The sequence below is a fragment of the Silene latifolia genome, chromosome 5 (assembly GCF_048544455.1).
Source record: "Silene latifolia isolate original U9 population chromosome 5, ASM4854445v1, whole genome shotgun sequence".
In the NCBI taxonomy this organism is placed as follows: Eukaryota; Viridiplantae; Streptophyta; class Magnoliopsida; order Caryophyllales; family Caryophyllaceae; genus Silene; species Silene latifolia.
In genome coordinates, this window is record NC_133530.1 from 80560259 (window position 1) to 80632347 (window position 72089).

General features: G+C 40.1%; 4 protein-coding genes and 1 non-coding gene across 5 annotated transcripts; 2 read left to right on the plus strand and 3 right to left on the minus strand.

Annotated features, from left to right (window-relative positions):
- The first annotated feature begins 22199 nt into the window (after nt 1-22199).
- On the plus strand, nt 22200-24041 carry LOC141657621 (7-deoxyloganetic acid glucosyltransferase-like). The gene is made up of 2 exons (XM_074464909.1): nt 22200-22809; nt 22918-24041. Exons 1-2 carry the CDS (start codon nt 22302-22304, stop codon nt 23877-23879), a joined length of 1470 nt encoding a protein of 489 aa, XP_074321010.1. The 5' UTR covers nt 22200-22301; the 3' UTR covers nt 23880-24041.
- A 67-nt stretch (nt 24042-24108) lies between these two features.
- LOC141657620 (uncharacterized) lies at nt 24109-35839 on the minus strand. Its single transcript, XM_074464907.1, has 12 exons — nt 35397-35839; nt 32639-32785; nt 32337-32451; nt 32112-32206; nt 30408-30511; nt 29892-29929; nt 28962-29197; nt 27639-27732; nt 27324-27514; nt 26256-26475; nt 25024-25191; nt 24109-24418 (listed from the first exon to the last, which is right to left on the minus strand). The coding sequence occupies exons 1-12, from the start codon at nt 35604-35606 to the stop codon at nt 24270-24272; spliced, it is 1767 nt and encodes a 588-aa protein (XP_074321008.1). The 5' UTR covers nt 35607-35839; the 3' UTR covers nt 24109-24269.
- A 455-nt stretch (nt 35840-36294) lies between these two features.
- On the minus strand, nt 36295-37639 carry LOC141655609 (VQ motif-containing protein 31-like). The gene is made up of 2 exons (XM_074462679.1): nt 37238-37639; nt 36295-36913 (listed from the first exon to the last, which is right to left on the minus strand). The coding sequence occupies exon 2, from the start codon at nt 36856-36858 to the stop codon at nt 36295-36297; it is 564 nt and encodes a 187-aa protein (XP_074318780.1). The 5' UTR covers nt 36859-36913; nt 37238-37639.
- Nucleotides 37640-38348: 709 nt separating this feature from the next.
- Nucleotides 38349-38420, plus strand: TRNAE-UUC (transfer RNA glutamic acid (anticodon UUC)). The gene has a single exon. It is a non-coding gene; the product is annotated as a tRNA-Glu (tRNA).
- Nucleotides 38421-38530: 110 nt separating this feature from the next.
- On the minus strand, nt 38531-39085 carry LOC141655610 (uncharacterized). Its single transcript, XM_074462680.1, has one exon. The coding sequence runs from the start codon at nt 39083-39085 to the stop codon at nt 38531-38533; it is 555 nt and encodes a 184-aa protein (XP_074318781.1).
- Nucleotides 39086-72089: the final 33004 nt, after the last annotated feature.

Here is a 72089-nt window from a genome sequence, read left to right on the forward strand (position 1 = left end):
CACACCGCAATTAAATGGGGTGGCCGAAAGGAGAAACCGAACTTTACTTGATATGGTTCGGTCAATGATGAGTCTAACTGAGCTTCCTAGTTCATTTTGGGGTTTTGCAATCTTGTCTGCAGTATTTTCACTAAATCGAAGCCCGACTAAAGCGGCCGACAAGACTCCATATGAGATATGGACAGGGAAAGTCCCTCATTTGTCATTCATGCGTATTTGGGGTTGCGAAGCGTACGTTAAGATCAAGTCTGACAATAAGCTTGCACCCAGGTCTGACAAATGTCTTTTTGTAGGATATCCAAGGGAAACACGTGGCTATTACTTCTACAATAAAAACGAGAACAAAGTGTTTGTGGCTCGTGATGCTGTCTTTCTAGAAAAGGAATTTATTTCTAGGAGACAGAGTGGGAGAAAATTTGAACTTGAAGAAGTTCGAGAGCCACAAACCGAGAATGAGGTAGAGGAGAACGTGGAGGATTGCATTCCCTCTTCCTCTGAAACGGTAATTATTCCTAAAAAGTCAAGTAGGATTTCTAATCCACCTGATCGCTACCTTGGTAACATCGAAGAGGATGGTGTTTTGTTACTTCTTGAAAGTAATGAACCCACTACCTACAAATCGGCCATGTCTAGTCCCGATTCCTCGCTTTGGCTAGAAGCCATGCGGTCCGAAATGGATTCCATGTACGAGAACCAAGTATGGGACTTGGTGGATTTACCTGAGGGAGTGCGACCTCTTCAGTGTAAATGGATATACAAAATTAAACTCGGCGTGGATAAACATGTGGATGTTTACAAAGCTAGATTGGTAGCAAAAGGTTTCACTCAAGTTCATGGTTTACACTATGACGAAACCTTCGCTCCAGTCGCTATGCTTAGGTCCATTAGGATAATCTTAGCGGTTGCCGCATTTCATGATTATGAGATTTGGCAAATGGATGTCAAAACCGCCTTCTTGAATGGAATTCTAGAAGAAGAGGTGTACATGATACAACCCGAAGGTTTTGTGAATACATCTAACCCTAAGAAGGTGTGTAAGCTCAAAAAGTCCATTTATGGTCTTAAGCAAGCATCTAGGAGTTGGAATCATCGCTTTGATCATGTTATTAAACAATACGGTTTCACTAGAAGTGTGGAAGAACCGTGTTTATACATGAAATTTAGTGGGAGTAAGGTTGTATTCCTTGTCCTATATGTGGATGACATATTGCTCATTGGGAATGACATTCCATCGCTCACGTCCGTTAAGGAGTGGCTAGGGAAACACTTCCAAATGAAGGACTTGGGAGAGGCACAACGAATCTTAGGTATCCGGATCTATAGGGATAGGTCCAAAAGGATACTAGCATTGAGTCAAGAAGCTTATATTGACAAAATTCTTGACCGGTTCAATATGAAAGACTCCAAGAGAGGATTTCTACCTATGGGCCAAGGGATTACTTTGAGCAAGTCACAGTCTCCCTCCACCCCTAAGGAAATTGAACACATGAAGACCGTCCCTTATGCTTCCGCTGTTGGGTCTATCATGTATGCTATGATTTGCACTCGTCCCGACGTTGCGTATGCCTTGAGCATGACAAGTCGGTATCAAGCCATGCCTGGTGAGAGTCACTGGATAGCCGTAAAGAACATCCTTAAGTACTTGAGAAGGACTAAGGATTCATTCTTAGTGTTTGGAGGAGAAACTGAGTTGTGTGTAAGAGGTTACACGGATGCAAGTTTCCAAACCGATCGGGATGACATGAAATCCCAATCCGGCCACGTGTTTATGATAAATGGAGGAGCTGTTTGCTGGAAGAGTTTCAAGCAAAGCGTTACTGCGGATTCTACAACAGAGGCTGAGTACCTTGCAGCATCTGAGGCTGCGAAGGAAGCTGTTTGGATTAGGCAATTCATGGAGGGGCTAGGAGTAGTCCATTCCGCCAAAGATCCTATCACTCTATATTGTGATAACAGTGGAGCTATTTTTCAAGCCAAAGAGCCTAAGTCTAGTAACAAATCTAGACACATTGAAAGGAAATACCATGTAATTAGAGATTATGTGGAAAGGAAGGAAATTGACATTTGTAAGGTTGGGACAGATGACAACATTGCTGATCCTTTAACCAAGCCTTTATCAAAGGCTAAGCATGATGGTCATGTCGTCTCTATGGGATTGAGACGAGTACCAGATTTTCTTTAGATTATGGATATGTAATAATTGGATAGTGTATCTTTTATTATATATATGATAATCATATTCATTGTTTTCGTATTCATTCTTTTATGAATCTTTATTTAGTGTGACTAAATTTTAATACCTTGTTTATCTGAATAAGTTGTGGAGACAATGTTGAACACTATTCAAGTGAATAAGATGAACATTGTATTTTGTCCCTAGTCACTTAATGAGGTGACGTCTCGGAGTGACTAGATTGTAAGTCGATTGATGGTTGTTCAACACCATAAGGTCATATGTGATGACTGGTCGATTACATAGGCAGAGTGTGTGACACTTTGCCGGACAGTGACCATTTAGAGAATCCCTAAGTTCTATTATAGACGCCTGGTCGTAGCGGGGATTTCTAAGATGTTCTAATGAGTCGATTCTTTTGACTGGAGACTATTATCTGAGCAGGTGCAGTTTCCGAGTGACCTTGGTTTTTGTCCTAGGTCGTGCCGTGAAAGGAGGCCAAAAGGGCATTTACTAGGTCATGGTGAGCTGTATTGTGCAATAGGATAGATAGGGCATACAGGAATTGTCCACCCACGTTGGGTAACTATATCTCAAGGCCACTCGAGGAGTTAATGACTACAAATGCGTGGCCACGCTCGGAAGTAATCTGTGAGAGATTTTTCCGGTCAGGTAGTCACACTCCCGATCGAGAAAACCACTCGCGATGTATTCATGTGCAGGTGCGACCTGAAAGACATCTTGCATTGAGTGGGAGATTAAAACGGACAAGAGAATTGGTAGCGCACACCTTGTGTCGGACAAGTGGGAGATTGTTGGAGTTAGTGTCCTCCACAATAGTGCGTTAACATAATAAATCTCATTAATGGAATATCATCAGATATTTAATTATTTGATCCTCGTCAGTTGATTAACGTAAAATCGATAACGGTTGGCTGACTAGAGTTTGACGTTATTGTCGTGAGACGGCGGTGATCAACTGACCCCTTTCGGTCACACCTAAAGGAACGGAACCCAATTGACTACTAATTAATTGTATGAGATACAATGTATTTAGTCCCTTGATAAATAGACTGAAAAGTTAGTCGATATAGAGAGATATTGAGTTGTGAACTCGAGGTGCGGAAATTATTATTTAATTATGCGATAATTGAATAATAAATTATATGAGACGTGAATTAATAATTAAGCAGTTAATTTTTAAGATAGGTACTAATTGACTAATGAGATTAGTATTGGTACGTAAAATATATTTGTAACGGTACACATATATTTACGGAGTGTTTATTTGACAATATTAATTGGGAAGCATTTAAACATAAAACGATGTTTAAATAAAATTTACACGTATTTGTGTGACAAATATAAGAACCAAAATAGACCCATATATGGGTAATATGGACCGTGTAAATTGTATGTGGTTGTGTGTACGTACAAAACACAAACATATTATGCATTAAGATGGTGCATTGTGCATCATGTGATGGTGATGTTTGTGCACTAATTTTATGGTGCTTTGTGCACTTATTAGTGGTACATTAAGAACTCCACCATTTCCCTTACTCCTTCACGCCACTTCCTCCTTATATACTCCAATTACTTGTTCATTTTGATATACTAATTCATTAGTGCTTTTTGCATATGAACAAAGTTGGTACATATTATCAAGGGTAATTTTACTTAATATCTAGTTAATATTAGTAAGGTTTTTGGGTAAGTTCTTGGGTGCAACAAGAAGGAGATCTTCTTTTTGAAGATTTGCAAGGAGGATCTTCCATTTGGTTTAAGCTCAAGAACAAGCTAGTAAGGTGAACTAGTTTGTGCCCTTTATTACCACAAAATCAATGTAAGGAAATTGTTTTTCCTTATACTTTCTTATTATGCTTTTATATTAGCATGCATATTACATAGATCATCTAAATTACAATTTATGAAGATAAATTAATTTTATTAGAGAGTCTAATATGGATCTATGATCTTTCACAAGCACGGTCATGACCTTTAATAAAATCAACACAAATATCCGACCTTTATACTACACCAACACTCTACTTCCAATTATACGACCATATGCACAACCATCAAAATCTCTTTTATCGCATCCTACTCCTCTTAAGATAAATGTTACGTCCTCGTAACTCACTAATACTAGATCCTTCGTTATACCTCTCATTATCTTCATCACCACCACATGTCAAAGATAACCACTTATAATCTGAACAGTCGCCATGCATATATCTTAGGCTCTCTTACTTAAACAACTCTCATCCTTCAATTCACTCGTCACACCCCCTAACCTATACCTCAAAATCCTTAACTTAACCCAAAACTTCAACTCTTCCACATTACCGCAACATGACATATATCTTTATGTAAACTGTATAAAACTCATATCACCAAAAGCATAATTCACACTCCACACTTGTTACGTACACTCACACTAGATCCTCAAGTTCTTTTCTTTCATTACCGCAAAACTCATACATAACTGAACATGACACTAATTCCCAATATCCTGCACTCACTATCTCAACAAAAGATTATGAACCACTTGTCGCTTTCAGATCATTACAACACATATTCCACGAATCACTTGCCATGACTATGACTACCGATGCCTCATCTTAAAACAAGATAAAAATTACTGTAACAACTTCTCACAACTGTGTCCCATCAACAGAATATCACTATACCATGACAACAACGAAAACATATACAACTCTCTTTCACATCATACTCTACCCTCATTCCCAAACTGAAACTGGTAAGAAACATCAACAAAACAAAACAACGAGTCTTTATGTTCAACCAAAACTCACAAGGAACAAAGAAGAAACAAAACAACAATCTATGTTTAACTGGTATGCACTTACGAAAACTCGTATTATAGTCATCTCACCTACTCCACCACAACCGGTGACAACATCGCAACATTGCCACCAACAACAGTAGCACCACAAAGTGCGAAAATACCCGCATCACAACAAGTAAATACCGTGCCATACACAATCCCATAAACACTGACTCAATATAACATCTTGGACAACAAACTTACTCAAAACGCTTTACCGGATCACAACACCATACATAATACGGAATAAATAGACAAGAATCTCATGCATACCATCCATACTTTTCATGGATTAAACCTATATCATGAATACACATGCAAGTATAACCAGTCTTGTCAGACCACCCAAACTATCATTTTTTTTTTTTTTTGATCATCATTCCATTAAGTTACCGTATCCAACATATATTACAAACATTCATATAACAACTTTATGACTATCACACCATACCGCATCTCGTGAGATCACAACCTCACACAAACATTTACATACTCCTAAGACCCATAATCACATCCAAATAGCCAATCCTGATTACGTAAGTTACCACTTGACAATGAATACCTCTCATCCGGACTTAACTCAGGTGCCTTTCATAACATATCCTCTCTTACACACAATTATCACCCCTCCCAAGAAATGTAGCCATAACATCGCACCCAACTTCCAGCGAACACCTCGTATATCCACATCTTATACTTCCTCACAACCAAACATACCAACCACCTCCACAAAATCAACCTCATTAGAACAACTAACTTCTCTAAAGTAACATCATTCTCAGCCACTAGTGACACTACTATGACACCAACATCCTTCATGTGACTACTCTCTTACTATCACTCCTTAATATAACAATTTGTTTCCTCTCTTTGGTTATCATCCCAAATACGAACATCCAATCCATCAACAAAACATACCTCAACATTATTCCCAATTCTATCCTTTATCATATCGTTACCTAACTCTCCACCAAAATCTCAGATCTTGCAACACTCCACAAGCTTCTTATTCCCTTAATACCTCGAAACTCACGGCTAACACGTCGTCCTGCTCTCCTATATAACCATTAACTCACACCCTCTAGTGAGGATATCGTACATTTCATAATTTCCTACCTTCATGCTCCTTAACTCCGGTCAACGTTCTCTCAACTTACTTCCATCCCTCTTTCCCTCCTTTTACTCAATAGTGCCAATTAATAAGTCATCTCCTTTCTCTTTCCACCTAACTCTTAGTCATTTGTTTCTTTTCCATAGCTCCACAACTCTAATTCCATTAATTCATATCAATATCTTATCATTCTTCTTATCATTTATCATCTCTCATCTTGCTTCACACTCACCCTTGTCACCATCAAGTCCACGCACTAACAGTTACTCTTCAATTAGTCGTATCTCCCTTTCGCATCTCTAGAAACCAAAATTCACTTCATACCGTTTGTCCAAAGAATTACACACCGGCTCACCCTTGATATTCCAACTTCCCAAACTTAGCCACTATCTACAAATCCACATCGCGACATAACTTCCTTTAAGTTCACTATATACCTCTCTTTCCTATCTTCTTACAACAACCTTCCATTACATATATCCTTAAGCAACTCTATCCTAGCTGTTTTCCTCCATAAATCCTTACACATCCAAATATGCCACTATTCGTATCCCTTATCTCAATCTTTCATTCTCATGTTTCTTTATACTTACATCACCCTTGCCCATATACACTTACTTTTATACTACTCAACACACGACTATATCACTCGTCATATCTCACAAAACATGCTATTTACCTCGATTAGCTCATCATTCTTCCCCTTTTTTTTTTTTTTTTCCACTATCCTTCACAACCACATTAACACATGTCTTCCTTACCCAACACATGTCCCTCATAAGCCGTCATTCTCCATGTCATAACTTCCAGTAACTTACGTATCAAGACCGTCTCACATATAAAAGAATGCGTTAAGACTCAAAACATTCATGTGTATATACCCTACGACTCAAAACAATGTAAAAACATAGCCACCGGCTCAAAACAAAAGTAAAAACATAGCCACCGACTCAAAACAAAAGTAAGAACATAGCCACCGACTCAAAACAAAAGTAAGAACATAGCCACCGACTCAAAGTGGCCGCCCAACGAGGTACTCGGTCGAGTACATAACATACTAGGTCAAGTACAAGGTACTCGGTCGAGTAACTATATTACTCGGTCGAGTTTTCGACTCGAAGCAACTCAATTGCCGCGAAGGATTACTCGGTCGAGTATTGGGAATACTCGGCCGAGTAGACCTTACTCGGTCGAGTATAAGACTACTCGGCCGAGTTCACGACTCCAGACGCTAAACAGTATTATCACAGAAAGATTACTCGGCCGAATATGGAATACTCGGTCGAGTATAAAAGACACTCGGCCGAGTAGGGACTACTCGGTCGAGTATAGGCGCATTCTCAAAGACCGTCCAGTTTTCGTAAAACAATCATATCTCACTCGTTACTTGGTCAATCTGGGCGTGTGACCTATCGTTAGAATCGTAAGAGGACAAGCTATCACCTCAACTTGGAATCACAGCAATATCTTTTCTAGAACTCGACTTATGACAGTTTTAAGACAACCCTTCCAAAATCGGTTTGTATACAAATCAAAAATTTCTTTTCAAAACAACTTTAACATGCATAAAACAAGCAATAACGACCCAATGCTTCTAAAAACCAGTACATAGTTGAACATTTATCATATTCATATTAAAATTAAACATGTCATTTACATATACAGACGCATGACCTTAATCACATGCTTCTACCAACAATCAAGCATTGACACCCTCATGTTCATATGCATATGTACCACTACCATACTTCATGCTCAACATTGTATTAAACAGGTAACATGATCACATTCTTCAGGCTCAATATCAATCAAATACGAATTCACAATTCACCCTTCATATTTCACCATGCTCCAACACTTAACATGTCAACATATTCATGCTCAAAGCTTAACATCAACAATCCTCGATACATCTTTCAACAACTATCACATTCCACTTCTTTCATCATTTAATCCAACCATGCACAAGATTCAAACTATAGATATGAAACACACATAACTCAAACATACAACAGTTTCCCCCCCATGTGACCGGCTTGAGATCGTAAGGGCCTTAGTGCGACTCCGGGACGTCTCCCAAGTCTTTGCGGTAGCTCCAAACAACTCTCCCCGGGTTCATTTTATTTAGACTCCCTAAGTTCATTGAGTTCATTAGTTTTAGGTGCCGGAATCGTCGGCTGATACCACTTTTGTAACACCCCCATACCAAGGTACCTTACCAAGGACTACCCTAGCATGAAAGGCTGTTACCATCTCGGTTTTCCGAGGTTAGTATATCAAAGTTACAATTTCCAAACAACATTTATCAAAGTATATAAGTTAAAGATTACATTATCTCAGACCAACTCAAAATAAACGTACAAGGTCTCGATACAAATGAAATCCAAGACATCTAAACTCATAACAACGGAAGCTAGACTCGACGTGGTGACTCCCATGACGTCCCCATAGCTAAACATCTGCATTACATCTGTCACAATCTGCTCACCATCCCCGAATGGATCACCGCAAGTTTTACAAAACAACAACACGGGGTCAGTACTACTCAATCAATACAAGACAACAACAATACAACCAGGTGATCATCGATCTCACACGATGAACTGACTACACACCGAAGTGTGCGGCCCTGCCAGATTACCCATCACAACAGTAATCCTCGCCGCCATGGGTGACCGACCCATCCCCACCTAGTCCAGCTCATCAACGAGCGACTAACAATCCCCGTCCCTTAATGTGCACATCCCCTCCCGTGACGGGTTCCACGGAGGGCGAACTAGGGTGTGAAGCCACTCCCGCAAGTGACTCCACCACAATCACACACACAAAGATCATCACGGTGTCACAACACCACAATCGTCACGGCACAACCACACCAATACCGTCACCACAACACCCAACCTCCGATGATCGGCCAGATAACAACAATTATAAAACATATGCAATCTCAATCAATTAACGATGATCGAGTAGGAGAAACCCTACCTTTTCGCAATCCGCTATGTCTTTGCAAATCAATCATACAAATGCATAACAATTACCACATCGTCACCTACAACAACAATCACATAATTCCAATCACTAACTGCAAAACCCCATTTCCCCCAATTCATGATCAAAGACAAACCCTAAATAACAATCATTGAATATAAGGATGGGGACTTACCGAAGATGAATCAAAGGAAGAATACAATTGCTATGATCACCCAAAGGAGAGATTCAGAGATGATGAGAGCGTCGTAGGATGTTTTAGGTTTTGTAAATTGTAATTAGAAACTGTTTATCGTAATATATAACGCCCTAACCATTCCCAAATAAAACCGCGGAAATAATACTCGACGGACCGAATACTCGGTCGAGTATAGAGCATACTCGTAGAGTATCCTCTACTCGGTCGAGTATTCATCATACTCGGCCGAGTATTCCTCGGCAGAAGCCAAGCAGAATACACTTTTGACATTACTCGGCCGAGTAGGAACTACTCGGTCGAGTACTTAGCTTATAAAAATCCTTAGTGTTACATATAATCCATTGTAACATTCAAACTATTACCAACTCCATCTTGGTCAGGTGCTACTTCAATGTTCATTGGTCAAGAGGTAGAAGTTTCTACGGACTTGCCGACCACAACATCACTAAGAAGAGGTTTTTTACCTCTATTGGCCAAGCCCAATGGGTCAAAAGGAAAGGCAACTCGCTTCCAATTAGGATTCATTACTTATTTGTCAACCACATCAAGCATCTCACAACTAGCTTCTTTGTTGTTTGGGTCAAGCTGAAGAGCATACTCAAAGTCTAGAGGTGATCATTAGCGGGCTTGGGCCGTACATGGACGGGCCAAACCATGAAAAAAGTGTCCGGCGGGCCATATTTTTTAGCCCGTGCCCGCTACAATGGGCCATATTCCGTTGCCCAAGCCCGCCCACTACAAGAAAGTGGGCCGGCCCGTGGGCCTAAATAAAATTAATTTACTTTTGTTCTTAAAATCATAGAAGTCTAACATCGCTCAATTTACAAACATTTTACGGTTAGAAAATAGTAGTCTTCGTTACTCTTAATTAGATATTTAAATTCAAAAATAAATCTACTAAACAATGATGTTGGCTTGCTCGGTTAGTATTTTATACGTATTAGGTTTAGTCTTTTAGATTTTAGAGGTTTAAAATTTATACGGTTAACTGGTTAAGGTTTAGAGTGTAGGCCGTTTAGTTTCCTTAGGAATTTAAGTTTAGTATTAATTTGCTTGAAATTTTGGAGTTTGAATATACTACTCTATCTATATGCTCTAAATTTTGTTATTTGTAAGTTATTCTTTTTTTTATAAAAAATAAAATCATAAGATTAATAGCGGGCCTAACGGGCTGCCCATGGACAATTTTCTCAAGTCTAAGCCCGGCCATTTATTTTAGCGGGCCTAATTACGTTGCCCGTTGCCCATTTATTTTTTAAAATTTCTTGACCAAGCCCGTTTACTAAGCGGGCTGGACGGGCCGGGCCGAACGGGTTGGTCCGCACTTGATCAGCTCTATCAAAGTCCTAAGAGCCTCCTTGAGGAGATTCAACTGTTTATTTGCTAAGCCTCTACGATATAGGGCTTTAACATTACGGAGCTCAAAATGTAATACAAAGTTACAAAAACAACCGGCCTGAGTATAATGAGAGAGTTTCAGCTCATAGATTGCTAAATTAAGAACAAGGGGTAAAGCAAAAGAAAACGTAGCATGCTGATCATGAGAGGACGAAAAGCCAAGAAAGCATACAAAATTAAGGACTTGTTTATAAAGGCTGGTTGCGAGGGATATCTTTCCCTCCTTGAAAATGGAATTGCCCTTATCTTTCATCATATGGATATTGTACAAAGACGGCTCCCCCATGCTCATAATCCACCAAATTAAATTTTCATCATCCAAATCAGTATCATCAACATTAACAACTCACTAAGATTGTGAATAAAAGATTGATAATCCATTAATAGAGCAATTGAAAATAGGTAAACAGAAGTGGAAAATATAGGATTCTTAACTAAGAAGAAACGATGAAGAAACCTACTACAACCAATCCGATGACCGCCACTACCACCCAAAAGCACCACCTCCGAATAAGCCTTAACCATAGAAAGGAATAAAGACCACTAAACCAAACTCTAATATAACCATTTTTGGCAATAATTAAATATTTAGCTGCTTAAGTGGGGCTCAACTTGAGCCGCGAGCTAGAAAAGTCAAACATATCCACTACTAATGTCTTTTGTGTTGACAAACAAATAACGTAGTTGGATTGGCGTCACATATCGAAAGTGTGTACGATAAGTGTATTACAAATGTGTTCTTTTATCCATCTCTTAAACTATCAACAAACTAAAATCACAATCAAAAGTACAACGGCTTCTCGATTAGACCAACAAACCAACTTCTTATCTCCTTCTATCATGTTATTTTAATGGAAGTATTAATTAATGTAAAGTAGTTTATTTAACATTTCGTTCATTGAATCTAATCTGTTCCACCGTGAAAGGACTGGGTATAGCTAGTACATTAGTACATATATGTTTCAAATTAATAAATGTTTGATTCACTACGCTTTCCTAATAAACTCATTTATCCCACTTATTTTGAGTCTGAATTTCATTCGAATTGACAACCTTTAAACTCTATATGAACATCCAATTCATGTAATTGGTAATTAAACTCATGCGTGAAACACTAAAACTCATGTAAATCAAGCAAAAACGTATGGTTGTCTAAATAGGAACTTTATTATGGAGGAATTGAGAAATCTTGGATTTTTAAATTCCTCATTTTTAGAAAAAAGTTGACAATCATACAACACATTATTTGCAATTCATGGAAGTTTTTAATTTCTATATTTAATGAGGATCAACCAAACAACGCCTTATTCAATTTAAATTTACATCTAATTTTAGTCTCTCTTAAAACGTTCACAAAATCTCATTGAAGACGCAGACTATTTTATTATTCTGGTGAAGACGGATAGTGTCTTCTCATGAGATCTGAAGTGGCAACATGCGTGGTCTTTCCATTTTCCCTCCCACTTGCCAACCCACTTGCTTTATTGTGAGAGGTTTTTAAACATGACGGATATTGTCCATCACAAGACGCTTTATACAACGTTAGCTCCAACTTTTACATTAATTAAAATGGGAAAAGATGCTTATTTTTTTGTAATCCTATTCAAATGTGGGCCACTACTAGGACCTAATGTTCAACCCTCAATTCGCTTTCAATATCCTTGTAGAGTTCTAGATATCTTTTTTTGGTGTCAATGGCCTAAATCAATTAGATTCTATAAAGACACGTCGGTTAGAAATACTATTAGCAAGGAAGAAATTTGGTGGGAGAAGCCTAAAAATGAATTTTTAAAACTAAATTTTAACGGATTAAAAATAGATGGTAATAAGGCTGCTCTAGGATATTGTATAAGAGATCATAATGGTAAAGTTGTTCTGCTAGGAGCAAAAAAGTGCGGATCTAATAGTATTCTTGTTGTTGAAGCTCTCGCTTTAAAAGAACGCATTTTAGCAGCTAAATACTTAGGCACAAATTCTTATTATAGACGGACACTATCCGTCTATAGCTATAGACGGATAGTGTTCCTCTCACAAATTAAAGTGGGTAGTGCAAGTGGGTGGAAAATGGATACCCCCACTTGCACTACCTACTTTAATTTGTGAGAGGGACACTATCCGTCTATAGCTATAGACGGATAGTGTCCGTCTATAATAAGACGGACTGATACTTAGGAATCTCGAAGTTAACTGTAGAAGGTGATAATTTATGTGTTATCAACTCAATCCGTAGTACTTGGCAAATTCCTTGGGAAATTTATAGTATTATTAAGGATGTAAAATTAGATCTTCAGTCTTTTGATGAAGTGATAATTAAATATTGCTTTCGTGAAGCCAACAAAGTTGCCGACTTTAAGGCTTCTATTGGACATGAATGTCCAACTCTTTCGAGGTGGTTTGAAAGCCGGTGGCTTCAACTTACCTCTAGCATTCGAAAAGATGAGATAGGTTGGTCCTACCTTAGAAGATCAATCTAGTTTTATTACCTTATAAAAAAAAATAAAAAAAAAAATTAGATTCTATAAAGAATTCTCTTAATTTTTCACATTCTTCTAACTTGGTTTAATCCAATACTGCACGTCTGCAATTACAACTTTGCTACTCTTCCCACATAAACATTGGCTAAACATCACATAGTTCTCCAAAATTATTAAATAACACGGTCGAAAATATAACTTTGGATACACCAATTTTCTATATTAAGAAAAATCGGGTAATTTCCCTACATAACGCTATAAGATAAATTAATTCCCTAGGTATGGTTGTTTTAAAAATAATTTCCACCATATTGTTTATTTAGGTTTGGATGATCTCAAACAAAAGGGATGGAAATAAAAACAAAATTGAATCCCCTTATATAATGTAATGTTAAAGAATTATTCCCTACGTATAGTTCATTTAATTCCTTATTTATTTTTATATTTCAATAGATTATAAATAAATATTATTCACATATAATATTATTCCGTATATTGTACTAAATTTAAATTACATTTATGGCAAAAAAAATTTAAATATTTTCTTTAAAATTTTCAAAAAAATTATATTATATAAATACATTTTTTCATACTTTTATCTAATGATTTTTATATTGATGATGTTTATTTATATTCACTATATATTTGTTAAGATGGACCAAAAATTGAGCGCACTGATTTTTACTTGAAGCGTACATACTCTAGAAATTCTGCAAAAATAGAGGATATAGGGGGAAAAAAGCTCAAATATAAATAATATGAAATATACGATTAAACTGGCATGAGTTTGATCTTACCATTTATGATACAAACAATAGCTACAATTATAAAAAAAAAGTGTATTACATAATATAAATTCATACAAATCTTAAATAATTTTTTTTATCATAAATATAATATAAATTTATTAAATATGGAGTAGTAATATTTGTGAATATTACTAATATATTACTTATTAAAATTTAAAAATAAATAAAGCATTTAAAAGAGTATATTTAGGGAATAATGTTTTTACAATACATTATACAAAAAATTCCAATTTTTTTTTATTATTACATGCCTCTTGCTTTGAATTATCCAATCTTACATCAATTATATGGTGGAAATTAATTTTAAAACAACCATATAAAGGGAATTATTTTCCGTCATAACATTATGCAAGAAAAACACCTAGAAAAATCTTGATCGGCATGTTCATCAGTAAGTGGATTATACATCCGATGTATTACCACAAGTTTTATAGTTTCTGAGCATTATAGTAAAGTTTTTGAGTTTTATTTTAAAAATTATGAGTTTTAGGCCCTGTTCTTTTGGACTTAAAGTCACTTAATTTAAGTTAACTTCAGATCCTATAAGTTCGATTCGATTCGATTCGAGATCCTATAAGTTCGATTCGATTCGAGATCCTATAATTTCGATTCGATTGATCCTATAAGTTCGATTCGAGATCCTATAAGTTCGATTCGATTCGATTCGAGATCTTATAAGTTCGATTCGAGATCCTATACGTCACTTAATTTAAGTTCGATTCGATCCTATAAGTTCGATTCGATTCGATTCGAGCCTATAAGTTCGATTCGAATCCTATAAGTTCGATTTAAGTTCGAGATCCTATAAGTTCGATTCGAGATCCTATAAGTTCGATTCGATTCGATTCGGATCTTATAAGTTCGATTCGATTCGAATCTTATAAGTTTCAGTCCAAAAGAACAGGGCCTTAGTATTAAGTTTCTGAGTTCATTCACTAAAACATTAAGCTCAAAAAATTACTATAAAACTCAAAAACATACTATACAAACTAATACTCCGTATGAGTTTTGACGGAAAAAAAAATCTAACTTATAAACTTTAATAAGCTCAGGAAAAATGCACATGCTTAAAAACAAATAAAGTTTGAGGTAATAAGCTCGGAAAAAATACACATATGCTCAAAAACGAGTAAAATCTGAGGTAATATATCCGATGTATGTTTCTTTTTCTCAATGTTCATCCAACAATTCTGTTAATCGGTTATAGTCTCTAAACGGTGGTTAAAAGTCGCTCAACTTACGTTACGACATAAATCTTTGTTTATGCTGTTGACATCGTGTCACCTATATATTTATTAGACGACACGTAGTTATCCTCATTATGAGGACAATCATCTTTGTGCATGTTGTTATCATAACATTATTACTTATTAGTATATTACTCCTATAACACGTAGTTATCTCATCATAAAGACTAACATAACCAATGAATAATGCAAAACATTACATCATTAAACCCCTGTTTTCTTGGACTTAATTTTAAGTCAGATAATCTCTTTACAAATTAATTTTTACTACCAATTCAGCTTCATTCAATTTAGTTGAGTTCAGTTTAACTCTTTTGAGACGAAAAGAGTTATGTTATCCTCATCATAAAGACGGGGGCGTTTGGTACGGGAAAGGGTAAGAGAATGAAATCAAGAAAGGGTAAGAGAGGGAAATGAATGGGATCACCTATATTATACTTAGGTGTTTGGTTGACAATTAGAGGGAAAGGGAATTAAAAGCCAACATCCACCACCTCCACCACCATTACCCACCACCTGCCATCATTATCTACACCGGCACCACCACAAGTAGCGGCGCCGACGATCTTACTCACGGTACCCCACGGCGAACCTAATCACCGCGCCACAATCCCGACCCCAAACACCTTATTCATTCTAAAAAAATCCACCACAACCCTTCGAAAACCCCTCCCCCACCCCTTAAAACACCAGATCTGATGTAGCCAGTGTCGGGCGGTTGTAGTGGTGTGGTCGAGGAAGGTGTTGGTAGTGGTTGGTGGGGTGGGAGAGTTGCTGAAGGTGTTGGTGTGGTGTTTAGTGGTTGAGGATATGGGGTAGCGTGGACAGTCGGCGTCGCTGGTGGTGGTTGTGTCGGTGTGGTGGGTGTAGGGTGTAGGTGGCAGTGGTTGACGGTGCGAGAGGGTGTGGTGGATGTTGGTGGGAGTGGTGGAAATAGGGAGTATGAGGAAGAAGGGATTATGGGGTTGCCCAAGAGGAGGAGGGGTATGGATGGGAATGATTTTGGGGGTAAGGGGGTATGGGTTACCCTTTCTTTGTGTCAAACAAACAACAACAAAAGGAATCAACCATTTTTATTCTCTTTCCCTTTCCTTATTCCCCCCAACCAAACGCCCCCTAACATAACTATTGAATAATGCAAAACATTACTTCAGTAAAGCCCTGTTCTATTGGACTTGATTTCAACTCATTTTAGTTCAGTCATTTCCGTTGAACTCATTTGTTTATAAATTAACTCTTAACTCAACTTTATTTAATTCAATTAAATTAAGTTCAGCTTGAAAGTAACTGAATCCCTGAGTTTATTCATTGAAAAGGTTTACAATATATATAGCTAGAATACAATGCGAATGCAATATCGTAATCTAATAATATCTACGCTATTTACGGAACACTATAAAATAAATATGTACACTATATTTATATTTACTAATACACCCCCGCAGTCGTAGCGGGAGGAGAGCGGACGCAAAGACTGGTCCGAAATTGTGTAAACAGCTGGCGTGGAAGTCCCTTGGTAAAGATATCGGCATATTGAAAGCTGGAGGGGACATGTAAAACACGCACATGGCCTAGCCTAGTTTGCACTGCTCACGAACAAAATGTATGTCTATTTCAATGTGTTTCGTGCTATTTGGTGTTGAACGGGTTACCCGCAAGATAAACGGCCAAACATTGTCACAATATACAAGGGCTGCTCGTGTAATTGGCATTTGAAGTTCAAGGAGCAAATTCCGAATCCAGCTTGTTTCGGCGACAACGTTAGCAACCCCACGATATTCAACCTCAGCACTTGACTTTGAGACCGTGGCTTGGCGTTTGGATGACCAGGAGATAATATTATCACCTAAAAAGACACAATACCCAGATGTAGAACGGCGAGAGTCGGGACAGCCGGCCCAATCAGCATCGGTATAAGCAATGAGGGAGTGTGATTTGGACACGGATAAAGTAAGGCCGTAATCTAACGTACCCTTAACATAACGAAGTACTCGTTTCATGAAGTGCAAATGGTTCTCCCGCGGATCATGCATGAATAAGCAAATTTGTTGAACCGCGTAGGCAATATCAGGGCGGGTAATTGTGAGGTATTGAAGCGCACCAACTAGACTCCGGTACAGCGCAGGGCCGGCCACGGGAGGGCCAGCAGCCGCACTGAGTTTGGAATTAGTATCAACGGGAGTGGTGCTTGGATTACAACCGGTCATCGAAGCTCGGGCGAGAATACTTTTTGCATATTGGCCTTGGGACAAAAACAGGCCCTGTTTGGACCGAGAGACAGCAATGCCCAAGAAGTGGTGGAGCTTGCCCAAGTCTGTCATAGCAAATTCAGAGGACAAGGTAGCAATTATACGACGAAGTAGCGCGGGAGTTGAAGCTGTAAGAACAATATCATCAACATATAATAAGAGAAAAGCAATGTCAGTGTCATGTTGATAAATAAATAAGGACGCGCCGCATTTACTTCCCCGAAACCCGTGTGATAAAATAAAATTGGCAAACCGTTGGTACCACGCACGGGGAGCTTGCTTAAGTCCATAAAGTGACTTTCGAAGGCGGCATACATGAGACGGTGCAGTCGAAGTAACAAAGCCCGGTGGTTGGTGCATATATACTGTTTCGAGTAAGTCACCATGTAAGAAGGCATTTTTGACATCCAATTGATGGATTGGCCAGTTATGAGAAACAGCTAGACTTAAGACCGTCCGAATAGTAGCAGGTTTAACAACGGGACTAAACTTCTCGTCACAATCAATACCGACCTGCTGTGTTTTGCCATTAACTACCAAACGCGCCTTGTAGCGCTCAAGTTGACCGTCGGACCTGAATTTATGACGAAATAACCACATACAACGAATAATATGAGCGTCAGTAGGTCTAGGTACGAGCTCCCAAGTCCCGTTATCAATAAGAGCTTTAAATTCAGCGTTCATGGCGGCACGCCATTGCGGGTCAAGGAGGGCCTGGGTTGGGGATTTGGGTATGGGGGAGATGATTTTCTCGTTATGGGCGAGAAGGTTCATACGGTTAATGGGTTTGACGATGCCATGTTGGAGGCTAGTAGCCATGGTATGAGGGCGAGGAGGTGGAGGAGGTGGGGGTGGTGGTGGTGAGGGAGAAGGTGGAGGGTCGATAGTGGCAGGGGTAGAGGCAGGGCTGTTTTGGTTTTGAACAGGGGTATGGGGTTGAGTAGTTGGTGTACGGGTATGGGCTGGGCTGGAAGGTGGGTTGTCGAGTTGGTTTGGGGTAAAAGCAAACAGGTCAGGGGATGTGGTGACGGGTGCGGGTTCTGGTTCAAGGAACTGGTAGGAGGATGGGTCGGGTATGCATGTGGAGGAGAAGGGGAAGACTTGTTCATCGAAGGTAATGTGTCGGAACAAAATAATTTTACCTAAAGCAATATCAAGACACCGGTATCCTCGATAGTTTTGTGTGTAGCCTAGGAAGACGCATTTGACGGAGTGGGTTTGTAATTTGTGGTTACGGTTGGCGGAAAGGTTCGGGTAACAAAGGCACCCAAAGACACGGAGGTGAGTGTAAGTGGGATGACGTAAGAAGAGGGCGGAAGCGGGGGATCGAAGTTGTAAAGTTTTGGAGGGAAGGATGTTGTGGAGATATGTAGCAGTGTGTAACGCATCGACCCAAAAGTGGGGTGGAAGAGACGCATGGGCTAGTAAGGCCAGGACTATTTCATTTAGGCGACGTATCATTCGTTCGGCTCTTGCCATTTTGGGACGATGTATGTGGGCATGAGAAACGGAACGTGAGACCGTGTTGACTAAAAAATTTGTGAAAGAAAAAGTTGTCAAATTCACGACCCATGTCACATTGAAAACATTTTATTTGTTTTTCGAATTGGGTTTTAATGTAATTGTGAAATTGTAGGAATTTTGAGAAGACCTCGGACTTGAATTTAAGCGGATAAACCCATACATATTGTGAATAATTATCAATCAAGACCATGTAATATTTAAAACCGCTTTTACTAATAACCGGAGAGGTCCACAAATCACAATGAATTATATCAAAAGGCGAGAAAGAAACGGAAATGGAAGAATGAAATGGTAAACGTTTATGCTTGCCAATTTGACAGGCATGACAAAGTTTGGAGCTACGCTCTTTATTACATACGATGATCTTTTGGGACCGAAGACAATCAATAATATTAATTCCCGGATGACCAAGGCGAGAGTGCCAAATATCCGAGGGTGACGCTGACGCGGCTAAACAGGCTTGGAGCGGCTCGGTGGAAGGCTTAGATGACACGGGGTAGAGTGTACCGGTGCTATTGCTTCTCATTAGTATTGTCCCAGTCCGTATATCCTTCACAGAAAAGCCATTTGGGTCAAATTCGACACTTACATGATTGTCTTTAGTGAATTGGCGAACGGAAATTAAATTTTTCATTATTTGAGGTGTATAAAGGACGTCATTAAGAGCGAAATTTCGGGCAGGGGCATGGATTTGGGTTTGACCCGATTCGTGAACCGCAATGGACTTACCATTACCGACATAAATAGACCGAATAAGACTCTTATTGAAAGGAGATGAGAGCATACCTGGGTCAGCCGTGAGGTGTGACGATGCTCCCGTATCCATGTAAAAATTGCTATCCTCGGGTGGGTAAAGCGTCATAGCTTGAAAAACCTGTCCTACTTGAGTCGGTTCATACCCATTGGAGGCGACATGCGCTTGGCCTGCAATCGGAGGACCCTGTGGAAAACGAGGTTGCGAGGGTTGAGCACCACGAGGTTGTGGTTGCCACGGGTTAACCCACCCTTGTTGAGCGGGAGATGGGCATGGCGAAACGGCCCATTGCATCGGCCAGAATTGCTGAGGCGGAGCAGCAACCCACGTTTGAGGAGCATAAGGTCGTCCACCCCCGTAGTTGCCACCGCGCTGGTTATTAGACCAACCACTGGTGCTTCCGCCATTACCTTTCCCTTTACCCTTGTAACCAGAATTCTTCTTGTTCCAATTGCCGTCACCGTTATTGTTACGTGTCGACCGATCAACTACCATTACCGTTCCCATTAGATGACCCACCTTCGCCGCAAATGGTAGTAGAGGAGAGGAGACAGCCGGTGCGGCTAATGCAGTGGCAGATGTCGCATTATCCGTACGGACTGACTGACGATTTTCCTCCAATTGAAGCATACCCCTGGCGGATTCGAAGGCAGGAAGGGTTTGGTTGATATAAGCGCCAACCGTATCATATTCCTTCGGTAGACCGCGAACCAATTGCAGGACCAATCGTTGATCATCGACCGTACTCCCAACATCAGTGAGTTGAGTGCCGATGTCCTTCAATTTCTGACAGTACTCGTCAAGTGACGTACACTTTGACAAAGACATGTTTGTAAATTCATGCTCTAGCGCTGCTGCTCGTGCTCCCTTATTATTATGAAAATGATCCTTGAGACGTTTCCATGCCTCATAGGCGGTGGAATTCGTTTCAAGAATACGGAGAAGAAGATCTTCGGAGACGGAGCCGTAAATCCATTGAAGAACGTGTGCGTCAATTTCGCACCACTCCTCATATTTCGGATCGGCTTTGGCAGGCGGCTTAGTACCGTCGATGTGATGCGATACCTTGTATCCCTTTGCATGGAGAGTGAACAGTTTAACCCACGCGGAATACGTGATTTTGGTACCATCTAACATACGAACCTTATTGAGAATATTTGTGACTGAATAAACAGGGTGTAAGGCGGACTTGCCGCTGGAAACACCGGGGATTTCGCCGTCCTTTGTCATGGCCGTGGCTCGAGAGGGATGAACAAAGGCGGTGAAGACGATATTTTTGGATGTGTTTAGAGAAAACCCTAAGACACTGATACCATAAAAGTAACTGAATCCCTGAGTTTATTCATTGAAAAGGTTTACAATATATATAGCTAGAATACAATGCGAATGCAATATCGTAATCTAATAATATCTACGTTATTTACGGAACACTATAACATAAATATATACACTATATTTATATTTACTGATACAACTGCATTCAACTAAAAAAAGTGTTAAGACGTAGATATCGTCATCATACGAAACAACATGACATGACTAGCTATCATAAGGACCAGTGTGAATGATACTAAACATGAATAGTTCATTAATTAAAAGGGATACGGAGTAGTTAATTGTCAATATGAATCCTTGTCATACGATTCCATAAACAAAGGAATCTTCTTAAATCAGTTGACAATAGACCTGTTAAACGGGTCGAGTCAGAATACAGGTCGGATTAAATACGGGCCGGGTCATATGCGGGTCGGGTTTAGGTCAGAATACGGGTTAAGAAATAATTTTTAACGTCTTTTTTAAACGATTTTTTTAATTTAAAAAATATTTTTTTGAAAAGTAAAACATATTTAAAACTATTATTTTAATCATATTCAACATTTACATTAATTATATTGACATAATTATTAAAATAAAGTTTTTTTAATAATTACTTTATTATTAAATATTATAAAAGTTATATAAAATTGACTTTTTAGTTGAATTTGCAATTTAAGTAATAAAAAAATAATTTTTTAACTATATTTTCAAATATAATATATAAATATTGAGTATTATTTTTAATAAAATTCATGATTTTCCCTTGACCCAACGGATCGACCTGTTCGGGTCGGGTCTCAACCCTAAAATAACGGGTCATTTCGGGTTCGGGTCAAACGGGTCGCGTGTCGAAAAAATCGGGTTTGTAACCATAAGAAAAACTGGTCGAGCGGATCGGGTTTTCAGGCCGGATCGAGTTTTGACAGGTCTAGTTGACAATAATACGTCGATACGCAATTACATAGCAACTTAATTAGCCAAAGCATTAAACATGGTAGTTGTTAAATGTGCGTATGTCATCCTTTGATAACTACGTCCTCATCAACTTCGAATATATATAAATTACTCTTGTTTTTGATTCATTTCAATCCAATCTTTTTATCTTGCTATTAAATTCTAAGGGACCATAAATTAAAACATACCGAGTACACTTTAACAATAATAATATTATTATTACACACATAAAAATAATAAAAATAATAAAATGGAAAATCAAAATTCAAGTAAACAACCTCATGTGTTGATCATACCACATCCTTTACAAGGCCATGTAAACCCAATGTTACACTTAGCTGAAATATTCTGTCTTGCCAATTTTAATGTAACGTTCCTAAGCTCAACCCATATCTACAACCACTTGACACTGTACACCGACTTTGTAACTCGTTTTTCGCATTACACGGGATTATTTGAGTTTAAGGCGATACCAGATGGGTTACCAGATGATCATATTCGGGCTGGTGATGATGGGGCTCAACAGGTTTGTCTGCAGTTCAAGTCGAACTTGAACCCGATTTTGAAAGAGATGTTGGATGATGAAGTAGTAAATCCTGTGACTTGTTTGGTAGTAGATGGATGGCTTCCTGTGGCACATGATTTAGCAACTCAAACTCATATTCCTGTCATTATGTTCAGATGTTTCAGTGCATCCAATGTTTGGGTTTATTTCTCTATTCCAAACCTCGTTCAAACAGGAGAATTACCCTTTAAAGGTAAATTTTCGATTTACCCTGGTGAAACTGTGTTATAACCTAAATTTTCGATAATCCCCGGTGAAACTCCATAATCTGACAGCAACACATTGTTTTTACTAATCTTAGATGATCAAGATATGGATGGGCTGGTCCAGAATGCACCGGGACTTGACAGTTTCCTACGGTATCGCGACCTTCCTCGCTTCTGCCGAGAGAAAAAGGACATGTCATCCTGCCAAGCCCTAGAAAAGTTGTTTGAACCAGAGATAGAGCGTAATACGAAAGCACATGCACTCATTGTAAACACATGTCAGGAACTGGAGGGTCCTCTTCTGGATCTCATTCGGTCTCGCTGCCCAAATACCTACTCCATTGGGCCACTCAATGCCCACCTCCGAACCCGACTCAACACAGGGCAAGCAACATTGTCTGACAAGTCGTCGAAGGGGCAGTGGGAAGGCGACCGAAGTTGCATGTCATGGTTAGACGAAAAGCCGGATAAGTCTGTTCTCTATGTAAGCTTTGGCAGCGTAGCTATGTTAGAAAGGGAGCAGCTGATAGAATTATGGGCTGGGCTTGTTCAAAGCCAGAATTACTTTCTATGGGCCGTCAGGCCCAATCTGATTATCGGGACCGAGTCAGGTTGCCAGACGTTGGAGGAACTCTCGGTGGGGACCAGAGATAGGGGATACATTGTAGGGTGGGTCCCACAGGAGGAAGTTCTGGGACATCGTGCTGTCGGAGGATTCTTGACGCACAGTGGATGGAACTCAACACTTGAGAGTGTTACTGCTGGAGTGCCCATGCTCTGTTGGCCGTACTTTGGCGATCAGCAAGTGAACAGTAGGTTAGTCAGTGAAGTGTGGAAAGTTGGACTCGACATGAAAGACACTTGCGACAGAAACGTGGTGGCTAAGATGGTGGGAGATTTGATGGTCAGCAGGAAAGATGAACTGCTAAAATCAGTGGCAAGACTGTCCGATGTAGCCATGAGGAGTGTGAATGAAGGCGGCACTTCCTACAGTAATCTCGACCATCTAATCCAAGACATAAAACAATGCGCTCAGTCTCCCAAGAGACGATATTAGAATAAGATATAATGTGAGACCGTTAGCTACTAACTTCATTCATTCACAAACTAAGGTAATCTCATACGGAGTAGTATTTAATCAAACATAAGCTGTATCGATTATCATTATGAGATTTGCGAAACAAATGACTGAAAAATGAGCCACGATTTTTCATTATGACTTCAACGGGACGTAGTTTTTATGATAAATAAAAAATCAGCCGTGTGGAGGAGAATGTAAAAAGTAAGAAACTGAAGATAACTAACGAGTGGAACTAGAAGAAAATGAAACAAAATGTAGTGCAAGTCTGCAAGTGACTACGATCCAAGCTAACCAGGCACTTTACAGTAAAAAAAAAGGCAAAAAAGTGTTGCAGTAAGAGTTTCCCTAATGGTTACAAAACTGTGGTCAGTTGGTTTTCTTATCTTCTTCCTTTGATGCCTCAATGGCCTGTGTTGGTTGAGGCTCATCATCGCCTCCAAATCCAAATTCATTCACCCGTTTTTTGTCTACCGGGTATATCCATCTTTGATATATATATATCAAGAATATGACATCTGCAGAAACAAGAGAAATTAAACCAATAAAACAAATGATCAACACTTTGTTGGCCAAGTATAAAGTCTTTTCGAAAAACACAAAAGCTTCTACTCCGACAAGCTTTGTATTAAAACCTATGTTATCTCGACTATTCACGTTTGGGGAGACACGCATGTCTGACAAGACATTCAACGATGTGAGAATGGAATATGTAGTCGACTCCCTCTCCAATCCTACTCTTTTTAGTAATAATAACAGAGGCAGACACACGAGAAAAATAGGGGGAGTAGCGTATAATTTTTTCAATTAGCCTCATTGTAGAGGGGTATATCCGTCTAAAGATGTACTATTTTAAGATTTAAAAGTATTCCCCTTTACAAAGTTCGAAATAGTTAAAGTGTATAGTTAAATTTCTCTTTCAAAGATATGTCCCTACTCCCTACACCCATATCCTCATTTTAGAAGTACAAGTACAGTTACCGTGTCTCAAAGTTGAATCCCGTCCTACACTTACATATTTACTCGTAGCCACTAGTAAGTAACATCGATTGAGACCAAGATTCATTGGTTAGCGATGCAAATTCCTGTTCTAGCACAACGGTAAAGTTTAAATGTGTCTTACCATCACGGAAAACTGATAGTCGATGAAGCCAGGGCATCTTGATAACAAAGGCAAAGAGGTCATCAATAATCGTGTTTAGGAACTTATATGTCATCTGCCTCCATGGTAAATGAGCCACGGACTTGAGCTTATAGTTTATGAACAACTGAGGGCACATCATAATAAAGCCTACACGTAAAAGGTGGACAAAAGTCAAATAAATTTGAAAGGCGTACAAGAAAGAGAATCAATCAAGCAAAACAGACGCAGCTTTATCAAATAATTATTCGAATTTTCTGGTGACTATTAATTACGGTGAAAGAGTCCACGTTAACAAATACTCCCTGTTTCTCTTTTACTTGCCTCATTTGACAATTAGTCATTCATTATAAGAGATTACAGGGAAACATCAAAACTTCCCCTTGGCATAAAAGTATAGGAGTTGTTGAGTTTATTCAACTAAAACGAGTGTCTTGAGATTAAGACATTTACTTACCCAAAGGTCATTCAAATTATACGAATTTCAAGAACTATTTCCCGATATTCCCAAAAAAGGCCTATTATCAGATATTGAATATTGAAATCAGGGTAGTAATAACTAGTAAAAATGAAATGTAGGTACTAGCAAAACTTTATGTGCACTGTCAGCTATCATTAAATCATTAAGGTCCCATTCTCTGCAACTTAAGCCTGGTGAACTTTTTTCAATGAGCTAATTGAAAGAATAAGAATAATTACCATAATATTTATCCGAGTTAATCTTTATTAAACTCACTGCTTTTAGAGACGAAGAGAACATGACCTTAATTCAGGAAACAGTAAATTTTGTCTGGTAACCCCAAAAGGCAAATATTTTGGTAGAAGAACACCCTCTCTGAATATTTATTCAATATGTATTGTACTATACACAACTTTTCATATAGGTAACTTATATCTGCTGATGTGCAGCTTAAAAATTATAAGTGATTTAAATTACAGCAGACATTTATTTTTGGACATGCCAATACAAAAAAATGGGAAACTTCTTTGCGAATAGGTGAGTAATTTTTCAAGAAAAAAAAAATTAAAAATCTTGAACAACAAAAATCCTAGTAAAAGAAATCATTTTGGATTAGGGCTTTGATGTTGTTGAGGTTGTAATAGTATAGGCTTTAATGTTGTTGAGGCTGTTATAGTAAAAGCCAACCGAAGTGATGAACACTGAACACTAGTCATGCCACAGTTTAACAGCTAAAAGAAGAAAGACGGCTTACCAAACATATAGACACATTGTGTCATAGAAGAAAGGATCCAAGAGTACCAACTCTTGTGGCGCTCATACTTCAAGGAATAAATAGACGAACAACAAACAAGGAAGAGCAGGACATAAGACAAATACTTCATCGCCATATCATCATACTCCTTAGTTTTGTTCATCTTATAAGAGTCCCGATCTTTGAACCTTAGCCTTGGGATCTTACCAGATCTGTCCACCTGAAAGTGGGATGTGCAAAAATAGTGGAAGCCGTGAGGAGACAGTATAAAATCTAATACTTGGCTTCAATCTGAAAAGGGAACTAAAATTTCCCCAATTAACTTAGATGGAAAATTTTAATTCTGGATGAAATGACGAAAATGTGTCAGATATTTCATATTTACCATCAAGTTCGGAAACTAGGAAATCTTGAAATATTTGACACAAACATTAGCATTGAAAAACATACAAAAACCAAAGACGTGTGTATCTAATACTTGTATGAATGTACAAGGCTGTTATACATTCCCAAGGCATCTAACAATCGCTAGTAAATTTTTTGGCATGGACCATTTGACAATAACAATAAAACTAATACTCCCTCCATCCCAATCATTTGTTCACCTTTACCTTCACAAAGAATATAAAAGGTAAACAAATGACTGAGACAACTACCTGTAATGTGAGAAAGAAGTAACATAACGACTTGTGAGAGACGGTCTCTCAATAAGTTATTAAGAGACCATTTTTTTTGTACCCTTTGTGTTTTTGTAACTTGTTATTGATTGTGGTTTAAAATGACTCTTTCAAATATAGACAGTGGACACTCCATTTTAGGCAATAAAAAAATGGACATTTTTCATTTATAGCTGATCCCACATTCGAACGCATGCCCATATCAGATCTTCCTTATGAGTTCGGGTAGAATAAGGTCAGAGTATACAAATATAAGACTTTGGGGGCTTTTTGTAAGAACCAAGAGAGAAATTACGAAAGTTGAAAGACCAAGTTTCATAAATACTATTGATAAGAGCTCTACAATAGATAAATTAGAAGGCTTAACTCATGCAAAAGCTAGAAAGTATACCTCTACGTGCATTGCCTTCCCTATCTTCCAGAACTCAATGCAGCACCCAATTCCAGAACTAAATAGAATCATCCATGAGGTATCGTTATCCAAGAGATATAAGAAAACAATCAACTGAGAGATAAAGCTGACAACTACAGTCTTTGCAGATAACCCTTCCATAGACTTGTTTTTGTTCCAGAACTGAATGTCTTATGTGCCAAAAACATAACAAATTGAAAAACGAGTCAGCTTACACAGTGTAAATACCATATCGGATGAATAATAAAGATGCCATTTGTTTACACAACAGAGGCACAGAGAGCTTTTACTTACCATTCTTAAAGGCTAACATGTCAAACACAGAATGAAGCATGGAGACAACCATCGTGATTCCAAGAAGGTAAGGATTTCCTTCCACGAATACTCTCTGTCAAAAAGTCAAATGAATAAACTGTCATGGCACTAAACTAGGATGGAAACTGAACAATTAGAATAAAAAAAAATGCGCAAAAACCAAACGTAGTTGCTTATTCATGGACGAGATTTACTCTTTCATGGACTTTTTTTCATTATTTTTCCATAGCATGCCCTTTGCCTAGAAACAATAAAAAAACTCTCTAATTCTCTCGCTCACAAAATTAATCAAATCCACAAAATTAGTCAAATCCGTCCAATTACAAAATTATGAATGGTAACTCTCGTAACTCGTAACTCGTAAGTCGTATCGATCAAGTAATAATTCTAATTCTTAATTTTATCAATTATATTATAAAAGTATCAAATTAAAGAATTGATTTACAATAATTGATTTAGGGTTTGTTTAAACCGTTCCGACATTGGGGTGAGGGATGACCATGAAAGAGTATACATATACTTTTAATGTTGTTGCCCAATCGGCCCAATGTCTGAGTCTCCCTGATATACATTTAAAAACCATTAAAGCTGTGTCGTACGATCCCGTCGGCAGTACATGAACGAACAGATTGAACACAATGTTACGTAACTCCTACTGGTTTGATTTTTTCGTTTTTTATTTTCAATTTTTTTTTTAAATGTTTTGTATTCTTTTTTTAAATTGTCTGAGGAGGTTGTCAAGACGGCCGGTGGCACAAGGGAGACAGCGGTGAGAGTGGTGAAGGGTGGCTAACGGGTAGTGGTGGTTGGATGGTGGTAGTTAAAGTGAGAAAAGAGTAAATGAAAGAGATAGAGAGAGGATGAAAGAGGGTATTAAAACGAAAATCATTAAAATAAAAAGGGTATTATGGTCATTTACGTCCATGAAAGAGTAAAACTCGTACATAAATGAGCACCACCCAAACCAAATCATTTTAAGAGAACTATGAGATAATGACATTGAAGATAAAATTGATAAGTCAATATTCCCTACAGCCACTCAATATGGGGGTGGAAAGATCAAAATACTGCAGAAAGTTAACAACAGCCTCCCCCTTCAGTATAAAATAAAGATATGAAGCTATGTTCACTTGTCTTTGTTTCACATTAACCAGTCCACATCTCAGTCAATTAGCAACTAGTTCTTGATGAGCATCCAAAATAATCATTAATTCAACTCGTGTCATATCTCAATTGCTGATCAAAAATCAAAATCACCAGATGACTATTAAACGTAAACAACATTCAGTCAGAAAATCAAACCTTAAGTTCATCACCCTCGCCATCAATCATGCTTCCATAAGTACGATGAAGTTGGAATGACTGATCAATCTGCATGAAAATTTGCCACTTGGTCATGCTTATAGGCCCCACCTCCAGGTTCAGCGGAAGTTCAGTCACGGTCTCGTTGATTGGTATAAGCTTATCCCTAAGTAACCAAAACTCATTAAAGTATATGGTTGGGAAATAGTTTCCAGTTTTGGGCTCCACGTTGAGATCTGTGACTTTTGTTAAAGAAAATTAAAATATCCTCATGTAGTAGTAAATTCAGAATCATCAGCTACAATTCACTTAAAGTGAACCTCCTAGTCACTTCTATTTAAACTATACGATGCATTCAAACCAACACTGACAGGCACATGCGCCACACCAAAGTGTCAGATGTCTCTGTTTGCTTCTTTCAGCATACTGGTAAATGTAACATGGCCAAGTTGAGCTTGAGAGCATAATTAACCAGGTCTAATGGTACAGAGACACAACAAATTTTACATGGGCTTCAACTTACAGGAGTCCATCATTCCCATCAATTGATATTGTCTTTATTATCCACACTAATCATGTTCAAATTAAACCCTCACGACATTGGACAAAGATAAACACATGGCATTAAATTGGGAGCCTAACCACATAGCACCCACTTGTAAAGGTTTTAAAGTAACCAAGGCCATATTTTGAGGGTGTTTCAACCACACTTATGGTGCGGCAAAGGAGATTAGGGCACAACAACCAGTTCCATATTTTGAGGGTGTTTCAACCACACTTATGGCGCGGCAAAGGAGATTAGGGCACAACAACCAGTTCCATGATCTTAACTGGAAATGATACGTAATGCCATGGCTAATTCAGAAAATTTAATAAAAGACACATTGAAAGAGACTCATATAACATCAAACAAATTAAATATAAGGATACAAGGGGCAACATTTGGAGGAACAGCATTCGCAGAATACCTGTCAAAAGAAAAAAAATAATAATACGTTAATAACTTAATACCTATTTCGATAAGTAAATAGATAAACAGAAATTGTTAATCGACAGCCATAACACAAGCCAAACAGAGAAGGCACAAAGATACACAAGAAAAGGGACCATGCCATTGACACAAGACTATAACAGAGAGTAACAAGCAAACAAGCTATACATTTATGCCAATATTCTCAGGAAAGGCACCAACAAAGTATTCAGAAGATGAAGATTGCAAGCAAGTATTTCAGATTTGATTTTTATCACACAGATATAACAGCTGCTTTTACTTCTTTAACTCAAACTGAACTTAAATAGTCTTACACAACTCCTTCAATCATAACAACTGTGTTTAATACCACAGACAAGTCAGAATGATTACACGAAAAGAAAAAAAAAATTGTTTTCCTTCCAAATTCGTGTTAGTGTGGTTAGGGTTACATCAGATGTAATAAAATTACTTACCCAGAGAAATCATCCAGCAGATTAATTGTCACATTAGGTTTCCAATAAGAAATCCATTCAGCAGGGCCTTCTTCTTTAGGCTCGTCCTGAGAATCTTCGGTGACCTGCTAGTGTCATAGCTCATAAGTAAACCTAATCAACTTTTCCATTATATATGGAGGCGTTTAGCTTTTCCAGTATTTATGGAGGCATTTAGCGACAAAGATACAGGGTAAAATGTTTTTCAGATCTCCGCGAAATTTTGTTTATAATCACAAGGAATTGGTCTACATACCAATTTATGATACATTTCAGCAGTATTGTATGCTTAAAACATTATATGATGCATATCCATGATGTCATACTTTAGTGACACTTCCCATAAATTTCGCGCTCATATCATTAACAAGTACACTCCAGGGAGGAAAAAAATATGCACTTTTAAGGCAAAAAGTAAATCCACCAAGGTGGCAAAAGGTATAAAAGTAGCAAGAGAACTACAGAAATCCACCAAGGTTATGGACCAGAAAGAAATAGTTTCAATGACATTTTCACATTTGTTCTACACTTGTTGAAATATTATTACTTCACTAACTTCCCCACACCCCACAACGACCATATCAACACCACCTCATGCAAACTTTCCGCTCTCGTCAACACCAGCCATGACCCACTCTCCCCCCTCATTAACACCACACCCACCACCACCCCAACCAAAGAATCACCACCCCAATACCACATCAACGCTGATCCCACGACCACCATGGCCACAACACCCTCAAAACTACCATAGCAACACCATGAAACCACCACATACAACATCACCAAACCCATTAGGCTGCTCGAGAACGAAGGGGGCAAAGAGAAGTCGTAAAATGGCGGCTCGAGAGTAGACCTTGAGAGTAAATCTGACTCTGAGGTTGCTGGAAATGACGAGAAGTATGGTGATGGCAGAGGTTGGCCAGGTTGTATGGTGGAGGTTTGCCGAAATGAAGAGGGGAGGTCGATTTGGGTAGTTTGGAGATGGTAAGTGGTACGCGTTGTCAGGATGACGTTTGGCGGCTCTCCGGCGACTTAGGTGATGCTCCTCCGGTGATTAGAGGAGAAAGTTGATGGTGTACGGTTGAGGGGTGGTTGTTGGTTGGAGTGAGGTGGGGTTGTGGGTTAGATGTCTGATAACTCTGATTCTAATGAATATTTAGGTAAGGTGGTCGTGTAAATTTCAGTATGGTCATGAGGACAATTTGGTAAGTGTCACCAAAAACTTGCTTTACAGGAAACTTGCGAAAAGAGGAAAGAAAGAGAAGTGGGAAGAAATTGCCAAAATATGGAAGTGGGAAGAAAATGGGAAAATGGAGGGACTTCATTCTTTATTAAGAATAAAGATGAAGATTTCATTACAAAACAGTCGAACACCAGGAGGTTCATTAGTGAAAGTTACAGAGGAACTTAACCAACTTCTCGATAAATTACGCTTGGAGAAGCACAAACAAAGGTAATATGGCTTATCTTCTACCTAGGGAAAATGACTTCAAGCATCTCAAACTATTAACATTAAAAAATTTACTGAATGACATAGAAGTGAATCTATCTGTCCGGTATTGGATTTTCAACCTTTTATCTACTATATGCCGGATGACGTACTAGGAGCTGAAAGGTTGAATGACTAACAAAAATATTTCAAAGTGTGGTACAAAGCATATTGAACAAGGAAGTTAAACACACCTTCGGCAGTGTTTTTTCATCGGAAGTTGGTTCTGCATCTCCAAGTAGGGACCTCTTTTTGTTAGCTTTAGACTTGGGAGAGAACTTAACCACAGCTGCATTTACAAGATTTAATATTAGAACTTCCATGAGCAAAATGTTCTTCAACCATGAGAACTTCATTTGTTTTTGCTAATATGACATTATGAGTTATGACCACATGATAGATGAGACATGGAAACTTACGATGGCTTCTACCGAAGGCAGACAATGGTTGATACTCGGGGTCATTAGGATCTGGTGAAAAACCAGACCGTGCAAAGTATACATGAGCGTAGAGGGACCCATTATTTTTTAGAGCCTGTAGGCCAAAAAAAAAATACAGACCATAAGAACAATAAACACCAAGAGGTATACTCAGAGCTAAATCATGAAAGCGCTGTTGTATACAGTAAACCAGTCGAGTACATTTCATTCTTTGATGCCAGGTTCCAATTCTTGACAAAATTAGTAACAACGTAAAATAACTACGAAGGATAAAAAGTCACCTCTGAAGGCTGATACATTAAAGACAGAGTCCGAGTACTCTCTGGTTTCCAGACTGCATAAGGAATGTTAGTCTCCTGCCATACGAGTGCCTTTTCGTTCCCAAAGTCACTGAATTTATCGTGCTCAGAAAGGTAGACCCACATATCCTAACCAAATGACCATATATTAGAAATAAAACAGCAACCATAGAAAATAAAATGACCTGTCATCCATTAAGATTCAATGAATTTGCCATGCACAAGAATTTAAACAAATAACAGTCTAGCTGATAGGTAACAATAGAAAATAAAGATAAAAAGCAAGACCAAGTAGGTAGCCACAATAATCATTTCTGTCATCATCACTGCAATTTCACTTGAAAATTCTTTGGGAAAATTAATTATAGCTTAGAACAAAGCCTTCACCATACATCAACAAATACAAAGCTAGATACACAAACCGAAAGAGAAGAAAACAGTCGCACTTTATCAAACATATCAGGGAAGTGGAAGAACCCATACGTTCCTCGTAAATGAGCTAATTGCTTGTAGTTCACCTTTCATCCAGACTCCTAAAACTCAATGCCATCACAAACACTAAATACTCAATTATCGGTACTCGACACCAAACAGCATTAACTAATATACCCCACACGCATATCAACAAGACTACAACTAGACTGGATTTCATAGAGAAATCACAAGCACTATACAAGGAGATAATTTGTAAGAGAATCTTATGAACACCCTGATTCCAAATTTAGTCACCCTCTTCTCAATCAATTAAAACCCCAAAAACCTTCCAACGACGGATTTCTCATGAGTACGATTCAAACACAAAATCATATATTACTTCCTACTTCTCTATTTTCAACAAAAATAAAACTACATCAAATAATCATACAAAAAACCCACAGATGATCAAATAGGAATAAAAACCCAATCTTTATCATTGACAGAACTCATCAGCTAACTGTCTTTAAAGGTTCAGATAAACGAGTTTGTATCTTCTCCATTCCTTTCCCCCTCCATTTTCTTCCATTTGCTCTCACTACACTAATTTTATTATTCTTTCTCCACCTCAAAAAACAATTGCTTTTCGGGATGAAATAAGGATTGTTGGATCGTTTCACAATAAAATCTACATAGCTCGGAGGAAGTGGAAAGGATCCAAATGGCAACTAAACCATGCCCTTACTTTCCTCACCTAAATCCCCAAATACATCATTAGTAACAATGAGGTTCAACTTAGTCCAGATTAAGAAACCTCAATAAATCAGTCAAACAGATTGTTGAAGATATTACGGTATATTGTAATATACTGTAATCAGAATAATATAATATCATAGAATAAAGTATATTATGCTACTAATATTAGAAGATACGATTATTATCTTCGGATCTTTAGACTAGTATAAATACGATATCATTGTAACGGTTTCACACACGAACTATTATCAATAACACGATTTCCTTTATGAATTCCTCCCTCTCTATTTCTAATATGGTATCAGAGCCTCACGCTCTTGAGGCCTAAAAACACAAAATTCCGCTGCCTGCCGGTGGGTTATGATTAATGTATAACACCCACCGGCGGGATTTCGTGTAATAATATTTACTTCGTAAGTTTTAGCAATCAAAAAAAAAAAAAAAAAAAAAAAAAAAAGAATTTTGATCCAAACTTCCCTTCCATGCGATACATACGTAATGATTACTTGATTAGAGCAAAGTGGAGGACGTCCATTTTGGCAATTGTTTTCTTTGACGAGATTCGTTTACTTGTTAAATTGAAATTTTGTCGGAGTTCGAAAAGAAAAAATGGTGTTCTCTTTCGATTGACGACGTTTGTCAGGTTCGAAAAACTGCGGCGTTCCTGACAACGATATTTCAACGAGTTCGAAAAAATCTACGTTCTCGTTTCATTATAATTTCGACGGGTCCGAAAAACTACGACGTTCCCGTCCGCCGATTTTTTTTTTTTTTGACAGGTTCGAAAAGTTGCGACGTTCTTGATCTCGAAATTTCAACGAGTTCGAAAAAATCGACGTTCTCGTTTTGTTCGAATTTCGACGGGTCCGAAAAGCTACGACGTTCCCGTACACCGATGATCGAAGATTGAAGATTAAAGGTAGAAGAAATGGATTTTTTCTTCTTTCCTTGTTTGGCAAACCCATGGAAATTCTTACAAATTACCATGGGTTTGAGGGGGGATGTTGAAGATATTACGGTATATTGTAATATACCGTAATCAGAATAATATAATATCATAGAATAAAGTATATTATGCTACTAATATTAGAAGATACGATTATTATCTTCGGATCTTTAGACTAGTATAAATACGATATCATTGTAACGGTTTCACACACGAACTATTATCAATAACACGATTTCCTTTATGAATTCCTCCCTCTCTATTTCTAATACAGATAGTTAATAAATCAACAGACTATAAAATATAAATACAATACAAATCCAATAACTAAGATAGTAGAACTCCAATAAATTACAAAGAAAATAATCTCCTCGCCCCCGTCTCATTCATTTGTTTACATTTGTTATTCTTTCAAGCGATATTTTAATCAAAGTTAAACAAATGATCGGGACCAAGCAAATAAATCAAACTAATGAAATTAACAATTAACAAGAAACCAATACAACCACAAAAACCCAGATGCAGAACAACAATGAATCAATCAAATTCATTACAAAAACCCAATATAAATCAAATCTGATGTGATATAACACAAAACCCAGATGAAAAAACAAAGAATCATACCAAAGGTTCAGACTTTTGAAAGAGATTGGACATAAGAATAGCTGGGTCAGTAGATTTTTTAGGAGAAAAGAAGAACTTTGATGCAAAATACCAAAACACCATCATTCTAACTACTCCTCCAATTGATTGACCAAACCCTGCTCTTTGTTGTTGTGCTGGTTGCCCACCTGCTTCGGCCACCGCCGCCGCCGCTGCTGGTGGTGGTGCCATTTTTTAACTTGTTCGAATGTATGTCAATGGTGTTTTGATCATGCAATCTGAAAGTGATTTGAAGAAGAGGGAGATATTTTATGATGAGTATGATATGTTTATTTGGGATTTATGTTGTTGTTTAGGTTGAGTTTTTGAGTGACTGTGTAAGTAAAGGTAAACAAGTTGTGGGGTGACGTCGTTGTGTTTGTTTGTTTACAAGTTTTGGTTGTTTTGGGAACAATTTGTGAATCTGATCATCCAAGATATTTTCGGGGAGTCATAGACTCTTGGGGCGAACGGTTTAATAGAATACGAAAAAAAATAATAAAAAAAAAGATAGTGTTATAGCGGGTTATTGAGTTTTAGAAATATCCAGGATTAAGAAGGTCTTATCTCTAATATTTTCGATATCCAAATCAAATTTGTAAGTCGGTTAATTGAGGATGAATTCGTGAATTTTTGGCTTATAAAGCAGATCGGGATATAAAAAGGATATTTGACCGGACCCGTTAGTATAATTGGACCCTTGATTTTTGTTGGACAGCTCCTTAGCCAAGTTGAAAATGTTTTGTTGTTTGATGTAAAGGAAGTTCCAAGAGAAGGCACTCATGGAACAATGATGATGCCAACAAAATCTTTCTCTAGAGAACCATAATAATAAAATTATTTGAAGAATTAATCATGTAAGGCTTAATTGTTCTACCATTTAAGAAATTGTAGACAATGACGCAAATGTATGTAATATCCGATGATTACATACTAAAGGCAAATTCATGAGTCTCTGCCTGTTAGTGGAGATACTTGGGGAACAATTGAAAACTCCTTCTATAAAACCAGGTTTAGACCTAGGAGAAGGATGCAGGTAAAATCGTCTCTCTTTGATAGCTTTCTCTTCTTCTCTAGCATTCAAGTCACAACTCGATGATTCTCCATTGGTTTCGCTTTCCACTAAAGACAGCCCTGAGAAACATTTAGTTGGGGTGTTTAAATTGCTCGAAAATCTATGCTGCTCAATTTCAGTTCCTTGCTTATTATTCATAGGAGGTCTGATTATATCCAACTTCGCTTTATATCGTCTCCTTTCATAGAGCTTCAATCCTGTATTTTTTACCCCATTATTACTTATGCCTGCTACTGGGTCATCCCCTGAGTATGCAGTTGTATCTGATGACCCGGTTAGCCGTTGGACGACATCTTTGAAAGTCTCGGTATCAACCTGCACGAATGTCGTCAACGGGTTTGAAGCATACAGTTTCTGTGACATCTCCATTATGTTTGGTGTACTGTTTCACAGTGGTTTGTATTCTGGTGGCAGTGGCGCTTTCCTGTAAGCAATATTACATGTTTATCAAACAGGTTAGCTTTGTTTATGGAGCACACAAGCAGCAGTATAATATTTTCATGTATGCTATGTATGCAAGTATCACATGGAATAAGCTCTAAAACAAGGCCGTCAAATGAATTTGAGAGGCTCGGTTCTACAAGGCAATTTGAGGCCTCATATAATAGGATAACTTTAGTTTTTGTAGCAAATGTTACTCAAACCTATCATTCGGCTACCAAACAAGAACAAATGATTGGGTATGGGTCATGATTTTGAGAACCTTTTGAACATGCTATTAGACAGTCCTGCTAAAAATATGGCATACCTGGATGATTATTACTCTAGTTTTAAACCAAGGCGACTTGAGAAGCCAAAGCATACCTTCATTCATTCATTCATATCCTAGCCTTGCACAACAAGAAGGCGGTCGAGAAGGAGAAATATAAGGTGATAGGAAAGAGAGATGGAGTAACAATATTGGGAGGGGACAAAGACGTTAAGTATTTGTTATGCCCATATCACAAGTTGAAAGAGAGGAGCAAACATTTTTGGACCTTGCTTATTAATTTTGTTGGTTATGTTTCTTTGGCTGATTTACTGATAGTTGAACATAATGCCCACAATGACGGCCATCTTCAAAAGACTGCTTAAAGTAGCATGATGGTTGTTATACTTGTCAAGGGGTAGCTTATATATGTGGGGTATGAGATGGATGGGGATGTCATTATTCTTAATCCTCAGGGATTAAAGTATAAAAGTTTTAACCATTTTATTAAATTTTTTACTGAGATATGTTGGGATTTTAAGTTCAAATCTTGGTAGATTCCTACTTCCGCATGCTTGAATTTCAACACAAGCTCGATTACTTAAGCGGTATTGCTAATCGACTTACATTTCATGAATCCAAAAAGGGACCAATCTAATACAATGATTCTCCCTATGACATTAGTTATATATCAAAACTTAGAAGTTACTCCTATTTATTTTGTTGAGAATTTTCACATGGTAAAGTGGGAAATTATGTTTACGAATCTAAAGTTTGAGAATATTTACGAGTTATCGAGTTTCACAAAGAGTCTCAATAAATCCGTGTTAGTTCTAAATCTAATTTTAACTAAAATCAAGTACCTGGGGTGTAACTTAGTTCGACGATGACCCGGTTGTGTTGCATCTTGCTTCGTGTCCAATATCGGTGCCTTTCCGATGGCCCATCGTGTGCGGGTAGTGTGGCCGTCAATCCGTCATGCTAACAAGAACAGGTTTATATTATCGACTTCAAATATATGATCTATGTCCATCATTCTTTGGCTTACTCTTGTACAAGTTGACGTTAATAAATGAAACTAATTATACACTACCATAATTATGATCAGAATCAATGTAAACAAGGCAACCTATATATTACAAGTAATAAAACCGTAGACAAAACAACACCATCCGTTGTCGTCCAGCGGTTAGGATATCTGGCTTTCACCCAGGAGACCCGGGTTCGATTCCCGGCAACGGAATTTTTTTCCTTTCACGCTTGTCGCTACTCGCTACATCATTTTACAGCCCAATATTTGGAAATACTTGGATTGCATATACTTTTTTTTTTTTTGAATTAAACCCGAAAGGTTTAAGTAGTGATATTAATAGAATCAATACCAACTACATCAACAATCTCCAACGGAAAGGAATCCAACCAACTACGAGAACCTAATGTCCATGGCCTCAAATGAGCCAGCTCATGAGCGACCTTATTAAAATCCCTACGGACCCAATTAAACGAAATACTATCAAAAAAATTACACAAAGCATAAATGTCATTATAAATTAAATAAATACTACTACGTCCCTTCCGTTGCTTCTGAAGATCGTGGATAACTGTCGAACAATCGCCCTCCAAAATAACTCTTGAATTATTCCTTCGTCTTGCCTCCTTAAGACCATACAGAATAGCAGCTGCTTCAGCTTCCGCCGGATCCATCTCAACCATTCCCTGCTCCACCGCACACCATACAACCTCTCCCCTCTCATCCCGACACACAGCGCCCAACCCGACACCCACACCAGCTATCACAGCGGCATCAATATTCACCTTCATCACCTCACCCACCGGCCTCTTCCAACATCCCCCGACCTCCACCGCACCACGAGTCCTCCCCTCCCCCGAGCCTCCACTATCCGCCATTTCACAAATTAAGTCCCTCACCCTTCGTACAACCAAGTCCTCTCTCTACTCTCCATCTTCGAAAATAGCCTTATTCCTCCTCTCCCAAATAGCCCAGCAACCAGTCATAAACTCCACCTGCTCTTCCACCTCCATCTCCCTCATAGCAACCTCCACCCAATCCCTAACCCTTGCAAAACCCGAAGTTGATGGCAGTTCGAGATCCATGGCATCCCATACACCCCCAACCCACCCACAGTCTCGAACAACATGTAAACAAGACTCCACACAATCCCCACAACGTACACACTCCCCTGCAACCGACCCCATCCTCAACGAAATATTGCCTCTAGTAGCAATGGCCTCATTACACAGCTGCCAAAAAAACACTTTGACCCTTGGTAAGACTAGAGCCTTCCAAACTTTATTCCAAAGCCACCCATCAGAAGAGTAGCTCGACGCTCCTTCCAACTCCCCATCTTGCTTGACCATAAGCCTATACGCCGAACGGACTGAGTAATTCCCATCGCGCTCTCCACCCCAATACCACACATCTGGAATCAACTGCTCACACACCCTCATTTTAAGAATACGCTCAGCCTCAAACGGGAGAAACAACTCCCCTACCAACTCCGCGTTCCATCCCCTACTCCCCTCCACCAGAAGATCCGCAACCCGTAGCCCCGGATCAGCCCCCCCTCCCCGCGGCGATATGATCTTCCCCGAATGTGTGCCAGCCACCTACGGATCCCTCCAAACCATAGTAGACACCCCATCCCCCACCCTACGCCGCAACTCCAAACCTAACACCGACCGAGCTTCATAAATACTTCTCCAGGAATAACTCGGGTTATTGCCCAACGTTGCTTCTAAAAATGAAGTAGAATGAAAGTACTTACCTTTACGCAACCGCGTCATCAAACTACACTCATCCGTGAGTAACCGCCAAGCCTGCTTCCCTAACATTGCACTATTAAACTTCACATAATCACGAAACCCCAATCCCCCTCTACACTTTGGCAAACACAGTTTCTTCCAAGCAACCCAAGGAATCTTCCTCCTACCATTCTCAGTCCCCCACCAGAACCGCGAAACAAGAGACCTCATCTCACCACAGAAATTAGTCGGAATCCGAAAAACACTCATCGCATAAGTAGGTATAGCTTGGGCTACAGCCTTTATAAGCACCTCTTTACCCGCCATACTGAGCAACGAACCCTTCCAACCATGTAACTTCTTACTTAGTTTATCGCGGATCAGGTCCGTAAGACCTTTCTTAGACCTCCCTAGAACCGTAGGCAACCCCAGATACCGTTCCTGACACACCACCTGCCGCACCCCTAGCACTCTACCGATCAATTGTCTCCTCGCAGCGTGTCACGGTCCGCTACTTTTGCCGGACCTTGGCGGGCACCTTTGCCCGTCTCAAGGCAAGATGCAAGCGACAAGGATCTTCGTACTAGTGAGGGATCGCCCACTAGCACGATACTCGGGTCTCGGGGTGTGAGTCGGGATCCTAGTGTCGATCCCACAAACACGGCTTGTTAGTAAAGTGAAGGCTAAGAGTCGTTCACAACAAAGCAACAACAAGCAATACGAAGGCACAAGGTAGGAAGTAGGTGTTCATTCACTAGTACTCCCTAAAGAGGGAAATTTGATATTTACATCCTGGTAGCAGGAAACATTGATTTTACAAGTTTAGTTCAGAATAGCGATATACCTATTTATGGAAAGAAAAGCTATTCTAAAACTATGCTAGACTAAGAAATTACTTACTACAAATGTACAATGGAAATGAAATTACATAAGCATAAATAAATCTAAGGGTTCAAGTGTGCGGATCGTCACACTCTCCCCCACCTAATCTGTTGCCGCCCTCGGCAACACAAAAAATCTTGAATGGTGCTTCAGTGAGACATCCTCGGTGAGCTCTGACTGTCCATGCAGTGTTGGGGATTGGCTTGTACAACTCGGCTTGAATGTGCGCTTCGTCCCAAACAATGACTGGCCTCTTCGTCCCTTCAAGGATAGGCTGGAGTTCCTTGACATAGAAGTGCGCGAACATCATGTTCTCCAAGTCCACCACGTGCTCCTTGTCTCTCGGGAAAGTCCACTTTGCCGCTGCTTGAAAAGTCCTCTCTCGGGATTCCTTCAAGTCGGCCCCAACGGACCTTCATCTTGTCTCTCGTCACTTCAAGACTGCATTCAAGGGAATGTGAGATCTCCAGGACGCCGAATCAGCATTTCGGCGCGGCCCCCTGATGGTACGAGGCCTTATCTCTTGGGTCGACTGACCCGCAAACCAGGACGTCGATTCAAAGACATCGACGCGGCCCCGATGATACGAGGCCTTATCTCTTGGGTCGATCCGACCCGCAAACCAGGACGTCGATTCAAAGACATCAACGCGGCCGCCTGATGGTACGAGGCCTACTTCTTTGGGCATCTCGGCCCTCATTGTCTACTCCTCGATGAGGGGGTAGACTCTTCTTTCGTCCCCCAGGCCACTTAGCATCGTAGTTAGCCTGGGTCTTGTTCGCCATCGGCTCCACCGAACCTTTAGGCATTCTCCAAGGTCGCATCCCTTGTTTCGGCGTCGGTATCACCCTCATAGCCGAAATTCGATGCTGACCCTTGTCTTCGTCGCTGTCTATCGTCTTCACTACGATAGACCCCATTAGTAGCATCGATCCGTCACTCGGTTTCAATACTACCAAGGCTTTCTGAAAGAACTGCATCCCGAGTACTAACTTGAAGTCATCCAGCGGAACGGTGGTGAAGTCGAGCTCCCCTGCCCGCTCACCCACTTGGACCGCGACCTTCTTAGCCACTCCTTGGACGCGTCTCACTTTCCCATTGACCGGCTTCAGGCAGCTGTTACCATCCCGCAGAACTAGCCTCAACCGATCAGCTTCCTCTTTCGTAACAAAGTTGTGGGAGGCGCCCGAGTCGATCAAGGCTCGTGCTTGCTTCCCATTCACCATCAAGTCCACGTACATGAGCCCGTTGGATTTCTTGGCGGAGGAATCTTCGTACTTCCCCATCGCGCTGATCCTTTGAAGTGAGCCCATCCGTGGTTGGTCTTCACCATCACTCGAGTCTTCGTTACACTCTTGGTGATAGTCGGCCAACGCCCCATCAAGACGTTCTTGAGCCCCCTTCGGCATCTTCTTGAACATGGCATTGAACTCCGCTTTGTTCGGACAATCAGCCATCTTGTGAGGACCCTTGCACACAAAACACGCGAACGGTCTCTTCGTTGTGGAAGCAGTAGAGTTTCCCGCCTTCGAAGACGAGCTTGAGGGCGAGTTTGTAGTGCTCGCCGATTGGGCTTGACTTCCTTGTGAGCGGAACCGACTGTTCCCAACTGAAATGGCGTTTTTTGTGGCCTTTGTCCATTGTACCCACTTTGTGACACACCAGTATTCCCCATTGGTGCCACAACTCTTGGTGCCTCTCGCTCCCCGTGAAAGTCGAGCAGGCGCTCCGCAGCCGATATGGCCGAAGACAGAGTTTTGGGATTCTGCCTCATGACCTCCTGTTGTGCCCACCTCTTCAACCCATCAATGAATTCGAATGTCCTGTCTGTCTCGGACATTTCGGTAATCTCGAGCATGCACGCTGAGAATTCCCTCACATATTCCCGGATTGATTTGGTGTGCTTGATTTCCTTCAACTTCTTCCGAGCAACAAACTCCGTGTTCTCGGGGTAGAAGTGATCCTTCAAGATCCTCTTGAAGTCGGCCCACGATGTCACCGTAATCGTGCCCGCATCGATTTCCTTGTACCTAGCCCTCCACCACATCTTGGCATCGTCGACTAGATACATGCTTGCCGTGACAACTTCCGCGTCTTCGTCGAGCCCACTTACTCGGAAGTATTGCTCCATATTGAAGATAAAGTTATCGACCACTTTCGAATCCCTTGCTCCATCGTAGGCACGAGGTGGAGGTGCCTTCACCTTATGGCTCCCCATAGATTTCCCGTCATTGGCCACCGCTTTCACGAGCGTGGCGCAAGTGTTCTCTAACATCTCGACCTTTCGATGCAGATGATTGATCTCTTCCTCCCGATCATCGGGGATCGCACCACTGATCGCTTCGATGCGGGTGTTCATCCCGTCCACCTTCGTCTCAAGGTCACAAACCGTCTTCTGCAACTCCTCGAGGCTCGCGGCCATCCGCATAATGATGTCCTCGAGTTTGGGAAGCTTGACGTCGATTGTGTCCTCTAAGGCATCCACTCGGTCCTCGATTGTTTCGCCCATTTTCTCGATCTCGATGAACAAATGCGGCGTGCAGAAACCCGTCCGAAGACCGGGCTCTGATACCAAATGTCACGGTCCGCTACTTTTGCCGGACCTTGGCGCGCACCTTTGCCCGTCTTAAGGCAAGATGCAAGCGACAAGGATCTTCGTACTAGTGAGGGATCGCCCACTAGCACGATACTCGGGTCTCGGGGTGTGAGTCGGGATCCTAGTGTCGATCCCACAAACACGGCTTGTTAGTAAAGTGAAGGCTAAGAGTCGTTCACAACAAAGCAACAACAAGCAATACGAAGGCACAAGGTAGGAAGTAGATGTTCATTCACTAGTACTCCCTAAAGAGGGAAATTTGATATTTACATCCTGGTAGCAGGAAACATTGATTTTACAAGTTTAGTTCAGAATAGCGATATACCTATTTATGGAAAGAAAAGCTATTCTAAAACTATGCTAGACTAATAAATTACTTACTACAAATGTACAATGGAAATGAAACTACATAAGCATAAATAAATCTAAGGGTTCAAGTGTGCGGATCGTCACACAGCGCTAGTCCCACGACTGAAAGAGACGGTAGTCTTTGGCAGACTCACCAATTGCCCCGAAGCCTGTTGATACCTATCAAGTATTCTCATAACCTCTCTTGCTTCAGACTCCTTAGCTTTGACAAATATAATACTATCATCTGCGAAGAATAAATGCGACACACTCAGAGCCTGTGAAGCGATCTTAAGTCCATGTATCGAACCCACCTCAACCGCCCTTCTCAGCATACCTGACAACACCTCAGCACACAATATAAACAAATATGGTGACAGCGGATCTCCTTGCCGGAGACCCCTAGATGGCGAAAAAGGATCGGACCTCCGCCCATTAACCAACACTGAGTATCTAACCGACCTAACACACCGCATGACCGTGCCTACCCATCCTTCATGAAAACCCATTCGAAGCAACACGGCCTCCAAAAAATCTCACTCCACCCGATCATACGCCTTCGCCATATCAAGTTTCAAAGCCAAATGTCCCCCACTACTCCTTGTATTCTTCATATGATGAAAAAGTTCAAAAGCGACCAGGATATTATCACTAATAAGCCTCCCAGGAGTAAAAGCACTTTGATTTTCCGACACAATATCACCTAGAAACTGCTTCACCCTATTAGCTAGGACTTTCGACACCAACTTATAAAGCACATTACATAGACTAATCGGCCTAAAATCCGACATTTTATCAGGAGCCTTCTTTTTCGGAATAAGGACAATGGTGGTATCATTCAAGCCAGGCGGGAAAGGGGCGCCATTAAGAATATTTAACACTAACCTGATCACCGCATGACCCACAATGTGCCAGTATATCTGATAAAAAAGGCCGTTCATACCGTCTGGACCTGGCGCCTTCAACGGATGCATCTCATTCAGCGCAAAGAGCACCCCCTCCCCTGTATAAGCCGCAGCTAATCCTGCATTCATCTCCTCCGTAACCTGCCCTCCAACTACACCTAGTATATCATCGTAATTCACTGGAGACTCCGACTCAAAAAGACCTCGAAAGTAGGCGACAGAACAGCGCGAGACAGCCTTAGTCCCCTCAAACACCCTCCCCTGCTCATCACACACCTTAGAAATAAAATTCTTCCGCTTCCGTCCATTAGCTATTTTATGAAAGAAACTAGAACTCCTGTCCCCATCTCGCAACCAAATCGCTCGAGACCTCTGCCTCCAAAACAGCTCCTCTTGCTGCAACAAATTCGCAATTTCCGCAACCACCTGCTTCCTCTCACGAACCCTTCCCACACTCCTATCCCCTTCATTAAGCACCTTCAGCCTCTCTCTCTTTTTTACTAGAGTTTTAAGGATCTTGCGCGTATACTTTTTTGATCTGCTTCGTAGCCATTCTATTTCTGTGTGTGTCGGAATTCGGAAAGATACAAAGAACCTATAACAAATTCTTTTTTTTTCAGCTATTAATGGGAATAATCCATACTATAGCTGCCCTTCTTATATTAATCCAAAACTATGCATTAACTCACTTTAACCCAACTATCTTACACTCTTCCCACATTGCACCTCACTAACCGTCTACCTAAAAAACAGGTAACTCCTTTCATTCTTCACCATTAATTTACGAAAAAGCACCATTAACTTTCTTTCATCTCTTTCCTTGCTAAATCTCAGTCCCATTAACCTCACTTTCCCCTTTCATCCTTTATTCTCTTTCCATTCTTCTCAGACCATATAAACCATCTACTCCACCACCACCACCACCACAACCACCCCACAATCCCTACACACCAGCACTGCACCTCCAAAACATCAGCAACAAGAGGACCATCATCAAAGAAATCCGGAGCACATTCATCAACAGTTCAACACCATCCTTAACAAGCGAGCACCTTTCATCTAACAAAAACCGTCATTCACGCCACCGCACCCACCATTGAACCGTCCTCAATCTCATTTTCGTTGACTTCTCTTTTGATGTTGTCGTCTTCGCGTTGAACCGCGTGCTCCTCAACCAGCAGTAGTGATAGTTTTCGAAAACCCTATAAACCCATTTCAATTTGGGGTAATGTAGATACCTCATTTCCGCACCTCCCGCAAGCCACCCGGTGATGATTGGGCCGCATGTTTGGTACACAGAACGATTTATGACAGTTCGTAAGTTTATCGTCAAGTGATAGCTCAAACACTTGTGTCAACCCCTTGGTCGTCATCTACGTGCCATTACGGTCGTTTTGACAGTAATTAGAGTACATTTGGAGTCCGGGTCAAAATCCGTCTTCATTTTCTAATAACCGTTTAAAATGCCGAGTCGGAATATTCTGGAATGTTCCGGATATTCTATTCCATATTTTTAATCTTTTAATCTTTTGGTAAATTATATCCCGGAATTATTTTAAAAATAATAAGGAAATTAAGATCAAACCGCAATTCCATAATAGAAACGCGGAAATCTTTCTTCCGCGGGAGGAAACCCTTGGGGAAAGGACGCGGCAGGTGCTGCGCCTCTTCAAAGAGACGCAGTGGCTGCTGCGCCTCTTCCCCAGCTCCTTTCTGCGTATTTTTAAATCTTTTCGAGATTTATTTCCAAAGTTTCTCCGAAACCCTAATTCCTTCGTATGATTAGTATAAATAGGGACCTTCGTTCCTCATAATTCTCACGCGAGTGTCCGCCCTTCTCTTCTGCCTTTGCATTCTAGACCACGCTCTTGCTTTTTGGCGTCTACGTGCTTGAACTTTCAACCACGTAAGCTCGGATCTTTCTGAGTACCAGCCTCGTTTTGCATGACCGACCAATTTGACCAACTCCACCTCAATCAACTTAATTAATCTTGTTTAATTTCCTCTTAGAGGGCACTTTCGTCGTACATTCGAGTCGGGCATCACTAAACGTTAACTTAGTTAATCTCGTTTCATCAAACATGTAAGTCTGAGGGTGTAAATCCCATATTTTGTTATTGTTCTTTATTTTTGTAAGCATTATTGTAAGGTTTACGTCGAAAATATATTCAAAACCGATTTATGAAACCCTTATTCAAACCCTTTTTTACGGATTAATGGGAGACAGATGTCGAGAAGGAACGCAAAGAATCGCTGCGCCTCTTGAAGGGACGCATCACCGCCGCGCCTCTTCCTGAAGCTGCCGCAGTTCTTGCTTTCCTTCTTCTTCCTTCGTCTTCTATTAATTTCGTCCGTTTATTTTCTTTCATATTCACTTGTTCTTGTTTCATTAACATGACAATTTTAACATAATAATTTTGACATATAATTCATTAATAATTTATCATCATTAAATTTCCGACTTAAATCCCTTATAATTCATATTTACGGGTTTTCGTCATTAAAATCAATTCGGGTTTTTAGAGGTTCTATTCATCAATATTGAGTCTCTAAGATCCATCTGTGGTATATTTGCACCTGCTATTTATCATTATCATCATTAGTTCAGCATTAATAACCTAACTAACCTATTTAATTTAATTCATTATTAATCTTGTAATTAATTCGTTCTAATTAGTTTTATCTCATGTTTTATAGTTTTTATGACCAATTCACATGTAAATAATTGATTAAATTACTTCTATCCGAGTCAAATATTATTAATCGATCATTTAAATTACCAATGAACATTAACGATATGCAATTCCGGCTTCACAGCCAGAATTCACCTTAGGAACAGACGCAGTGAGCAATGCGTCTCTTCCAAAGGACGCAGCAGTGTTGCGCCTGTTCCGGGTTGAATTCTGTCTCTGAACTTCCGTTGTTGCTTTGACCTAATTATTAGTTTACGTATTAATTAACTATTAATCGTATTATCACCTAATAATCTGTTCGTTAATTTATCTTCTCTTTTATTTTCTCAAACCATCCGTTTTAAGTGTATTTTCGACGTAAATCAATTAACCCATTGTAATAACTGTAATTTTCAATTATTGTATTTTTATTGTATTTCTTTATTACCATATTGTTTGTATGCTCTCACATGCAATTAACCTAAATTTCTACCTCGACATTAATGCGTGTTAAATTACGTGTTTACCGACTTAGTTAATTCTCACATGTTAGGATTAATCTAATGGATGTTGCATTGCATGCATATAGCCTTCAACATGTCGAGTATAGATGATTTTCCCTAATCATTAGTAGAGGCCGCTATCGAGGCGGGCGAGATTAAGTGTTCGATCAAAAGAACTTCCTAATACGTACCCTCACCCCTTACTTCAGATCTCTGTGAACATCCGTGTTCATTGGCATCCACGAGAGTCATTCTAGACATAGAATGCTAAGGGTAACGAGTTCTTGGTGTTCATGTCACTACTCTGTGTCTTGACATGGCTCGAGGTATTCGAACGGTTTCCAATTTTCCACAATAAATTGGTAACAAGCCCGCGTCCACAGTTTGGCAACTCCGCTGGGGATTAATACACTTACGTGTAGCCAAGGGTGAAACTTGAACAAGGTTAGGGAATAATTTGTACGAGACAGTTGTTGGTTTTCATAACTCGGTCTTCCTAGACCATTTATTCTGCCTTCCTAAAACCCAACCCAACCCATTCGACCAATCGTCTTGTCTAGACGGTCTAAATTCTTATTTGGGCCTAAGGATGGATAGTGATTGATGTCAACCGTAACATGATGCTTACTTCTGTTTGTATCAAGGGCTTTCACTACTCGAGGAAATGGACTAGGAATCGGCCTTACTCCTGTTTGGTACGAGCCTCTCCACAGACCCCGAGTTTGATTGTTCGGTATCGTAACCCACCTTTTAAACCAAAACCCTTTTAAATGCACTCAGTATCCCGTTATAATGCCTGTGTAAATGCTTGTATTATATGTGATCACAATTTTCTAAACAAAACCATGACGAATTTTGCAAAATCAAAACCTCTTTTAAAATGTAAATTTTCGAAAAATCGGCCAAATTTAGCGCAAAACCAGTCGAAAATCTGTCCAATTATCGAGTCAAAATTTGGGCCTCAAAAGCCCATTTCAAAACCTCACTTTGAGTCCACTTTTACAACTGCACTATAGTTGAATAGGACCAACATTTCAAAGCTTTGTCATTTCCAAACCTCACTTGACACAAGTGGCACACTCCCCACCTCACAAGTCGAGTCTTTTCTTTGAGTAAGTGTGCTAGAATGGTCGATCATGTTTTGATTCGTCGTCGATCTCTTGCCCAGTTTCCAAGATGCCTGACACTAGCACTGTGACACCCCGCGATAAGGCGGAAAATATAACTAATAAATTATAGCGGAAATTTGAGATTTTAAAAACTTTTTGTTATAAGTTAAGGATTAATACGCGGGTGCCAAAAACGAAAAGAAACAAAAACAATAATAGACAAATTTAGGTTATTACAACCCAAAGCTAGAAGGCGGGGAAAAGATATCCCACGAATAAACATATAAGGGTTTACTAATCTAGCAACTAAGGTCCAAGGATTTAGTTCTCGCTAGCCCACACGTCTTCCCTACGTAAGCATCTTCACAACCTGTCATTCATGTAAACATGAACGCCACAGTCAGTGGGGAGTAACTCAAGGTTCTCCCAGCCACAATATGTCGAAATGCAAGTAAACAACCACTTAATTAAACATGTAGATCATGCATCATATATGAAAAATGGAGAACAATGAGATATAATGAATAATCATGATGAAACAGGCATAATACTTTCTTAATAGAATAGGCATGATATATGAGAATAAATATGCAATCAAGGAAATAGAATTATCAAGCCAACCAACTCATATTGACACGACTCAACAAGTGTAAGACATATACTTAGTATGAACTCATAAGACAAACCATCTAGACTCCAACCTCTTGGTAGGATGACGATCATAACACGGTCCTAGTCTAAACCTGGATCCAGACTCTCGGGATGGACGTCACCCGATTCGACAAACGATATACCAATCGTATCCAAGACTCGAAACATGGCACACACTCGTAACCAAAGGTCGAGTAACCTCTAATCGGAAACATGGCACACACCCGTAACCAAAGGTCCGAAGAAAGGCGGAAGGATATCCTAATTCGGAAACATGGCACACACCCGTAACCAAAGGTCCGAAAGAGGAAGATAACCCAATCCGGAAACATGGCACACACTCGTAACCAAAGGTCCGAAAGGGGAAAGATAAAGAATGTCAAGTAGTCACACAATGTAAAACGTCACACTTGAGTCACAATAAGAGTAAGAATGATCATGCAAACATCATATGACACGGGACCATAAATGTCACACTCATACCCATGGCTTGCTTCTCACCATGAGTACAGATGGGAACATTAATCCCAACGATCATATCGCAACTAGAGGGCTTATAGCTCACCCCTAGTATCCGATAGGACCAAGACTCTCATAACAGAACAGTATAAGGCATTATCAAGAATATGACTCTCACAATTCCTTATTTATAGTGAATATCTCATACTTTTGTTATATCACTAAACATTCCATTTTATAATTTAACATGCCGGTTAAGTAAAATATAATGAGTGAAAATGAATAATTTACGTTATATGAAATTACGGAATAAAATGTGAACCAGTTTATGTGACTCATTCATGAGCCCACTTCAGAATATAAGGCTGGCCCGACAATCAAAACATGATGAGTCCAACAACTAAAACATGTAAAGCTCAACAATTGTCTCACTTGAAGCCCAACAAATGAACCATATGATGTCCAACAAGTTAAACATGTAAAGCACAACAAACTAATCATGTGAAGTCCAACTATTTACTCATGTAAGAGGAATATATAAAGAACGATCTTTGACGGATTAGGCCATTTAAAACACGAGACGATCATTAAACTATTCGAATGAAGCAGTCTTGACAATGAGAATACCTATAATTTAAATGTGGTCCAATAACTTAATCATTCAAACCCAACTAAATAATTATGACGAGTTCAATTAAATTAACGGGTCAAACCCGAATGAAAAGATATGACAAACAACACTTACTAAGTATAATTAGCCCAATTACTAAAATCAAATCAGCCCAACAAAATAAATCGAATGAGTCCCACAAAATAATTATGTGGAGGTACGATATTAACGAATTACGTTTTATAAAATACGAGACGGAAATTAATTATTTCAAATAAACCCAACTAACTCCAAAATTATCTATACATACGATTCAAGGTGGTCCTTAGCAACACTCATACACGTCCCTCAACCAATTCTACACGGCCTTACCACCAGCCACCCCTTTCCGCCTATAACAGCCACGCTTTCCACCCCATAACAGCCGCCATTCAACCCACAACCAACTATCACAACCAACATGACCCATTCAACACTTAACTATCGTCCCATGACCGCCTAAAACAATCCATCTAAAAGCCGTTATGCGGCTGCCAGCAGCCTGCGAAACGGCTCCACACCCGAGTCAATACAACTCCCAACTCACGGCTCAAGGGAGCCACCTTGGGCAGCTCACCACGGTCTGACAGCCGCCCATAAACACCATCCATCCGCCATCAATCCACGGCAAAAGACAGGGCAGCAGACAGTCCCAACGACCCAAATTTTAAGATGGAAATTCACAAATACAAGGTGACCCAAAAATGATCCCGAAAACTAACATACCCATCCCAAAACCGGACCAAAACCAGCCACAAACACGGGTTCACGAGCGCCATAATCCGAGCTCAAGAAAACCGAATTCGAGACCGAGTTTTGAACTCAAGACAATCCATTTCAAACACCAATTTAAGACAAAAATTACAATACAAGTAGGAAAAGAGTAAAGAACCATACTTTGGCGAATAAGAGCATGTAAAACGATACAACAAGACGGAAATTCGACATTTGTCGAGTAACCTATCACCGTTACCTTTAACTCTCGAATTCCCGAGTGAAAACGTCCAAGAAATCGCCCTACGATGATCTTAAACCCAAAAATGGCACAGAAAAGCTCTAAAACCGGATCCTTTGAAAGACGACCGAAAAGCAACAGACGAAAGTTTGGCTCTTTTTAACATAGAAAGAAGGAGAATAAGGACGGGAAGCTAATGGTATAAAAATGGTGAAGTTTGGTTGAGAAATGAAGGCGGGATCGGAGTTTGAAGGGTCGACTAAAAATGGTGAGTACGGCTCTGTTGATTGTTTGTTGTGGTTGCTGCTGTTTTGAAATGAAGGGGAAGAAGACGGAAGTAAGAAAGAAATGCAGGGGTGGGGGTCACGTATGAATAACAACAACAATAATAAAGTAATGATATTAATAATAATAATAATACATATAATAATAATATATAATAATATGTGAAAGTAGAGTGTGGGGTGGATAGGATATGTGTTGTCGACATACGATTGGTCCGTGTTAAGAAAAGACTCTCAAATAAAATGTGACGGAAATTATTATTATTACAGTCATTATTATTATCCGACCAAAAATACGTATACATATATTATTATATAAATCATGCCTTAAAGATATAATTTAATCGTACGTATTTTTATATAAACGAGCTTTTATATAATACGTTTATAAAAATCGTGTTTGACATAAAATTAATTAAATTGAATAATTCAAAAATATGAAATAAAGTAATCGAACAGTCTAATAAATTTAAAATGTCAAAATGGAAAATTCGCGGGTGTTACAAGCACCACAAGCAACAGTCAACCCTTGAATGATAATTGATCAAATCCTAGCCGCGCTCGCTCGTCTCCAAACTAGCCAAGACCAAATGTATGATCGCCTCAAAACAATCGAGGGCCGAATTGTTGCGGTAGAAACTAGGTTGCCTCCTCCAGAAAGTGAAGTGCCTAATGATTTTGTGAATGATTTCGTGAATGAAAATCCTCCACCTTTTGTGGGAGCGCAAGAAGTCAACCCTCCCGTAGGTCTGACTGAAGCTAAGAAACGACTCCAATACTTGGAGGAACAACTGATGTATCTCAAAGGGGATGATATCTATAGGGAAAACAATCGCATGTATGAGGACGTGAGTTCCAAATTGTCAACCAACTTTAACATGACGGATATCCCGAAATTCAAGGGGCATGAAAACCCTTTGAACCATATCCGAGCCTTCAAGGATTACATGTCTATCAAAGGCATTAAACCCGAGATGTTCTTAAGGATCTTTCCTTCATCTCTTGACACCATCCCGAAACAATGGTTCTATTCCCTAGAAAACAAGAAGATTGCCACCTGGGACGATGCCGCAATCGAGTTTGCTAAATAATATGCAGATAATGTTGAGATCCAAGTCAATATGTGCACCTTAGAGGTTCTTACCCAAAATGATAAAGAAGGCTTCACCGACTTCCTAAGTAGGTGGAGGAAGACTAGTACCCAACTTGTCGAACGTCCAGATGAAGCTACCCTCGTGGAAAAGTTCGTGGACAACTTAAAACCCATTTATGCAAATCATTTGAGGTACCAAAACATTAAGACCTTCAAGGACTTAACTGTACTAGGAACAAGGATCGAAGATGACATCCGTAAAGGACTCTTGTCCAAAACGGTAGGTCGTGGATATCAAGGCTCAACAAGTCGTTCTTACGGCTCTACAAGCAAGACTGATGAGGTTAACCTTCTCGAACCATCAAAGAAGAGTATCCCACAAAGAAAGTTCACAAATATTGGGGATGCGTACTCCAATGCTCTGAAGAGATTGATGAAACAGGGTAAGCTTCAACCCATAGGGCCTACACACGAACCGAGAAAGGAAATCCAAGTCTTGGGACGAGAATTGCATCTGCGAATATCACGAGGGTAAGGGACATGACACAGAAAAATATTACAAGCTAAAACATGTACTTCAAGACATGATTGAAGACGGTCGCCTACCAATACCGCCTGGAGGTAAGCCTAAAAATACTCAGAATCCTCTTGGAATTCTAATGATTACAAGTGAAAAATCTACCTTAGATTGTTCATACCTCATTTCTCCAGTCAAAGATGAGATCCATGCAATAGAAGAAGAAGGGAACTACTCCACCATTTCCCCTACTATCACCGACTTTATCGCATGGGCAAAAAGTGTGAATAGGCAAGTCTCAGAATTAGAAAGTGTCGTGGCAACCCTACGTGATCCAAATACAACAACCAAAGAACGTGCGCCACTAAGGCTCTCTCAAAATGCTACAATGCAAGAGGTAGTAGCCTTGGTTGATTAACTAATCGACCAAATTATCCAATTGGAGGCCGAAATCATAAGGTTGAGAGAGCTTGCTACTGTCAATGGAGTATGGGCCGATGATGATGAAGATGAATACCTCACCGAACACTACCTAGTCAAAGTCAGTGAGGAAATAGTCCAAAACAGTGAGGATCAAGATGAAGACCACCTTACTCGTTCAGGACGTCCATATCAAAACGTTTCTCAAAATGGTCCCATAGCAAACGGCCCAATCACCAATACCAACGTTGTCACACCAAATGATAACGAAGATACCTCTACTGACCATTTGCTAAAGCAACTACAGAAAAAAAGGCTGATCTTTCAGTCTGACAACTAGTTGCAAGCTCGTTCCCACATCGCCAAGCTTTACTGCAAGTGATACCCGTCGTTGTGAGTACCAAAAATAAGATTTATAATTCCTATTAAAACTAACCTAGGCTAGTGGTAACAGGGTCGAACCACAAGGAGGCGAATGTAATTAAAAGTTGTCTAAATTTAGTCTAAGGTAACAAATATGGGGGTTGATTCGATTTGGTCTATAGCTAATAACAATAAAAATTAAACTAAAGAGATATATTAAATCAAATATAAAGAAGGGTACTAGGATGGTCGGTTCACTATAGTTTCGGCGGCAACAAACTAAGTCGGTCTAAATCAAACACCTGAGGCGGGAAACAAGAGGTCCTCTCGGTCCACTCTTAACAGATAGCATCTTTCGATCTCGCTATAAGTCCCTAATATCACTAATACTGACTCTCGTCCTGAAAAGTGACTAATAATCTAAACTTTACCTATCTTTCGATCTCAGCATAGTTTAGTCATTTCAATTGGTGGTCAATCGACTGTCCCTATCTCTCGATCTAATGGGTCAGTCACATCCTAAACATTCAACTAGTCGTGTACACTCAATTCGTCAAATAAAGAATTAAAACAATTAAAACAAAGGTAAAACCTCACGTGGTCAGTCGATCGACCAGGTATGGCAGTCGATCGACTGACACGCGATTCAGGCCGTGTTCATTCTACACCGCCTACACTATAATTCCCCTACATCCTAGCACGAATAATTTAGCTACTCATACTAAGAATGATAACAACAATAAGATTGATGAAATAAATCGAAGAATTCATAATTAAAACTACGGAACAAAAGGCTAGCATAAAACGATAATTGTGGTTTCAGGAACTAACTAACAATTCTATATCTATGGATGCAAATAAAGTAATGAACTGGAATAAGAAGAATACCAAAATCGCAGGAGAATTGTAACAGAATGATTGAAAGTACGAACGAAAATCCCATGCAAACCAATATTCCAAACCCTAATTATTGTCTAAAGAACTGAATGTAAAACTAGATAATAATTCGATGATAATTCTGATGTTATATAGCAAACCAACATAACTTTTATTTCCAAAACCTAAACACAATGGGCTTGCTTTTCCTCGATCTTTTAATTCTCGTCTGAAGTAGCAGTGTGGTCGATCGACTAAGCATGGCGGTCGATCGACTGACTAGCAGTGTACAGTAGCTTCTGGAACCCGTGGGATGGTCGGTCGACTAAGCATGGCGGTCGATCGACTGCTTTAGCTGGTACTTGACTTCTATAATCTCGTGGACTTGTCTTTTGGGCCTTGGAATGCACACCAAGCTCGTTCCTTAAGTGAATATTTCACGTCAAATGCAATGCAGGATACTCGGGGACGGATTTAGCTTAATTTCCGCTGAATTCGTCACATTTCTGCAATAATGTACAAAAGTACGGAAGTAGACGGAAATAGGGAGAAATGTAGCATAAACTACACAAATGAGCTCTGAAATGCGTGGAAAATAGGATGTAAAACATCATATAAAAGACACGCATCAGCAAGCTTTGGCCAAATTAAACGTGGCACATAACTCCACACCCGATGACGTAGTCAACTTGGTCTTCCAAGATTCACCTAAGCTAAGTAACCCTATTACTTTCTCGGATGAAGATTTGCCACCTTTTGGTGCTAATCACAACTTGGCTCTTTACATCACTGCCATTTGCTTAAAGAAGAATGTGCCAATGACTTTGGTAGATGACGGATCGGCAGTCAACGTCATACCATTGAAGACGGCATACAAATTAGGCATGAAAGAGTCGGATTGGACCCCTACCAACCAAGGTGTTCGAGCATATGATGGTACATGACGAAAAGTGGTGGGACTAGTTAACCTTACCATAGCCACAGGGCCGATTGAACGAAAGGTTATCTTCCAAATAGTGGACATTGAAGCATCCTTCAACATACTTTTGGGAAGACCTTGGATTCACGCTTCCAAAGCAGTAACACCCACCCTCCACCAGAAAATTAAGATCCCACTAGATGGTAAAGTGGTGACGATCACTTTGTCACCCATCAAGGCATTAATAGAAAAGAGGTCAAGTAACCAAGTACTCGCAGACCCAGTATATGAACTTAGGGGCTTCCATAGCATAAACGTCATAGAAAGCGAGTTAGCACCCTTATACTTCAATCCCCACTCCAATTTAGTGGTCAACCACATGCTCAAATCTAAGGGATACTTTCCGGGAATGCCTTTGAATCCTATCCGAAGAAATACCTTTGCACCTTACAAAGAAGGCAACTCACAAAGGATACCACTCGGATTAGGGTACAAACCCACCAAGGAGGAAGCTCTAGAAATGCTCACTCAATTCCAAAACCGCAAGAACGTGGGAATCCAAATGCGACCCTACCTCCCTACCCTAAACGGATACTTCGTTAGAGAGGGGAGTCAAGAACTCTTTCACGGGTTTCCCGAACCTTGGCACTATCTCGAAAGCAAATTAGCTGGAATCGAGATCTTTCACGATTGCTACTTCATTCCTCCAGAAACGGTTCCTACCGTCAAGACTCGTCAAGCACCTTGCTTAGACGAACAAGCTGTTAGCTTACTATTTGGAGAAGATCGATTTGTTAGAGCCGCGCATGACGAGATCATTACCATGATACTTCAAGACGATCACTTCAACCCTACCGCATTGATCACAGAAACCAGTTCGAATCAGCAGAAAGGATGGAGAAAGTCGATCAAGTGGACAAACAACCAAGGAAGACTCTTCAAGCTCACCACTGGAGAAGGAGAGATATTTAAAGGAGAACCAGAAGACGAAAAAATCGAGTCGGAGTCTAGAGAAGTCCCTAGAGAGTCTCCTCCTGTCGTCACTCCCACTCCCCTTGTTTCTCCTAGCTTAGCATCAAGTAGTAACAGCAGTTTGGGAAATGTCCCAACAGCTGTCCCTTTACCGCCACTGACTACTGAACAGATGGCTTCTTTGTTTCAACTCTTTCCAAATTTTAATATGAATAAATCAGGTTTTTCTTACTCTTTGTGTTATTCTAAATGCAACTCTATTTACGATGATAATGAGGATGACCCCGACTTAGACTCAATTGAAATACCTCCCTATATAGCCAAAGAAATACTACAAGAGGGGGAAGGGGGGCCGGTTATAGAAAACACCGAACCTATAAGCGTAGGAACCGAACTAAAACCCCAAGAACTTAGGATAGGGACGACCTTGAGCCCCGCCGAAAGGGCCAGTTTTATAGACCTCCTACACGAGTTCAAAGACGTCTTTGCTTGGTCCTACAAAGACATGCCAGGGATCAACATGGATATCGCAGAGCATAGAATCCCAATCAAACCAAATTTCAAACCCGTAAAACAGAAGTTTCGCCGAATGAGGACAGAATGGGCTCTTAAGATAAAAAAAGAAGTTGATAAGCAATTCAAAGCCGGGTTCATCAAAGTTTTCGAGTACTCAGACTGGGTAGCCAACATAGTACCCGTACCCAAAAAGGATGGGAGAATCAGTGTTTGTTTTGATTTCAGAGACTTAAACAAAGCGAGTCCCAAGGATGACTTTCCTCTACCACATATCGACATATTGGTGGATAATACAGCAGAGCACACGTTATTGTCCTTCATGGATGGATACAAAGGATATAAACAGATCAATATGGCCACAGAAGACAGGCACAAAACCGCCTTCGTCACTCAATGGGGCACCTATTGCTACACGGTTATGCCGTTTGGGTTAATCAATGTCGGAGCTACATATCAACGCACCGCAACTACACTATTACATGACATGATGTATAAAGAAGTTGAGGTATACGTAGATGATACGATTGTCAAGTCCAAAGATAGATAGGGGCACATTGCAAACCTTCGCAAATTCTTCTCAAGACTACGAAAGTACAACATGAGGCTCAATCCTCAGAAATGGGCATTTGAAGTAACATCCGACAAGCTCTTGGGGTATGTTGTTAGCCAACGAGGAATAGAAATAGACCCTTCCAAGATCATAGCCCTGATCGAAATGTCGCAACCTCAAACAGAGAAGGAAGTTAAAGTACTCTTAGGCAAGGTGCAATACATAAGTAGATTCATATCGAAACTCACCATGATCTGTGAACCTATCTTCAAAAAGCTAGAGAAAATAGATCACACCATGTGGGATGATGACTGTCAAAAGGCGTTCGACCGAATCAAGGAGATACTAGCCAAACCACCAGTGCTCATGCCACCCCAATGAGATCAACCTCTTGGTTTATATCTCACAGTAACTGAAACAGCCATGGGCACCAGGTTAGCCCAAATCGTGGGAAAAGAATAAAGAGCTATCTACTACCTTAGTAAGAAGTTCTTGGAGTATGAGTACAAGTACACACCACTCGAGAAGACATGCCTCGCTCTTGTGTGTGCAACGAAGAAGCTACACCATTACATGCTTAGCTACTCTGTCAAAATATATTCCAAAATGGATCCTGTCAAATATCTCTTCGAAAAACCCGTTCTCAGCGGACGCCTAGCAAGATGGACTTTGATGCTCTCAAAGTTCGATCTCAAGTATGTACCTCTGAAAGTTATAAAAGGACGTGCCGTTATCGAGTTCTTCGCAGAAAATCCCATCAATGATGCACAAACAATAGACACCTGGAGGTTTCCGGATGAGGACATACTCCAAACCGACGTAGACTCCTGGGACCTTTATTTTGATGGAGCGTCAAATTCAAGAGGATTTGGGATAGGAGTGTTGCTCATTTCTCCTAAAGGCGAGCATACACCACTCTCTGTCAAACTCGACTTCAAGGTGACAAATAACGCGGCAGAATATGAGGCTTGCCTCATTGGGCTACAAGCAGCAGTAGCTTTAGGCATCAAGAATCTTCGGGTACATAGAGATTCATCTTTTATCATCAACCAAATTATGGGATTTTGTAAAATTCGGAGTGAAAGCCTAACACCGTATCAATCCAGAATAGGCCAAGTTGCCCAATTTTTCGATCAAGTAACTTACCTACACCTACCTCGAGAAGAGAATCAATTTGCAGATGCTCTTGCAAAACTTGCATCTTTGATTAATATGCCGGATAACATGGCAGAAATGCCTTTATGCATCGAACGACGGTCAGAACCATCTTATGTGCACCAAATTACAGATGAAGAGGAAAACCCAGAGGAACCTTGGTTCCAAGCAATTCTGAACTTCAAACTCAACGGCACCTATCCACCAGATATGGACAAGAGGGGGACAACGTGCTATATGCTTACTAGCCTCCCAATACGTCTTCATGCAAGGAAAATTGTATAAAAGAACACCTCTTGGTGTAGTCCTGCGTTGCCTTAATCATTTACAGGCACAGAAAGTGATGGAAGAAGTCCATGATGGAGAATGTGGCCCTCACATGAGTGGACCAATGATGGCAAATAAAATCACGCGTTTGGGGTATTATTGGACCACAATGGAATCCGATTGCATCAAATATGTCAAACATTGCCACAACTGCCAAATCTTTGGGAATGTGCAACATGTCCCTCCTTCATTACTCTACACCATGACATCTCCTTGGCCATTTTCTGCTTGGGGAACCGACATCATCGGAAAGATCACCCCAGCCGGAACAGGAGGTCATTGTTTCATTCTGGTGGCGATCATCGACATCATCGGAAAGATCATCAGTGACAATGGGTCACATTTCCAGGCTGAGACTGAACAATTGCTAGCCAAGTACAAGATCAAACACCACCATTCCTCGCCATATAGACCACAAACTAATGGCGCAGTAGAGGCAACAAACAAGAACGTTGTCACAATCCTCAAGAAAATGATTAATAATTATAGAGATTGGCCAAGCAAGATACCATTTGCCTTATGGGGATATCGCATATCTGTTAGGACGCCCACTGGGGCCACTCCTTTCTACTTGACTTGCGGTATGGAGGTCGTGCAACCAGTCGAGCTAGAAATACCATCCTTGCGTCTTCTACTCGAAAGTCAAATCCCAGAAGCCGATTGGAAGATGGATAGATATGAAGAACTCATCCTCCTGGAAGAACGAAGATTGCGCGCATTATATAATGTGCAAACATATCAGACACGTATCAAACGAGCCTTCAACAAAAGGGTTAAGCCAAGAAACATCAAAGAAGGAGAGTTAGTTCTCAAATCAGTTAGAGCCCTTTTGCCTGTCGATCCACGAGGAAAGTTCAAACCCAACTGGGCCGGACCATTTCTGGTCAAGTCCATAATCCCGGGGGGCGCGGTTAGAATCACAGACCTAGATGGGAATGAGTTTGCCAACCCAACTAACCTCGACCAACTGAAACGTTACTATGCCTAGAATATGAACAAAAAATGCGCCTCACGTAACATCACGTGTCGCTCATGTGGCACAAAATAAGACGGCCCCTGGCCAGCTAAAATAAAGCTTATGTCACCTTGCTCTTGCATTTTGACAAATCGTTATCCTCATATCATCAAATAAACTGAATTGTGCTTTAGGAGTAAGTAAAGCTCATGCTTATTTTCTAGTTTATTACAAGCTCTTCCTTAGAACAATTATTCTTTTACATTTACTTAAACTACGCGCAAGAATTTGATTTCATTTTTTAAAATGAATACGTAGGCAATCCTTCACATGATACAACCCATAATTTATTTTAAATGTAAATAGAAAGACATTTGCATATACATTTGGAATTCGACAAGAATAATAAAAGAAAATCACAACGGTTTCATAACCAATTAACCTTTTATTCATTTCCTTCCATAATAATAATAGTATGCCACATAATAAAAATAATGCTAAAATAAATAGGCTAGGATTCTAAAACCTCACCATTTTATTACAAATAATAATAATAATAATAATAATAATATAATAATAATAATAATAATAATAATAATAATAATAATAATAATAATAATAATAATAATAATAATAATAATAATAATAATAATAATAATAATAATAAAAAATAATAATAATACTAAGACTTAGGCTATTCTTCCATTTTCCCTTTGCCTTTGTCATTCTTGTCATACTTCCTATCTCGACCACGAGTCGGGCGCTCCTGCGCTATTTCAGACCTAATCACCAACGGTCTCTCTCGTGGTCTAGCCTTGCCATTCTTCTCAACCACCTTCTCCACGACAGGAGAGGTCTTCGGTTTCTTCGACGGATGAACAACTCGAAATCCGGCTTCTTCCTCTCCCTCAGTCAAGTGCTTATCTTTCTCCTTCTCTACATCACGAACCTTGCACTCAACAGGCTCGCGCTTCCTGAGTCTCTCGCGCTCCTCGGGAGCAGTAGCCTTCCTCCATTGCAAGTAGGAATCTGATACCCATAGTGCACTAACAGAAGAGTTTAGGAACCACATGTTTCTCTGAGCCCATTTGATGACCCACTCTCTTCGGCTCTCAGTAGTAAGCGCCATTGCAGTCCAAGGAACAGTATCAAGCTTAGGAATCATCTGCTTCAATCCAACCTGCCTCATCAACCTCTCTAGGAAGATGCATATCATAAACTCCAAACCAGGAATGCGCACCGATCGAGTAGGATCTAATGACGACACTCCAGTAATAAACTTGAGATGCCACCATGGTACAATCCATCTAATCAGGGGACCATCCTCGTTCTTCAACTTGTTCTCCTAGTAGTTGCAAACCCGAGTAAAGTTCACCATGTAAAGCCTAGTCCTCATTGCAATTAAGCGAGCATGATAAGCAGGAACATTAACTTGGGACTCAATCAATCGCAAGCGCTCCATAAGCCAGACCTACCAAAAAGCAGGTATCAGTATCCAACAAAAAAAAATGAAAAAGAAGAAAAAAAAAGAACGAAAAAAAAGACGAAAAAAAAAAGAAAAAAAATTTGTATTCTTTTACCCGCAGAATGATGGGACATCCTAAATAAGGAAGATCGCGGTTAACTTTCCTGTTATACAACCCCAACAGGATCTCTCTTAAACATAGGCAAGCTGGGCTCCTGCGCAGCTCCATCTACTCAACTAGGCTCAAATAGCGAGGATCACCTCTCATATCCTCATCAACATGCCCTTGAATGATATAAACATGTAATAGGCAAAACCCAAATGCCATACGCCTCGCAACATAGGAGATAGAAGGGTCTGCCCTATTTATGAATCGATCGATAAAATCAAGCATTCAGACTCCTTTTGAGGTCACAAGACGGTCAACTTCAGCTCTTGTCAATCCAAGCAAATCCCTAAATTTGTTCTTATACCCTTGAGAAGTAGAGGGTATAGCAGGCATATGTTCCGGGTCCCAACCGCCAATTGCAGCTATTTCTTCAGGAAACGGACAGATATCGCCTCCAGGGAATGCAAATACGTGGAAATTCGGGTCCCAATACTCAAGACAAGCATCCAAGAACGGTTTGACAACCTTGATTAGCTTCAAGCTCAAAATTGATCCAAAGTTGTAGGCACCCATATCGTGTTTCTCCACGTTTGAGAATTCGTTGGTCCATTATTTGAGACGGATTTCTAAAATATTCATGATGTATGATTAATTAGAGAATTTTTGTGTAATAGACGGAAGAAAGAAGGAAGAATTATGTGGATAAAACCTCCATCGACGTCTATATTTATACTAAAAGCTGTTTCCTAAAATCTGTCAGGACGGACAAACTGGGGAAAGGGCGCAACACCTGCTGCGCCTCTTGAAAGGGACGCAGCTCATGCTGCGCCTCTTCCTCAGCTGTATTTCTGTGATTTTCCGCAATTGGATCTTTCCTAATTCCTTAAGCATAATTTCCTATTCATATGGGTTATTATTTTTGGTAATTCCGTCGAATTACTATACTTCGAGTTTCCTAATTCCACGCACACATTTCGAGGCGACATCGGCATTTTCGTCATTTCAGCACACTTATCCATTTCTTTTTAATTTTCTTTTTCGGGGAATCATTTCACCAATTTAATTATTTATTTTCAAACTTACCCATTTCTTTTTATTTTTCTTTTTGGGGGAATCATTTCACTCCCGTTTCATAGTACATTTCACACTTATATGTTTTCATTTTCATTTTTTTTAGGGTCTTATCCCCGTCGCATCAGTGTACTCGAGGGTCTCGGGGTACGCTGGGGGCTCGATGCCCGCCACCTCAATCTCCTGCAAAAATTCAAATGGTTTCCATTAATCGATCATCATTCATCATGTTTTCAATAAAATCAAAAGAAAAGTGAAGCACTCACCACAACCGGCCAGTACGCCAGCCTTCGGTAGAGGAATGCGGAGTAGTCCTCGCCAAGAAGAAGGAGGGCGTCGCTACCAACGTCTGCCAAGTCGGCCTCCCTCTCAGCATCGGAAGGCTCCCTGAACATCGTCCGAGGAGGATCGATGGGAACCGTGAAGGCATCTCGAGAGCACTGGCGAGTCAAACGCTCGCCCAAATACCACACGGGACCCATCGACGTCCTCAGCAGTAACCGGCTCGAGCTTCTGGGTCGAAGGACCTCAGCCACAAAAGGAGGGACGCCAGTGTAGTCCGCCCAAAGCCTGGGCACCCACTAAGATAAGCAAACAAGAGGTCATTCTTATGATCAGTTCTAAAAAAAAGCAATGAGAAAACAAGAATAGAAAGATGAGTCGAGGCTACTCACACCGTCCAGCTGTAGAGCATTCACGTCCCGTCGACAGACGTTGTGAGAAGAACGCTGGCTCTTCGTACGGCACATCACCCAGTCCCTCACGACGGGATAGGCTCTCTCCCCCGGCTCCATCCTCTTGGGCGCGAAGCTCGGAAAGTAGAAGTACACCCACGCCTGCAAAATAAGATAATCAATAACGATATTTCGTGATTCGATAAGGAAAGGAAATGATCTTTCATGATATGAAATGAAATGAAGGTTCATACCTCCAGCAGGAGTCCAGGACCAACATTGGCAGGAGAAGTCCCCTTCTCCACCAGCTCCGGATGAACCATGGCCCTCATGTAGCGAATGAGGACCGCAAAACCAGCAGTGACCCAGTCGCAGCGACCTAGGCCACTCAGGTCAGAAAGGAAGGGAAGAAGCTTCGTCGACAGCCTCTCTCCCTTGTTTCCGAGGTAAATCAAAGACAAGAACCACCAGAGCCACAAACGAGCTCTCTGCTCCGCAATGCAGGGAGGAGGAGGCGTCTCCCTCCCATCGATCACCACCATCGTCGGGGTCTTCCCAGCAAAGTAATCCCGGACGTAGAAACTCGGAACCAACCCGGGAACCGCAGCAGCTTTAGCCGCCAGGCTCCAACCGATCAAGCTCCTAGCCTCCGCCGAGTCCACTCTCATGGCTGTCTCCGGCCACACCATAGCCTCAGTCCCGCACGGCAAGCCAGAAATCATGCCGTAGTCCTTCAACGTGACCCCAACCTCGCCAAAAGGCATGTGAAAGGCAGAGGTCGTGTCCCAGAACCGATCAAGGAAAGCTCGAATCAGGATAAGGTTAGCCTGAATCTTCCTTCCCTTGATATCCCTCCACGCTCGTACCAAGGCACCAAGCGCTCCCAGCTAGATGATGGTCCGCTCCTCCCTGACAGTCTCCCGTAAGCCTCAATCATCGTAGTGTAATCCGAGAAAGACCTGATGTTCCCCACCTCCTATTTTGATTCAAAGCAAGAGCTATCTTTAGCTCGAATGAAAGGAAAAGGAATAGAAAATGAAAATGAAAGAAGGTAAAGGAAAGAACGACGAGTTCAATTTACCAAGCTCTTCACCGTCCTGAAGGACAGGTGACTCTCCGCTGCCCAGATGAGATGTCGGCTATCCCATCTCTCAGCCCACTCCGATGCTCCCCTCAGCTGGCGACCACCTCGTCCGACGTTGGCCCGCCTCAAGACCTCCTCCTCAACAGCCTCCTCCTCGACGACCTCGTCCTCTTCAACAGCTGCCACTACAGCAGCGAAAGCCTGCTCTAACGCCTCCTCGAGCGTACGATAAGGGTCAAGAATGGTGTCCACGTGGACCCCTCCCTAATGTATAAGCCTCGTCACCTGCAAAAGTAAAGTGAATTTAGGCCGCGTCAATAGACAACGAGCCTTAGTTAGGAGATTTTCGAGTTTTCAATGCCCCGAAATCGCTCTTTTCTCGCCATCTTTGGCCATTTTCCCAAAAACCCGCCCGCTCATGTGGTATTATGGATCAAGTCAAGCCTAAATTGAAGCCTAGTCATGGATTCGAGTCTGAATTTCGACAGCATTTCGTTATTACGGCGATTATGCCCTAGAAAAGTGTCCTGAAAAAGCTGTCACAAATCAAAAATCCGAAATGGTAGGAAGTTTACCCATCATATAAGGATTCCAAATATCAAGTTTCATCGCAAATGGGCAATCCTAAGGCTATTTTTGAAGCGATTTACGGTTCAGCTGTGAGACGGTCACAATTTCACTCAAATGCTCAAAACTCAATGAAAATTCAAAATGAACACATGGTTATGATCCTTGTACTACCAATTATTCATTTACAAAGTCAATTTTGCATGGCAAGATCATTTGGGGGAAAAGCCCTAAATTTTCGACAATAAGGGTCGAAACCCTAGAACTGTCGGCTCAAATCAAGACAAATACGGAAGATTAATGCAAAAATAATACACATACCTCGATTAGTCATGGAAAATGCAAGATTTTGATCAAATTTTGGCGAGAAATGGTTGGAATTTGAAAGAGTATTTGATGATTTATATTTCGAAAATTATGAATAAAACACAATTTTTATCGAGTTTTTACTCAGACAAGGACACATCTAGGAAAGGACGCAGCAGGTGCTGCGCCTCTTCCAAGAGACGCAGCTCCTGGTGCACCTCTTCCTCAGTTTCCCTCCAAATCAATTTTTGAAAATTCGTTATAAGTTCGTTATTTGTGGGCCCATCTTTGGTGCGCCTCTTCCTTAACACCCCACATCATATATTTGGTCCATTTGACGTTTATTCTTCCCCCGGACCCGTATTTTCGAACAAACTGCAAACTGTCGCAGTATTTTATCAAGACCTCGCGTACCACAACGAGCGAATACCCTCTGACAGATGTTTTGACACACCTCGATTTTGTTCCCCCAGCCAGAGTTTCGGACAACCAATTGTTCCTCTCAAGACGTGGAGATCAGCCTCGATCGTATTCTCCCAGCGAGAGTTCTGGACGGCCAATCGTCCCTCTCAATACGTGGAGATCAACATCAGCCTCAAGTTTTGCCGAAGTTTGTTTGAAAACCGGCCCAAGCAGATTTCTCCCAGCAGTTCCCGCCAACGTCCTGCTGCCCCCTTTCAGTCCTTCAGGATCACGTTTTGTTTCCCCTTGGAGTCCGACAGAGTAAGGAGTTTCAAGGAATTTCAGGTATGGTCTATTCTTATGGCTGGCCAGCCTCCTTACATAGTCCAATGGACTTTAAACGACCCTCCCCGATAGTCGACAGACTCTAAAATGTTCCCGACGACAGGTCCTTGGTTCAGACCCCTTGAGCCGCCTCGCGTCGCCATAGTTGTCAGGTTGTAATCTTCGATTGACCTGATGGCTATACTTTGACTTTTGTCTTGTCCAAGCCTCAGTCAAAGTGGGAGCTCTGTAGATACCTCATTTCCGCACCTCTGTAGATACCTCATTTCTGCACCTCCCGCAAAACCACCCGGTGATGATTGGGCCGCATGTTTGGTACACGGAACGATTTATGACAGTTCGTAAGTTTATCATCAAGTGATAGCTCAAACACTTGTGTCTACCTCATAGTCGTCATCTACGCGCCGATACGGTCGTTTTGACAGTAATTAGAGTACATTTGGAGTCCGGGTCAAAAACCGTCTTCATTTTCTAATAACCGTTTAAAATGCCGAGTCAGAATGTTCTGGAATGTTCCGGATATTTCTATTCCATATTTTCCAATCTTTTAATCTTTGGTGAAATATATCCCGAAATTATCATATAAAATATTAAGGAAATAAGATTAATCCGCAATTCCATAATAGAAACACGGAAATCTTTCTTCCGCACAAGGAAACCACTGAGGAAAAGACACAGCAAGTGCTTAGTATAAATAGAGACCTTCGATCTCACCTATTTCTTACGCGAGTGTCCGCCCTTCTCTTCTCCCTTTGCATTCTAGACCACGTTCTTACTTTTTGGCGTCTACGTGCTTGAACTTTCGACCACGTAAGCTCGGATCCTTCTGAGTACCAGCCTCGTTTTACATGACCGACCAATTTGACCAACTCCACATCAATCAACTTAATCAATCTGTTTAATTCCTCTAAGAGGGCACTTTCGTCGTACATTCGAGTCGAGCATCACTAAACGTTAACTTAGTCAATCTCGTTTCGTCAAACATGTAAGTCTGAGGGTGTAAATCCTTCTTTTATTATTGTTCTTTATTTATTGTAATCATTAATTGTAAGATTTATGTCGAAAATACTCTTAAAACCGATTTATAAAACCTTGTTTCAAACCCTTTTTACGGATTATCAGGAGACAAACGTCGAGAAAGGACGCAGAACTGCTGCGCCTCTTCTTGAGGCTGCCGCAGTTCCTGTTTCCTTTCTTCTTCCTTCGTCTTTTGTTCGTCCTATTGTTTTTGTTTCGTTTTCAATTGCTCATTGATCATTAACACAATACTTTGAGTATGATAATTTTAACATGTAATTCATTAATAAATTATCATCATTAAATTCCTGACTTAAATCCTTTATAATTCATATTTGCGGGTTTTTGTCATTAAAATCAATCCGGGTTTTAGAGATTCAATTCATTAATATTGAGTCTCTGGAATTCATCATTGAAATATTTGCATCTGTTATTTATCGTCACCATCATTAATTCGTCATTAATAACCTGTTTAACCTAATTAATTTGATGAATTTATATTTGTAATTAACTTATTAATCTTGTAATTAATTCGTATTGATTAGTTTTGTTCATGTTTTATCGTTTTTATGACCCAATCGCATGTAAATAATCTGTTAATCACTTCCATCCGAGTCAAATAATATAATCAAGCATTTAAATCACCAATGAATATTAACGATTTGCGATTCCGGCTTCACAAATTAATCGAGCTCAGAATGACGCAATGATCGCGCTCCTCTTCCAAGGGACGCAGCTCTGCTGCGCCTGTTCCTGGTTGAGTTCTGTCTCTGAACTCCCGTTTTTGCCTTGACCTAGTTTATTAGTTACGTATTAATTAGCTATTACTCGTATTATCACCCTTAATCTGTTCGTTTATTTATTTATTCTTTCTTTTCTAAAACCATCCGTTTTAAATGTATTTTTGACATAAATCAATAAATCCGATGTAATTATTGTAATTTTCTTTGTTGTATTTTTATTGTATTTCTTTATCATTGTTTGTATGGTTTTCACATGTAATTAACATTAAATTTCTACATCGACTCAATTGTATGATTAAATTACGTGATAACCGACTTAGTATTAATTCTCACATGTTAGGACTAAAATAATGGATGTTGCATTGCATGCATATAACCTTCAACATATCGAGTATAGATAATTTCCCTAATCATTAGTAGAGGCCGCTATCAAGGCGGGCGGGATTAGATGTTCGATCAAAAGAGCTTCCTAATACGTACCCTCACCCCTTACTCCAGATCTCTGTGAACACCCGTGTTCATTGGCATCCACGAGAGTCATTCTATACATCAAATGTTAAGGGTAACGAGTTCTTGATGTTCATGTCACTACTTTGTGTCTTTACATGTGTGGACATGGGCCACGGGGGCGCTTGGGAAACAAGCGTTTGCATTTGTGGAGTCGCCACCAATTTTTATGTGAAATTGGAACCGTTCGAACACCTCGTGTCATGTCAAGACACAAAGTAGTGACATGAAAATTAAGCAATAATTACCCTTAGCATTCTATGTCTAGAATGACTCTCGTGGACGCCAATGAACACGGATGTTCACAGAGATCTGGAGTAAGGGGTGAGGGTACGTATTAGGAAGCTCTTTTGATCGAACACCTAATCCCGCCCGTCTCGATAGCGGCCTCTACTAATGATTAGGGAAATCGTCTATACTTGATATATCGTCGATTATATGCATGCAATGCAACATCCAAGTTTTAATCCTAGCATGTGAAGATTTAACTAAGTCGGTGAATAATTAATTAGCAAACAATTTAGTCAAAGTACGAATTTAAGATTCAATTACATGTGAAAACATACAAATGATACAAAATACAATGATAAATACAATAGGAAAATTACGATAATAAAAATTACAATAATTACAATGGATTTAGCGATTTATGTTGAAAATACCTTTAAAACGGATAAATTGAGAAAAAGAATAAAAGAATGAATCAACGAACAGATGATTAGGCGATAATACGGTTAATAGTTAATTATATGTAGACTAATTAATCAGGTCAAGGCAGAACGGAAGTTCAGAGACAGAAATCAACCTGGAACAAGCGCAGCAGGACTGCGCCCTTTGGAAGAGGCGCAGCAGCTTCTGCGTCTGTTCCAAGGGTGAGTTCTGGCTGTGAAGCTGGAACTGCAAATTGTTAATATTAATTGGTGAATTTAATGGTTAATTACGATATTTACTCGGATGAAAGTGATTTAATGAATTAATTACATACGAATGAGTCATAAAAGCGATAAAACATGGATGAGACGGAATTAAGATGAATTATTTACATGAATGAAAGATTGATTAGTGACATAGGTGAATTAATTAGGTTAAACATGACGAATTAATGACGAACTAATGACGAATATGCGATGAATATGACGATAGACAGATGAAAATATATCAAAGGTCGAATTCCAGAAATTCAATATGAACGAATTGAATTCCTACAACCCGGATTGAGTTTAATGACGAAAACCCGCAAATATGAGATTATAAGGGATTTAAGTCGGATTTAACGATGAATTATATACTAATGAATGATAAATGATATACATGTGAGACGATTATGATTGTATGTCAAAGAATTAGCAAAAACAAACGAAACAAATAAAACGAACGAATTACAGAGGACGAAGGAAGAAGAAAGGAAGCAGGAACTGCGGCAGCCTCACGAAGAGGCGCAGCAGGCACTACGCTCCTTCGAAGAGGCGTAGCAGTGTAGACACCTCGTTTCTGCACCTCCCGCAAACCACCCGGTGATGATTGGGCCGCATGTTTGGTTCGCGGAACGATTTGTGACAGTTCGTAAGATTATCGTCAAGTGTTTGCTCAAATATTAATGTCGACCTCTTAGTTGTCATCTACGTCCTGATACGGTCGTTTTGGCGATAATTAGAGTACATTCGAGTCCGGTCAAAAACCGTCTCCATTTTCTGATAACTGTTAAATCCCGAGTCGGAATGTTCTGGAATGTTCCGGATATTTCTATTCCATATTTCACAAATATTATCTTTTGGCAAATAATATCCCGTAATATTCACAAGATAATCGAATTATTTCCGTCCTACCATAACTCAAACGCGGAAATCTTTCTGATAGGTGATGTCGTCGGGTCACATCCAATCAAACATATTTATAATACTCAACATACAACTAGTTAGCGGTAAGTCGAGGTCGATCCATGGGACGGTGTGCTTTGGGTTCTAAGTCTATCTATCTCAATTTATGCTAGTGTCACAATTTGTTTGGGTTTGTAGTTGTGTCTAGACTAATGCAAGCAATAAAGTAGAACGAGCAATAAAAGGAAAGATGTAAACAATTGATTAAAAGTGCTAGGATATCATGGGGTCATGGGGAATTCATGGTGTTGATCATACAAACATGTTTACAAGGTTGCAAGCAATTAATGTTGTGGAGGAACCGAGTTGGGTTATATCTTACGGTTCATAGGAAGAGTTGGGTCCCGGAGCCGAATCGATTAGATTGTACAACACCTACAAGTCGACTTACTTTCCTCCTATTCAACTTCTATGCATGGTCTAACAAGACTCGAGTTGGGTTATGTCTTACAAGTCAAGTTGAGTAGATAAGAGATGGTTGTAAATGCAAGGATTCATAGGCTTAGCATTTCATCAAACATAACATGTGCATAAAGTTGACATCACAACAAGCAAGCAATTTAATCATGTGAACATATTAGATTAAGCATGAATCAATCCCATGTTGGTTTCCCCTAATTACCCACTAATCCTAGCAAGAGACTACTCACTCATTATCATGGGAAACATGTCATTAATGATGTCAAGCATCACAACAAGTATAAACATGATAATAGAATGAAGAAATGAACAATAAAGATTAAAGAGTAAAGGAATTATACCAACTTAAGATGATCCAAACAATAAAGCAAAGATAATAGAAGAAACTTGATTGATTGATGGAAGGTTGTCAATCTCCCAATAATAACCCAATAATCTTCAATTACCCAATAATAAACTTGAATAATAAACTTGAACAATAATTAAGGAGAGATTAATGTGTAATTTGTGGAAAGATTAAAGAGTAATCTATTCTAATCTACTCCTAATCTAATCTAAGGAAGGATTTTCTACTAGCTAAAAATATGTGTTTCCCTAATAAAACTTGATTATTTTGATTATTACAAATGGGGTATTTATAGTGGAAATTAGGGAGGATGCATTAGGGTTAACTAAGGGATAAACTAGTAATTACACTTTTGAGATTTGAGCAGGGAGACTCCGGTATTTTTCGGAGGAAGGGAGTCTTTCACGTAGCTTGGAGAAGACGAAACTATGCTGTGAAGAAATCCGTGCGTATTGGAGTCGGGACGGGCGGATTCTGGCAATGGAATCCGAGCGGATTCAAGGGAATCCGGGCGGATTCAGGTGGGGCAATCCGAGCGGA

Coding starts and splice junctions, on each gene's coding strand:
- LOC141655610 (XM_074462680.1), bottom strand. CDS start 39,085: ATGGCGGATAGTGGAGGCTCGGGGGAGGGGAGGACTCGTGGTGCGGTG.
- LOC141655609 (XM_074462679.1), bottom strand. CDS start 36,858: ATGGAGATGTCACAGAAACTGTATGCTTCAAACCCGTTGACGACATTC.
- LOC141657621 (XM_074464909.1), top strand. CDS start 22,302: ATGGAAAATCAAAATTCAAGTAAACAACCTCATGTGTTGATCATACCA. Junction 22,810..22,917: donor AGGAGAATTACCCTTTAAAG/GTAAATTTTCGA, acceptor TACTAATCTTAG/ATGATCAAGATATGGATGGG.
- LOC141657620 (XM_074464907.1), bottom strand. CDS start 35,606: ATGGCACCACCACCAGCAGCGGCGGCGGCGGTGGCCGAAGCAGGTGGG. Junction 30,512..32,111: donor ATGAAAAAACACTGCCGAAG/GTGTGTTTAACT, acceptor TGACACTAGCAG/GTCACCGAAGATTCTCAGGA. Junction 26,476..27,323: donor GGAAGGCAATGCACGTAGAG/GTATACTTTCTA, acceptor TCCCACTTTCAG/GTGGACAGATCTGGTAAGAT.